Genomic DNA, 72089 nt, shown 5'->3' with positions numbered 1-72089 from the left:
TGTAAAATATCATTGTTTAGTGAACAGTTTATGTGACTATATGTTATTTTAAAAATTTTATCCATAGATTAAAAAGATATTAAAGAATTACAATTTTGATTTTCAGAAATATTTTTTTAATTAAAAAATTAAACACTTGACCAAACGATCTTTGGCATGAATTTATTTATAATTATATTACACATTAATTGACAACAAGTTTTAAGCTCTAATATATTCTGTTTGTCTGCAAAACAGTTTTTCCTATTTCACTGATAAAATACCAAAAAATTCGTATAAAATAACTGAAAGCCGATATTGATCTCTGTTTTGTGGAATCATGTTTCAAAAAAGATTCTCTATCGATCCATAAAATAAAATTTTGGTGTGTCGAGGAACCTTAATTTCCAATCTTTACATAGCACCTTCAATAAAGCTCAGAATTCTTTGTTATGACGTAAACATGGTTTGTTCCAGCTCTTTATTTGTACATGTCAATATTATGGGGCGCTCTCTCCCGTACAGGACTAATACTGGGCCAACCGGGAGCTTATTCTCTTGTTGTTAGACCCAACTACAAACCAACAAGCTTCTTAGTTTTCAAACTTGTATGTAGACTTTACATGACATATACTTTTACGTGAGTTTGGTATGCATCAGCACCGAAGGTTTGATTCCAACTGACTATAAATTACAATTCAAAATTATATATATTGATCAATGGAATAACACAATGAAGGATTAACATAATAAGTACAGATGTAAGTTATGAATTATCAAACTGCTTTGAGTAACTCGGGACATTTTAACAGCACGTAAATAAATGGATTAATAAGATGAAAGAAGCTTAAGTGTCAATTAACATAAACAGAAGTCAAATGAAAGATTAGCTGTCGTTCACTGATTGTGCCTTAATATATATATATATATTTAAGAGGATACAATGCATCTTCATTTGCATGGTACTTTTTTTGACACCCAATGTCTAATATTTTTCATCCTTGGCAAGAAAATTTTATCCGTAAATTGTGCATCCATTATCTACCGCTGTTGGACCCTTTGAAAGACATCATTTTGTCAGACATGTTTGTCCTGGAATTTAAACCCAAACAATTTGAAGTCAGCTTTCGAAACCGGAATTAAACAGATTTAATGCCACACTTCTGACTCACTTGTAGGCTACACGAAATTCCTTTCTCTCTCGCGATGAGATCTTGTCGTGACTGTTTTGCAGACTTGAGGCACGTCCAATTCAGAGATAAGAGTGTTTGGATCGGGAGAATTTAGTTTTTAATTGCTTTCAGTGTGCTGCTGAAGCTTACAAAGTTGACGGAAGAAAACGTAGAATATTTTATGTTTTCATTCATTCTATAGGAAGACTTTGGATTAAATTAACTTGTTCTGGTTCCATATTCAGCTCATACAAAACCTGCTTCCGTCATTTAAATGAGATTAATTTATTGTTTAATAAAGCTAATCTGAGCACATTCTAATTTTTCATAGTATCAGTTTGTAAGTATTCGCTGTGGCTCGACCAAGCATGTATTCCTTAAAACTCCTTTGTACAAAACTGATATACAGAACAATCCCGCTGAGGGAAATATTTTTTTTCAACCCAGTTTTTCCATATTTATCAAAGACCTTATATTAGTATATTTTCAACAACACACGTGTTTTTGAACTAATTTATTAAGTTGGCAGGTAATGTCCACAGTAGTAAAAAAAATGTTACAACAATGGGGTAGTCGACAACATGGCATACCCGTACATCAACATTTAATGCCCTCCCTGCTGGGAAAAGTAGCACGCTGGGTTGACTGCAATCATGCTACGGACACAATTCAACACAAATTTGATAATATATTTGTATTATATAATTTCTGATTTTCTTTACTCAAATGTCTTATTAGTCCACATAATACATCTATATACATCAACACCAACCACAACAAACTCACTACATACTAAGAACAGTTCGATGGTTAAGTTGAAGGTGACAATTACGCCACATGGGCACCTTTGGGCACCAAAGGTGCCCACCGCCACCTCGAGGGGGAAGGCAACTTCAATTCAACACCACTGTTTACATGTTTGTAAGGACCCTAGAATTTAATTCACTTGGAAAACCATTCCCTCCTTGTTTTTTACAAAGTATTCCAATGCCCTCTGTAGGTTATTTAGATAAATGTCGTTCCCCAGACCTGACAGATGTACCCCATCCCGGCTGTACAGTTGTTTTGGTTTTCCTAAAAACTGTGTATGCCTAAGAAGCCCCCCCCCCCCCCCCCACAACCTAGGATTTCTTTGGCTGCTCCACTGTTGACCCTGTTCCGTGTCTGTTACATTGCCCTAACGTTTTACTAGAGTAAACCCTAACTAAACCCCAGGTTTACTTTTTGGGTTTACTTGGCGTTTACTCTGGGTTTATATTTTGAAAAGTTGGGTCCACTTGGGGTTTATTTTGGGTTCACTTTGGGTTTATTTTGAAATTGCTTTTGAGGTTAACTGTATGCACTGAAGTGTGAAGCAGACTAGTGTTTTATCTTACCATCCTACTTCATGTAATTCCTACCCTTTGTATATTCCGAATACACAGTTAGCGTCTGTTTTCAGGGGTATACTTCTGACTGGGTTTACTCACTGTGTCCACTCTGGGTTTACTTTAGGTTTACTCGGTGTCCACTTTAGTAAACCCGAAGTAAACCCAGAATAAACCTAGAAAGTAAACCCAGGGTTTAGTTGGGGTTTACTTTCTGTTAGGTTGGGTCTGATCGGTACTGTATGTCAGTGGCACCACAATGGATAACTATAGCAAAGTAATGAGAGTACTGAAAGACGGGGTCTTGAAAGATGGAATTTAATTGTCCTGGATTTCCTCAAATATGCTTCCAAAATTTATGAGTTTGAATTAGTTGTTACAATCTTGGTTAATTCGGCTTTTTTTGCAATTGTCTGATACTTTGTCTAAATTTTACTCAATCCTAGCCTTCATAATTGTAGAAAATTGACACAACGGTATATTTTGTAAAATAAGACCCCAACGAAATTTTTTTAAAAATCGCTACTAACCGGGAAAATCAAACAACTATATCATAGTAGGTAAATTTAATCATTAGATTTATTCAATTTTGTGATCCAAGGGAAAATTCACAAGTCGGACGGTATCCGTAATAAAAGTTTTATGAAAACCACAAAAACTCTAAAACTGCTAAATTAACAAACATAGTGAACATTTGTATACCGATAACAAACACAGGCACCTGGCGTTAGAAATATTGTTTTAACAATAAGATTCCAAGAACTTTGACAATAAAAAGATTTGTCACGGTCGCCATTTTGATTTTTAAGACCGACTTAATTGACACGATTTTGTTCATTTGCGATTCATGCAAAATTAATAGGTAAAAATAAATCCGTTCGCTACTTACTACTTTTTTGTGTAAACTCGTGCATTACCTACACGAATTACGATACAACCGTTCCTTTCATTAAAAATCATACTCCGAAAATCAGAGACATATGTAACAGAGATTGTTAACTCTGCCATTAGCGTGTAAATGTTACGGGACCAATCTTACTTTGAGAACTACGAGACTTAGTGCAACAGCAATATTGTATAAGTCATTAAATTTGAACCTGAAGGTGAACATGAACATGAACCTGTAAATATTTTAAGCATGTTTTATTTATGAAATATTTACAAAAACTCTTTATTTAGTTTTTAAATAACTTTTTTTAAACTTATTGACTTTTCACAAAGTAATGGTAATGTAATGCATTACTTCAATTAAATTAAGTAATGGTAATTTAATGCCCTAATTCATGAAGTAATGGTATTGTAATGCATTATTTTACAATGTAATTCACCCCGAGCCTGATTCTAAATAAGCCGGAAAACATGAACATTAACATTTAACTTTGTTCTTCAATCGATAAGATTGTATATATTATATGATATATAAGTCTTCCAAAATGTATAATCTATTACAGATTTTGCTTACAATGCATTGTTTATTTAAATTCAGTTTAATCAATTAAAGAGCCAACGAACGAGAAGGCAAATTAAGATTTGTTTTTATTTTCTTTGTACAAAATTTATTTAGAAACGAACAGCAGTCATACCGCAAGTAGACTGGAAGCCAATGAAACACCTATTTAATTTGTAAAACATCTGTGTATAACCCATCCCGATTTTAACTTCGGCTTGCGCATGAAGTTTGGTTGTTTTTTAGGTGAAAGATTGTCAAAATAAAATTCACAAATTTTCAAAAATGGCACATTGCGTTTGGGAACTTTAATTTCGATTCCACCATCAACCTCTTCTATTGATTAAGAAGCTCGTTCACCAATTGAATCGTCAACGGCGCTGTGCATTGAGTTACGTAACTCATTCCACATTTGAACCCGAGCAAGAATATTTTGATCAATAAAACTATTCGTTTATTTTCTAAATAGAATTTTGCTTATACACAGAGGACTTAAAAGATTTAATGCGTGTTTTTATAATACATATTTACTGAAATTCATGAAAACTTTCTGTCCCCCTGGCCTGCTTAAGGCTGCAATTCCTGCATTTCTTACAATGGGGAATCCCACTATCCAGACTGAACATCTTAGCCCTGCAAAATGTATTTTGAACATGTTAGTGGAGACCTGATATAAGTTTGAAATACACTTGACTTCCATCTCCCTGCAAGCATTATTTCCTCATCTGAAAAACCTTTCTCAGCTGCAGCAGTAGCTGCACCTATCCTAAAGGAATGGGTTGTATAAAACTTACTATTATAACCCAACACTGCCAGAGCTTTACCCATTTCTGCTGAAAACTGATACCTAGTAATTGGTTTGCCATCAAAATGACAATGCAGTGGGCCTGATATTTTTGTACGAATTTGTATGTAATCAATTATACAATGCACTGGACATGTAATGCCTGCATGTCTATTTGATACAATTGTTACCCCTTGTTAAACTGATCTGTTTTGGAATGCCTTAACACTATTTGTAAATTTTTATCTTTAATCTTGACATCTTTAATCCCTAATATAACTTCTGACTTGATACCTTTTGATAACAACAGCTTAATTGAGTCGAATATAAAAATCTGGATTTACAATACCTATCATTGCATCTTTAAAGCTCGACCACAACTAACTGCTTTGCTAAAGAAATTAAGCTTTCCTACCAATGATTCTAATGTACGAACTTTGACCTTTTTTCTGACCATGAGGGCTTCTAATTAACCTTTCAGCTGTAGTATTTTCCCTAGGTATCCTAATACACATTTGATTTGTGTCTATCTCTAAACCTAAAAAAGTTAAACATGTAACTGGGCCTTGAATTTTTTCAACTGCCAAAGGAACACCACATTCTGTGCAAATTGACTGAAATGAACTAATCAAATTGTAGCAATTTCCTAATCCTTTACTTCCTGCAAAAGTTAAATCATCTAAATAATGCGACAATGTATCTAAACCTGAATTTTCCACTGTAGCTCACTCTAAAAATGTTGAAAACTGTTTAAAATGGCACAGAAAAATGAACAGCCCATTGGCAAACATTTATAATAGTAATATTTTCCTTGAAATTTTAAACCTAACAGCTCAAATCCCCAGGACAAATTTGAAGTAACTTGAAAAGCCTTTTTAATGCCAACTTTGCTCAGTTCTGAACCCTGTCCTAACTCTGCAATCATATCCACAACAGAATCAAAAGATAAATATTTTACTGAACATAATTGAGGATCTATAAATGTATTGATACTAAGAGAAGGAGGGTAAGACAGATGTGTGATCATTCTCCAGCCTTCACTTGTTTTTGGTAATAAACTTATTGGGGAAATGTGCATATTTGGTATAAATGGTTTGATAATGGACCCATAACCTGACTTGCATCAACTTCTTTGTTAATCATTTCTTCTAATTGAGATTTGTGCTCATTTGCTGACACACGATTTCTAGAAAAACTATCTAACCTTGCCCCACATAATTTAATTTAAATCCCTTTGATAAACCCTCAAGTAAGTCCTTTGTATCTTCCCTTACTGGATAGTCTTGTAAAATTCTAGAGATTTTATCAACCCTAATTCGTGAATGCCCTAGGTCCCAAATTCCTGTACCCCGAGAATTGCTGAGCTGGTCTGGTGGTGGAGAGTAATTGAGGTCCAGCTTGTCTAAACCTTTGAGGAGAGCCATATCCTGATGGGCGAGGCAGGCGTTGGCTGAAATTTGACACATGTCTACGTGGAATGACCGACATTGGACAGTTCAACAGAGAATGTTCGTGCCAACATTTTATATACACATGTGAATATGAACATGGATTTCTAATGCAAAACTCTTGAAAATTGAATGCATAGCACTAATTGGCACTATAGAACCCTGAAACTGGAGAAGAATTGCTAGCAATCACCATATACATAACCCAAAGTTCTGAGTCTACTACTGCCTATGACTTGGAAGGGTCCATTGCCATTTAAGCCTAACTTTCTCTTCGTACTGCTTCCACCACACTAATCTCTCTGCCTCTAGTATCATGCATGTATTTCAACAAATCTTGAGAGTTTTGTCATTGTGCACAGCAGTAAATATACTCACATAAATTGAAAATGCATCAGTCCACTTTTCAATTGTAACAATTTTTATGCTAGACTTTGACCTTGAACAAAGCTAACCATCATTGCCCATGACCAAAAACCCTGTCGCTTGCACTATCCTCAGTGTTAGAATTTTTTTAGCAATGTAGCCAAATCAATGTATTTGCCCTGTCTTATTTGTGCATTATCGTTGTGACCCAGCGAAAACTGCACAAAGTTTAATTGGGGTGGAATGCAACCTTCAATACACGCAACTGTTACGAGTGAATTACATGGGATGGGTGCATCATCCAAGCCGCTAGGGCTTCCCGGGGCTGCGTCACCACGCAGTGTTACTGGTGCCATCATCTGCGAGACTTCTTCTTCGGAGAGGCTCTTTGCCTTTGCGGACGATGATCCCACGTCGCGGGTTTTTTTTCATTTCTTTTTCTCTTCGGCCCCTTTGTCCACTCAGCTTGACTTCTTTTGACCTTTGGCATGTTCGCTCAAAAAATATCCCAATTCTTTTAATTTTAAACTTGAAATTCGGTTATCATAACGATTAACGAATTCTTTTCACATTTAAAATATAGAATAGGTAATCATATCTTGACAAAATAAATGTCCTCATGGTCAAGGGCTCGTCTAATGGCTAGCACCATGCACCAAATTTTTGTAAAAATCTATTCCAATCAATCTAAAATTATGCCATCGAGCGAAATAAAAATAACTGCTTTAGATTTCAATACTTATTTGCATTAATGAACTGTTATAAACATTATAAGTGCTCAAAACTATTTCAAAATTATGAATAAAAATATTTTCAGCTCCTTAAATTATCAACCTTTCCTTTCTGCTGCTGTATGAACAAGAAGCCCAGGGGCCACATCGCTCACCTGAGCAACAATTGCCTTAATTCTGATCAAATTTTCATTACAGTATCAAAACATCCTGACAACTAAGTACAGTAGATCTTGCTTAAAAAAAATTGAGAATATACCAATTTTTATCCACCTCTTTTTCTTTGGTAAATACCAAGCCCCTTTTGTTGTTGTACCTGTAAGAAGATATTTCTCTATTCCTGTATACCCCCCCCCCCCATTTCGTGGCCCCACATTTCTCTAGGGAATCATGGCTTCATCAAACTTAAATCTGCATAACATGTGCTTTCACACTAAGTACTGAGTTTTGGACCGAAAACTTTCCCAGAATATTTTTAAAGATTTTCTCTATATATTCCAATGTAAAAATTCATCACGGCCCCCTACCACTAAGGACTGTGATTTGCAAACTTGAATTTACACTACCCAAGGATGCCTCTACACAAGTTTAAACTTTTCGTGCCAAATAGTCTTTAAAAAAAAGAATTTTAAAGATTTTCTCTATATATTCCTATGTAAAAATCATCCCCCATTGTGGCCCCACCCTACCCCTGGACCATTATTTAAACAAACTTGAATCTATACGATCTGGGGATGCTTCCACTAAAATTTGGACTTTTCTGACCTAATAGTTTTTGAGGAGAAGATTTTTAAAGATTTTCTCTATATTCCAATGTAAAACTTAATCCCCTCTTGTGGCCCCTCCCTACCCCCGGGGACCATGATTTGAACAAACTTGAATCTACACTACCTGAGGATGCTTTCACTTTAATTTGAGCTTTTCTGGCCTAATAGTTTTAGAGAAGAAGATTATTAAAGATTTTCTCTAAATATGCTTATGTAAAACTTGATCCCCATATTGTGGCCCACCCTACCCACAGGGACCATGATTTTAACAAACCTGAATCTACACTACCTGAGGATGCTTCCATTTTAATTTGAGCTTTCCTGGCTCCGATTTCGCTTTCGCAAAAAAACTTAAGTTTTTACCTAAGTTTAATCTCAAATCCTGAGAATTTACTCAGCTAAGATTTTTCTCAAATTGCATTTCACAAATCAAACTTAGTCATTTCTCAGCTGAGATGAATTTTTTACCTAGCTGAGTCAAGAATTTTCATTGTCTCAAGTAGCCCCTTATAACTTCTCCTGCTTTTATTTATTTATTGTTAATAAAAACAATCGTCTGCTTATGTTATCAACAGAGGAAACTCGGATTAAATTAACAAGAGTCATAAAATGTTAATCCGTCATGAAATGTACACTTTGTTATGCTAAGTATAGATGACATATCTAAATGATCTTATATATTATATAGCAAACAAAAGACCACATTAAATACATTATGGTTACCTTAAAATCATTAGAAAGTAGAATCACTGCACAGTTATTCCATTTAACACAAACAAATGAATTACTTCCCTTTGTTTACATTTTTGTCAAGGGAGATAACTCCGCCAAAATTATTATTTGTTAATGAAAAAAATATTCATCAAAGCTGCATGAAATATTGCATATACATGTACGCTAATTATTGAGTGATAGATCTAAGAAATGAACATTACAGACAATATAATACTATATTAATGATTTTAATGACATATTCATATTTGAGATTTGACTTAAGTCTGCTATGGAGGTAACTTAAGTTTTTTCTCAAATTGAGTAAAAAACCCGACTAAGATTATTTTGTGAAATGCAGATTTGAGTTTTCTCAAATTTGAGAAAAACCTCAAATATTTGAGAAAAAACTCAGACTTAAGTCTGAGATTTGACTTAAGTTTTTTTTGTTAAATCGGAGCCTGGCCTAATAGTTTTTGAGAAAAAGATTTTTTTAAAGATCGATGTTCCTATGTAAAAATCCTTTCCCCCCATTATGGTACCACATTACCACCAGGGACTATGATTTGAACAAAATTGAATCTACACTACCTGAGGATGCTTCCACTTTAATTTGAGCTTTTCTGGCCCAATAGTTTTTGAGAAGAAGATTTTTTAAGATTTCTCTATATATTCCTATGTAAAACTTGAGCCCCCAATTGTGGCCCCACCCTACCCCCGGGGACCATGATTTAAACAAACTTGAATCTATACGATCTGGGGATGCTTTCACTTTAATTTAAGCTCTTCTGGTCTGATAGTTTTTGAGAAGAAGATTTTAAAGGATTTTTCTCTATATATTCCTATGTAAAACTTGACCCCCTCTTGTGGCCCCTCCCTACCCCTAGGGGACCATGATTTGAACAAACTTGAATATACACTACCTGAGGATGCCTCCACACAAGTTTAAGCTTTTCAGGCCGAATACTTTTTGAGAAGAAGATTTTTGAAAAATACCAACCAATTTTCAATAATTCTCAATTATCTCCCCTTTAAAGAGGACGTGGCCCTTGATTTGAACAAACTTGAATTCCCTTCACCTAGTGGTGCTTTGTGCCAAATTTGGTTGAAATCTGCCCAGTGGTTCTTGAGAAGAAGATGAAAATGTGAAAAGTTTATGACAACGACGACGACGACAACGACAACGAACGACAGACAACGGACAAATTGTGATCAGAAAAGCTCACTTGAGCCTTTGGCTCAGGTGAGCTAAAAAGGGGAGATAATCGGAAATGTGCCTAAATACCAAACCCCGTGCGATCGGATAGTAAAATCTCGGCTACATTATCTACAGAGGTAGATATAAAATTAAGATGATTATTGCAGGGGACAGCTTTGATAACGGGATAACAAGATAAGCTCAAATATGCGCTAATTTATATAATATATAAGCATATCCAAGAGAAACACCTTATTACTTTTGCCCAACTTTGAGCTTTGTTGTTACAAGTAATTTAACTCAATACAAGTACCTGAATCAAAAATATTCCAACGAGTCAAAGTTCATTTGCAATGAAATGGAACAAAAGATTGCGTTAAAGGTCGTTTATTCAATAAACCGAATATATAGTTTAAATTGAAAACAATAAATTAAACTATAGTGGCATATCTCTGCCCCTTGTGAGCAAATTATTTTCTATGATATGTATGATAAATATGTTGGCATGAAAGATAGGTATGTCAACATGCAACATACCTTTATTGACATTCAAGAAAATTGCGATCAAATAAGAATTATAAAGCATCTAAAAAAATCTCAAATATCGCCCACATGTGACATCCAAGTTGATAGATGCTACTAATTTATGTCGACATGCAACTTATTTGTTAACATGCGAGATGAATACGTTGGCATGCAACTTATATATGTCTACATGCAACCTTTTTATGTTAACATGCAACCTTTTTATGCCGCCATGAAACTTATTTATGTTGGTAAGCAAATTCTTTACATTAATATGCAACTTCTTTATGCCGATATGCAACTTATTTATGTGGACATGCAACTTAATTATGTAAACATGCAAAATAAATATGTTGAGATGCAACATATTTTTGTCGACATGCAAATTAGTTATGTTTAGTTGCCTGTCAACATATTTATCTCGCATGTGAACATGTATAACTAAGTTGTACGTTGACATTAATAAGTAGCATGTGAATATAACTAAGTTGCATGCTGACATAAATAAGTAGCATTTAGCATCATGGATGTCACATATTGACGATATTTGAGATTTTCTATAATTCTTATTATATTGCAATTTTTTTGCATGTCAACATAGTTATATTGCATGTTGACATAACTATCTTGCATGTCAACATGTTTATCTTGCATGTCGAAATATTTGATAGAAAAATAACTTGCACACTAGGGGCAGAGATATGCCACCATATTACACAAGAAAAAAAATCATTGATTAAATGACAAATTAATCTGCAAAGCTGGGGTTTAAAACTACTAACTCATAATAATTCAATTACTCAAATGAAAATTAGGACAAAATCTGACTATCTATAATGTGCGTGCATATGTAAAGGGGGAAAGGAGGGTGGGTAAAACAAAGTTAATGGAAAAATGAACGTGCAGAAGCAAAATCAGAAGAAATAAGAACGAAAAAATTAACATCTGCCAGGTTCTGATAAGACATTAATTTATTGCCACAGATGATTGGATGCTGGAAATGTTAATTGATCTATTATGTTTAACAATCTTTAAACCTAACCCCCAGTGACCCTGCTGTGCACAAATGCAAATTACCATTTTTAACATGACAGGGTATTTTGACCATGGTTGTTAATGATTATTCCCCTAACATGCACACACATATTATTTTACAAGCTTGAATTACAAAGAGATATTAAAAAAACACAGACAAGTATATTATCCGAAAATTTGTTGCCAAAAATGATTTTATTTACAATAAAATTAGCTTTATTGTATCCTATTAAATATCATAATCAGTGTTCACTGAAATGAACAGATTTCACATAGTGACTACTGTATAATAAACGGCTGGAGAACATATATACGAGGGTTGTTCGGAAATTATTGAGACAAATCGATTATTTTCTTTTCTAAGTGACGAATTTTGGTGAAAATTGGCATAGACATTGACGAAACACCAACAAATAATAAAACAGAGTAATATTAAAAGAATATTTAATATTTTGTTTACGACAGTAGATAAACAAGTCGGTGGTCGGGGTACCCGGCGCAGCCATGAATTTGGAGATTACACAACTTAAACATCTACTTTATAAGTGTCCGTAGAATTACAGTTAATGATAAAAGAAATCAAATTAAATATGTTCATTTTGCTATTCTTTGCGACTAACTGTTGATTAAGTTTCACTGATGTTCGAGTTGAAATACGGATATGGTACACATATATTTACCACACAATAAAAATCTGACAACGACTTTACATTGAATTTTGACGTCACGGCGGCGCAACGAAAACCATTAAACTGATGGAAATCTCAGAAGAAGACCTTTTAAAGCCACGCAATTGCGTAAAAAACTATACGATGACAAGACAAGGTATAGAACTTCAGTTCATCATATTTTTTTCACTGATTGTTTAACTAGATTTAGGCCAAAGGGATTAATTAACAACTTTTGACACACTAACTGTTGTCAACAGTTCTAAAATATGTAAAAAAAAAAATGACTGCAGGAGACATTCACAGTAATTAGACTTTCGGGTAAAAATAACTCGATTTTTTCTCTAAAAAAAACAAGAATGAGAGAAAATGTAAATGATGACATCTTGAAATTAAAACAAAAGATGAGAAATAAAGAATAATTCTTATTTCAGTTCATTTGTAAGGTGTTTAAAGCACGGGAGCAATAAGAAGCGTTAAAATGACGTTGCGAAAAGTTTGCGGTTGCGCCGGGTTACAGGACGAAGGCACGTTGGTCAGCTTACTAGGAATGATTTATTCATGCCATGAACAAGAAATTTTTCACATCGATAAACTCTATCCTTATTTACGTTTTGGTAAAATTTCAAGAGTTTATCTTTTTTACTTAAAGAATAAGAGAAAATGTCTCAATAATTTCCGAACAACCCTCGTAGACTGTCCCCATTTAAAATAAATATCATCCCAATACTAATCAACGTTGTTTTTCAAGTTTATGAAGGATGTACATTTTCTATTTAGAACGCGCCTTTGTTAAAGTTTTTTTCGTAATGATCCTCTACCCCAGCACAAAACATTGCCCTATTGTTCTGGTTTTCGGGTTTGACTCAGGAAAAAATTATCACAAGACATCCCTAATCTATAAATCTCAAATCATGTACAATCCCTTTCCTCGAAGCAGCAGTTTCTGTTGAATACTTTAACATTCTTATAATATTTTAATCCATCAAAATGTCTCACTAAATTTGCAGAAAAAGATATAAAAATGCGAATGAACTAGGATGAAAATAATAACAAATCAAAAGATAGATTGAGAAAAACATCTTGTCAAATAGCTCAATCATTATTTAAGACAGCTGTTGTCAGGCCGTTACCTGCACATGCATCTGCCACATTCAACGTTAAGGCAGCGGTTTCTAAGAATCGATCAAAATATAACTCTGTTGCAAAACCACTGATTGGTTAAAAGGTAATACTAATATTCATATGTAAAATAGAGAGGTCTTCAGAAAGGCCATTTCAAAGGTCATTTAAGTATAGTCTGCATTTTTCACAGGCGGTAATGTTAGCATAAATGTTCATAGCTCCGGTCCTAATTTTCGTCTAGCAACGGGGGACCCGTTGAATAAAAACTCATCACATTGTCTCTCTCCTGTTAAAATTTTGTATCGGGATGTCAGATTCGTTTTCCAGCAAAATGCGTCCGTATATTTAAAAACTCTAAAATTGAAAACAAAATAAGGGTATTTCCGAATTTCGGAAACGGCGTACCTTAAAAATTTTTTTTCTTCAAATAAGAATTCAAATTTGACACTTGCTTTTTAAACTTGCATATCATCTTTTTTGGCATGAGTAAAACGTTCTGATATAAAATGTCATAATAAATGTATATATACTCTGCAAGTATAGGGAACATATTGCTTTAACGCATTCTTCTGCTATCCTACCGATCCTAAAATTAGTTTTTGAGAGATAAACCTATGTCTATACCCGCCCTGTATCTTCTATACAATATGAAACTATTACTCTAAAATAATATGTAATATCTAAAATTGAAACCAGTAATGATTGAATTGTTTAGTAGTTTTTAAAGTTAGCTAAAACAAACTCCCCAGTAAGAATAGAAAACCCCTTTTATTTCCTATTAGAAACTGCTGTCATTTGTATTGTCTTTTTACTTACTTGTGATTATATATTGTACATGTTTTGCAACCTTTTTTATCGTCATTAAATTTTTTTATTGTATTTGTTTCATACATATAAGCTGGGAAGATAAGACTTGCTTCTTTATTTTAAGAGTATGAAGTCTATCCGACACATGTGTTGGTAAACTTTGTCTGAGTACCATGCTATTTGATGCCAAGCGAAAAGAGGCACGAAATCGAATGGCGAGGGAAAAGTTTAAAAACTTACTTTGTACATATTTCACACGAGAAATTTAATTATTTCTTCACATTTCAATCTATTTATTACTTATCAGTTGTGTTATATTTTATCAAATCACGGTAAGTATGATGAGTTATGTGAATTTGTTTTATTCCACCTTTGCCTGGTGATAATTTGAGCCCTGTGTTTGAAAGTGAGTAGAATTCAAATACGTTCTTCTATTTATAAAATAAAGCAAGCAACATGTAATACAAAATCTCTGAACAACTGGATTTAAGCCAGAAAGTAAAAACTCATTTTGATATTAGCGATGATTTTTTTTCGGATGTGTCTTTGACTGCAAAAATTGTTGAAATATCATACTGTAAAAATGGTTAATTCGCTGGTGGTTAAGTACGCGTTTACTACGGTCAGAAAATATACGTGGGTATTACATACGCATTTGCCTTATTTTTACTTAGAAATTGGACTATTTTAGTCATACGTGCGGGGGTATTTTACGCGAATTAAAAATTATCGCATAACTAGTGTTAATTTTTTCCACGCGTAAATAACCACTTTTACAGTAAGCAATATTCATTTGTCAGTGGAAGAATGATATTAACTTTTAGTAAAAAAGACTAAGGAGGCTGGCAACGTAGGAATATGAATACTTCTTTCTTTGTCGAGAAAAGAGAATTTAATTAAAAAATCATTTTACGTTAGTTTAAATTTCTTCTACGTAATACATATACATCAATATTCTAGACATTTGTTGTAATGCTGGTCTTGTGATCATGAATAGAAATTAAATTTTTCAGAGCAATTTATTATTATTTCTAAAAGCGCTGATAAAGTTTAAAAAAAACATCATTTACATGTAGTTCACATTATAAATTTTAATCTTTACTTATTAAGTTTAATAAAGTTTCACTAGCAATTTTACGTAAGAGTAAATGCAGTGCATCTGTGATCACGTGGTAGAAACGGACTGAAGTATAATGTGTTACCTTAAACAGGGTTCTTAACGAGGCTAGGTGGTCAACAAATTAACCATCAAATCTGCTTTCAACTGAAATTTAGCTTTAAGGTGGCATATCCCTCTGATAAGAGATATACCTTCTGTAGAAAATAATCTCAATTTGTTTCCGTTAACTTACAATTATTAAGGCATGTAGCAATAAGGGAAGCAGTGCTTGGTACCAATTTAAATCTGAATGGCCACGACCATCGAGCTCTCTTGATATTTCGATTCAATGTTCCTCGACACACACATATTTTATTTGATAGAAAAATAAAGAAGCTTTCTTTAAATATGCATGATTTAACCAAACAGAGACCAATATCGGCCTTGAATTATTCTATGCGTGTGCATTTTTGTGTATTTTCTTAAGTGAAACAAATCTTTTTTGACTGCGAACAAGGTATTTTAGATTTGATAGATTGGTCGTTTAAGTAATAAACTCACCAGACTAAAACTAGCAGCCACTTACAGCAGTCACTAAGCCCGTAGAAGCTAGCAGCCAATAAGGAAAATCATCAAATTACTAACAGTACTCGAAAAGAAAATTATTTCTTACTTTATCAACATAGTTTAATAAATATCAAAATGATCAACAATTTGAACGGGTATTGACAACTTCGAAGACTGTAAAGCTTGCCTACATACATGTAAGAGTTATAAATGCATCTGTGTTTAATAGAATTCAATTCAATATTGTGTTCAAGTCATAATTTATTAATTAAAATAATGCTATCTAAAGTGAAGTCTTATTAAAAATTGGAAAAAATCAACGCGTAGTGTATAGTATTATAAAACTGTATGATAATATATAAGACATGATAAAGTAATTTAAAAGGCGTATGCGGTACTACTTGTAGGTTTTTGAACAATATTTGCTGCATATTCTTACCAAATCACAATTTTTAACATACATTGTAAGCTGAAAGCGAACGTTTCGGGAAAAAATTCTTACTTTTTAAAAATAAAAATAAAATGTATACTTTACATTTTATTAGCCCCCCCCCCCCCACCCTTCTTTATTAAAAAAAATAAATAAAAAACAATCTACCGAACACAAACTAAGACACACATACCAAAAAGAAAACCCGAGCCAATCCAATGATAGTTTGTTCACATCAAAGTTAAACATGTTTTTGTTAAAAATTATCCTTTGATCTTTTCACTTCCTCTTAAACAGCATGTATCGAATATTAAAAATATTAGTATCATTTCAAAAAAGGATATCACATAACTAGCATTGTGATTTTATTCTAATAGAATAATTAGTTTGTCCCAGTCAAAAAGCGGCGAAAATTTTAATCCTAAAGTGAAATTGGGACTATTTTGTCCCAGCCATGTTTTGATCTGAACCTTCGAAGAAATACAATTATTACAATCAAAAGGATCCAATAAGCTCACCCAAACCTTGTCATTTTTTAGCGTTTTATAATGATATAGGAATAAAAGGTGACTGTGTTATTGTATCCCTTATCTTTAAAATGAATACGAACGGATAACAGGGCAGTGTAGGGGTCCTATCGGGCTATTATTTCCCAGTTTCAAATTCTGTCTGTAGGGGTACCACGTAGTGGCCCCCAGGGGTCCGGGCTCATTTTAGGAGTTTACATCCTCCTTGATTTTGATCATAGAAACTGGGTTAAGTAGAGGAAGTTTCTAAACGTGGGAGGGCTTCTATTACATCTAAAAGTGTCCATTTAACTCACTAGAACTTTGTCAATTTTTAACTTTTCACACCGGTGCTGCATGGTGGGCTTCTATCTCCCTTTTATTTAAAGTGTAACGAATTACAGGGATGTGTAGGGGACCTAAAGGGCTATTACTTCCAGGTCTCAGATTTGGGCTGTACGCGTACCTCCTGGTGGTTCCGAGTGGTTTATATCTCCCTTGATTTTGATCACAAGACGCATTTATATTTCTAATCCAGGCAATCTTTACTGCCTCCAAAGTTGTCAATGCTTGTAGAAAATGTTGATGCATTAATCATCTTGATATTGATAAAAGTATGCCAATGATAAGTGAAACATGTCTTTTGTTCGAGTACTCTCAGTGCTTTGATGATATTCCTTATTGGCCGATAGCTTCTTATGGCTTATAGGCTGCTGTTAGTGGCTGCTAGTTTCAACATGTTTATAATGCCTAACAATGGAGTAAACTTTTCAAACCTTTGGTTCAATCATTAATTCAGGGTTATGCACCTAAAAACTCAATAGTTTGTAGTAGGGGAAAATCGTCCATTCAAGTATAATTCATGAACAATATCGGGTCTACTGTTTCATTGCCATAAACAGAATTTTGTTTTATAGTGTCTTGTATCTCAAATGATCTTAATGTGTTGTCAATCGTAATAATGAGATACATGTAAATGTAACTCGTTAAGATGGAAACTAAAGTTACCCTGATACAATACGTCAGTATCTTGTTATAACAAAGGATATTTAATTTCTAAGATATACCCCTTCTTCTACGTTAACTTTATTTGAATATGAATTATAATTTTTTTTTACTTTCTGTAAACTGCAGTGAAAAAAAAACGATTTTGTAAAGACTATTTCACAAATAGAAAAAAAAATTATACTGAAAAACTTGAATTTTTAAGGGGGTCATTATTCTACTTTTCTCCATGTAGGGTGTGCGTCTTTCTTGTTATTAAATGACACTAATCCTTCAGGCAAAAGGGTCATATTTCTATGTAGAATAATGACCGGGGGATCATTAATTTACGGCAAAGAAGGCCCACGGTCATTATTCCACTAGGGTCATTGTTCTGCTTTACACCGGATTCAATGTCATGTGGTACTTACGATCTATTCTCTCAATGTTAAATGCCTTAAAAATGCAAATTTTACATTTTTTGAATGAAGTTTATCAGAATAATTCGATATGTATCCAATTAATTTGGATATAATGCATATAACCTACAAAAGGTGACAACTCTTTTTTACTTAAAGAATTATCTTCTCGTCATCTACAACAACAAAAGAAATATATTTCACAGCACCCCGTGATACACTAGAGGAAATTTATAAAAATAATTACGTTAGAGGACAAATTGTAGAATTCATTAAAGTTGCTAATTATATTTAAAAAAACAGACAGTAAAAATTAATTCTATTCCATCAAAATGACGGTTTTTTAGCGTGTTATGTGCAGAATTATACATCATAAGTTTTAAAGTCATTTTGTAATATTTGTGAATTTCGCTTTAAACCATTCATTAGGAAATACCAAATCACGATGAATATTTCAATGCTTTTTCTGCTTAATAAATTGCTTCCTTTTTTCTATTTCCTCACATACTTAAATGTAAAGAATTTTGTCCTATTGTAAATCAATGTTAATAATGGAATAACCCGACACCCCTTTCCAGTGGACTCTCCCATGTGTATATAAGTGAGAGAGGCTGAGAGTCGGTGCCATTCCTGTTTGAGCAGTGAAAGAAGGTAACAGAAACACTATATTAAACTTCTGGACCCACACAATTAGATCAGTGGCCCGAATAGAGCCGAAGCTGTTCTATTGTGTGGTATTGTATATTAGGGGTGTTTGTAAAACACATTACTGACAGTTTGTCAGGGAAGATAGCAAGTGCCAGGGTTAGGGGCCCGAATAGAGCCGACCTGTCCTTGGAACTTGTCTATCTATTAGTTAAGCAGAAGTTAGGTTTTCCTCCTTCATTGCCAATCATTTGTTATTCTTGATTTACTCTTGATTTACCCAAAGTAGGGACATTTGATTTTGAATATAAATCTAATTAGTGATTGAGAAAAATTGTATGCCTTTTAATTTTGCATTGACAGGCAAAGAAGCGACTGGACTCATTTACACATTACATTATTTGGTGGCAGCGGTGGTCGTTTCTTTGTTTGGTTTCTTTTTGGCTACACTATTTGCATTTTTTTAGGTTGATTTTTTTTTTGGCTTGCCAAAGTTATATTGTTTGGTATGGCATCTAACGTAAATGATTTGATTGATAATGAGATATCCTTTCTAGAGGATGAGATACATAGGCTAGAGTTTGAGTTGACAAGAGATAGGCACTCAACACCAGTAGTTGAACGGCATGTTAGTCGTGGGCAATTGGCAGACCATATGCCTTGCCAACCTGCGATAACCAGACTAAATGAATACCGAACGGCAATCCAAAGTGAAAGGGCTAAACGTTTGGCAGACCATGGAGGTTTGGCTAGTCATTTGGCAGGCCAGAGAAATATGGCAAACCAAGATAATCACAGATACGAAATGACATACCAACATCAAAACAGACATGAGCATACAACAAACATACATAGTCATAGACAAGTGGCACGCAATAATGAAAACATGACTACAGATGATATGCAAAGAGACAGGACACAAAATGTTAAAATACCTCATAAAGCCGACCAAAAACGAAATTTTATCAAGCTTGCGACGTTTGATGGTAGTACAAACTGGAGTGATTTCAAGTCACACTTTGAGATTTGTGCAGAGTTGAATGATTGAATGATTGAAAAAGGAATGTATTTGGCAGTATCTCTAAGGGGAAATGCACAAGGTGTGTTGGGAAACCTGCCATCAAATGACCGGCGTACTTACGATGCACTGTGTACAGCACTACAACAAAGGTTTGCACCTACAAACCAAACGGAATTATATAGGGCTCAACTGCGGGAGAGAAAACAGAAGGCTATAGAGTCTCTTCCAGAGTTAGGACAGGATGTTCGTAGGCTGACAAATTTGGCATACCCAACCGCAACAGTTGATCTCAAAGAAATACTGGCTAAAGAACAGTTCATAGATGCCTTGAGAGATCCTGACGTGAGGTTGAGGATTAAACAAGTGCGGCCAGTAGATTTGAATGATGCTGTGAGCCATGCGGTTGAGTTACAAGCTTTTCAGAGTGCTGACAAAAAGATGCAGGAAAGTCAGGGATATGTCAGAGCAGCAGAAAAAGACATCAGTGAAGTCAAAGAAAGTAATACTGAAAAGGTGTTAAAAGATATAACAGATGCCTTATCCTTATTAAAGAAAGATGTTAAATCACTAAAAGAGAGGCAGGATGGGCATTTTACCTCACAGCCAAGGTTAGACAAGAGAGAACAAAACGCAACGCAAAACAGAACGTTTAAATGCTATTTTTGTGGCAGACCAGGCCATATGAAGAACAAATGCAGAGATTTTCTGGCGTTGCAAGCTGGTCAAAAGCGAAGACAAAAGCATGGTAGGCAACCAAGCGAAATGTCATGTACAGACAGCAAAAACCAACCCCAGGGAAATCTAACACAACTAAATTGTGGAGCATCAGAGGCCATAAACAAAGCTGGCGAGTCAGGTATCTTCATTGAGGTAGGACTGTATGACAAACAGTTAAGGTTTTTGGTAGACACAGGAGCAACGGTCACCATTGTGTCAAAATGCATGATTGCTGATGTTTTGTCTGACAAGCCACTCAGTAAGCTAAGTACAGATATTTTGATAGCAGATGGTACGCCATTAAAAGTTTATGGGACACAAGAGGTACAGTTTTCTATACAGGGAATGCTGTTTGACCATACTATAGTAGTCGCTGATTTGAATGTTGATGGAATCTTGGGATTAGATTTCCTAAGGCTTAACAAGTGTGCAGTGGATTTGGAAAAGTGTACACTGAAGTTTGGTCAAGTAGAAAAAGCAGTTGCATGTCAATACAGAGGCAAAATTGGTTGCTTCAGAGTAAGTCTTTGTGAAAATCTAGGGATACCACCAAAGAGTGAAGTGATGACATACTGCAATGTAAATAACGTAGAATCTAATACCCCCATACTTGGCATAGTGGAACCATGCAAACAGTTTTGTGACTCTGATAGAGCATTGGTGGCGAGAACTCTTGTGTCCAGGATCACAGAAAACAAAGTACCTGTGCGTCTTATGAATCTTCACAATGAAGTAACACATTTAAAGAAAGGCACATTCATTGCCGAGTTGAACCCAGTGTTTGAGGTAATGGCATTATCTGAAAATGGTAGTGATGATCTTACCATGTAGGAACTGCCTGTTTATTTACAGGATCTCTTTGAACGGTCAACTGTGAACATGGAATCAGAAAATAAGGAGATTGTTCGTCAGTTGCTTATGCGCTATCATGCATCTTTCGCCAAGTCTGATCGAGATTTAGGGCGGACGGACATAATAAAACATAAAATTAACACAGGAGACAGTCTTCCTATCAAGCAAGCCCCAAGAAGAATACCTGTTCATATGCAAAAAGAAGTTGATGGGCATATCGACGATTTGTTGTACCGAAATATCATTGAACCATCTAGTAGTCCATGGGCATCAAATATAGTTTTGGTTAAAAAGAAGGACGGTACCACCAGATTTTGTATAGACTACAGAAAGCTGAACAATGTTACAAAGCACGATGCCTATCCTTTGCCAAGGATAGACGATTCTCTTGATCAGCTTAGGGGTGCTACCTGGTTTTCTACTCTAGATTTGTGTTCAGGATATTGGCAGGTTGCTGTTGACACTCAAGACAAACAGAAAACAGCATTCACAACTAGACGAGGTTTGTTTGAATTTTCTGTAATGCCATTCGGCCTGTGCAATGCTCCGGCAACCTTTGAACGGTTGATGGAAACAGTTCTGCGTGGACTACAATTTGAAATGTGTCTTATCTATCTAGATGACATAATTGTCTTTGGAAAGAAATTTGGGGATATGGTAAAGAATTTTCCCCTAGTTTTTGATCGGTTAGAATGTGCAGGATTGAAGCTGAAACCGAAAAAGTGTACTCTTTTTGCAAGACAGGTTGAATTTTTGGGTCATATAGTATCTTCAGATGGAATATCTACAAGTCCAGACAAGACCAAAGCAATTTAGGGTTGGAAGGTCCCTACTAATGTTACAGAAGTAAGGTTATTTATTGGTCTCTGTAGTTATAACAGGAAATTTGTGAAGGATTTTGCTACTATTGCAACACCATTGCATGATTTGACAACAAACGACAAATCGTTCAAGTGGACAGAGGAATGTCAAACTGCATTTGACAAATTGAAACAATTCCTAACATCTGAACCAATACTTGCACATCCTGATTTTGAAAGGGATTTCATCTTAGATACTGATGCTAGCGACAAAGCCACAGTTGCTGTTCTCTCTCAAGTAATCGATGGTAAGGAGAGAGTTTGTGCTTACGCCAGTCGATGCTTGTCAAAATCTGAACCACGATACTGCGTAACTAGAAAGGAACTTTTAGTAGTGACATACTTTGTCAAGTATTTTAGGCACTACTTGTATGGCAGACAATTCCTGGTCAGAACAGACCATAGTTCCCTCAGGTGGCTAATGCAATTCAAAAATCCAGAAGGACAGTTTGCACGCTGGATCGATGTTCTGTCAACATACAACTTTAGAATAGAACATCGTCCTGGAAGGCTACATACAAATGCTGATGCCATGAGCAGACTACCTTGTAAACAGTGCGGATACCACAGTGATTGGGAAGGTGCAAATCTAAGCTGTAACCAAATTGGGCAAGGCCAGTCATTGTTGTTGGCTCAGAAAAATGACAATGATCTCCAAAAGTTGCGTGCATGGGTAGAGGGAGGTTCATTTCCAGATGTTAAGAAAGTATCGCCAGAAAACCATTATCTGAAGTCATTGGTTTCTCAGTTTGACAGATTGTGTATCAAAGATAATCTTGTTTGTCGTAAATGGGAAGACATGTCGTCTAATCAGACTCTCTATCAGTATATAGTTCCATTCTCCGAGCGACGTACAGTTCTTACCCAATATCATGACGAGAAAACAGCAGGACATCTCGGTATTAAGAAAACGTTGTCTAAGATTCGCAGTAGGTACTACTGGCCAGGTTTACAGCGAGATGTGCGTCAGTATATAGCGGGTTGCGAATTATGTTCTAAAAGGAAGACTGACAATGTTACCAAATGTGCACCCATGAAAGTAGTACACTCTGGATATCCTTTGGAAAGGATAGCGACATACATTTTGGGTGAGTTACCTTTAACAAAGAAAGGTAACAAATACATCTTGGTAGTTGCAGACTATTATACAAAGTGGACAGAAAGCTTTGCAATCCCAAATATGGAATCCACCACAATAGCTAGAGTCATTGTGGAAGAAGTGATCTGTCGAATTGGCACACCAGCAGTCATCCATTCGGACCAAGGTCGACAGTTCGAAAGCAAGTTGTTTTCAGAAATGTGTACTTTGTTAGGCATCAGAAAGACACATACAACACCATACCACCCCCAATCGGATGGTATGGTGGAACGTTTCAATCGAACACTAACAACTATGCTTAGCAATTTTGTAAATGAAAACCATACAGATTGGGACGAACATTTACCGTATGTCATGATGGCATATAAGTCAACCATCCATGAAACAACTGGGTTTTCACCAAATTCGTTGATGCTTGGAAGAGAGGTTTGCACTCCCTTGGATATCATGTACGATGTACCTTCCGCTATTAAACCAGTTCCTCAAAATGAATGGGTTTGGCAATTGCAAGATAGACTTGAAAATGCACATAAAACTGTCCGGGCAAATACAGATAAAGCTATGGTTCGCCAAAAACATTACCATGACAAGAAATTAAACTGGGGACAGTTCAAGGAAAATGATGAGGTATATGTGTATTTTCCAAGAACGAAGTCAGGTCAGTCGCCCAAGTTTACCAGCTATTGGCGTGGACCATATAGAATCATAAAGAAAATGTCAGATGTTACATACATAGTGAATTGTGGTCAACGTGAGTCAACTCAAGTCATACATGTTGATAGAATTAGACTGAAACGACCAAACTTTAGTTGGGGAGACGGTTGACGGTATTGAAGAGCAAAAAGAGGAAACATTACAGGAGCAAGATCATACATGTAGCGACAACATAAACACTGACAGGGAAAATAAAAATTGCAAAAGCGAAAGTGCATAGATATAAAACTGAGCAACAATCTTGTAAAGAAAAAGAACTGCCTGAAAGACAGTTTCGTAGTAGAAGACCCCCTGTATGGTTAAAAGATTATGAGACTGATTATTAGATTATATACTTTAATGCTTGTTATGAGCATTGTACTTGGTAACCACTATTGAGCAGTTCTAAAGTTTGCACTTTATTTTGTGGATCATTTTACATAAAAAGAAAAGAAAAAAAAAAGTTTTTAAATGTTTTGTTATTCGGGACGAAAGAACCTAGAGGCATGGGTAATGTAAAGAATGTTGTCCTATTATAAATCAATGTTAATAATGGAATAACCCGACACCCCTTTCCAGTGGACTCTCCCATGTGTATATAAGTGAGAGAAGCTGAGAGTCGGTGTCATTCCTGTTTGAGCAGTGGAAGGAGAAGGTAACAGAAACACTTTATTAAACTTCTGGACCCACGCAATTAGATCAGTGGCCCGAATAGAGCCGAAGCTGTTCTATTGTGTGGTATTGTATATTAGGGGTGTTTGTAAAACACATTACTGACAGTTTGTCAGGGAAGATAGCAAGTGCCAGGGTTAGGGGCCCGAATAGAGCCGACCTGTCCTTGGACCTTGTCTATCTATTAGTTAAGCAGAAGTTAGGTTTTCCTCCTTCATTGCCAATCATTTGTTATTCTTGATTCACTCTTGATTTACCCAAAGTAGGGACATTTGATATTGAATATAAATCTAATTAGTGATTGAGAAAAATTGTATGCCTTTTAGTTTTGCATTGACCAGCAAAGAAGCGACTGGACTCATTTACACATTACATAAATAAAAAAAGCTAATGCCATAATACGTGACAGTAGACCGTTTAGATAAATCGTGTTAATAGTTTTAATTCAACGATATATTAGAATATTTTGCTGACTTAATTTCTGGGGTCCACATGATATTAATTAATTTGCGTCATTTCATACATTTTCATACATCACTTGTCAATTTAAAACCAAAAAATCACTGAATATCAAAACACCGTGTAAATGCATACAGTATAACTTTGATCATATTTTCATAAATCAGTGGCCACCGTGTACACCGTGGTGTTAAAAAATCGCTCATAACTTTCTGAAATGAGTAGATATCTTCATAATTTTTTTTAGTAACACAACACAATGAGTATTTATCAATTTATTAATGTTGATTTTGCGATAACAAAAAATGAGTTATATTGCAGGTGTCATAACAGTATTTCACTGAAGGTTCACGTCAAAACATGGCTGAGCCAAAATAATTCCCGAATTTTCCTTTGAATTCGGGGCGGTTCCGCACGCGACAGGAGCTGATTTTGTTTATGAGATGAAAAACAATGTGTAAGAGGTCTAACTATCCCATTTTTGTAATAATGCGAGGTCATTTGAATTTTTGATGCGTGTTGTTTCCGGAGGGGGGTGAAAAGGCCCGAGCTTGATTTTCAAGCACATGTGTAACTTCGAGGTAAACAAAGTCTCACGCCTTGCTGGATGCACGTGTGTATTTTGCTAGAAAATTGTAAATGAAGCGTTGTTTAAAAAGATGTCAAGAGGATTTTTTCCAGAAGTTCGATTTGAATTTTTAATCTGTATCTAAAGTTGTGCAATTTTGGTAAGAATATATAGTAAAATTTAATACTGTAGTGACACCTGCAGGGAAACGGGTTTGCTGTGTTAAAAATTGTTTTACCTGTGTTTTAGGTGTTGAATCAGTGTGTTTAGACGAAAAATGACAAACAATGGGGTTTTGTAGCCAGCAGCACGCTTATTTTGTTTTTAATGATGCATACAAAGTTAGCCCACATTTCCTCTGAAATGTTCTACTGCCTCAAAACAATGACCCATTTATAATAGATCGGACCGTCTAAACTGCCCGGAAAATTTTCAGCAGATCAAATACGATGTAGTATTCATCGTCTTAAGCAAAAAAATCTTCTACGGGGTGTGAGTTTCAAATAAAATCGGTTGTTTAGGCCCTTGTGTTACAGTAAGAAATTCTCAAATTATGTCCAAAATTGAGAAATATTGATATGAAAGCGGAAAACAGCTGAGACGCATCACTCATGTAAGTTAGATTAGAACCAGACCATGCTATTTTGGACAGAGGTTCTCACTATTTTCATAAATTGTATGAAATAATGATGTTTTCTCTACCCCACCCCCAGAGGCAAGGTCATCGAATATTTTGCTGACTTAATTTCTGGGGTCCACATGATATTAATTAATTTGCGTCATTTTATACATTTTCAAACATCACTTGTCAATTTAAAACCAAAAAATCACTGAATATCAAAACACCGTGTAAATGCATACAGTATAACTTTGATCATATTTTCATAAATCAGTGGCCACCGTGTACACCGTGGTGTTAAAAAATCGCTCATAACTTTCTGAAATGAGTAGATATCTTCATAAATCTTTTTTAGTCACACAACACAATGAATATTAATCAATTTATTAATGTTGATTTTGCGATAACAAAAAATGAGTTATATTGCAGGGAAACGGGTTTGCTGTGTTAAAAATTGTTTTACCTGTGTTTTAGGTGTTGAATCAGTGTATTTAGACGAAAAATGACAAACAATTGGGTTTTATAGCCAGCAGCACGCTGATTTTGTTTTTAATGATGCATACAAAATTAGCCCACATTTCCTCTGAAATGTTCTACTGCCTCAAAACAATGACCCATTTATAATAGATCGGACCGTCTAAACTGCCCGGAAAATTTTCAGCAGATCAAATACGATGTAGTATTCATCGTCGTAAGCAAAAACAATCTTCTACGGGTGTGAGTTTCAAATAAAATCGGTTGTTTAGGCCCTTGTGTTACAGTAAGAAATTCTCAAATTATGTCCAAAATTGAGAAATATTGATATTAAAGCGGAAAACAGCTGAAACGCATCACTCATGTAAGTTAGATTAGAACCAGACCATGCTATTTTGGACAGAGGTTCTCACTATTTTCATAAATTGTATGAAATAATGATGTTTTCTCTACCCCACCCCCAGAGGCAAGGTCATCGAATATTTTGCTAACTTAATTTCTTGGGTCCACATGATATTAATTAATTTGCGTCATTTTATACATTTTCATACATCACTTGTCAATTTAAAACCAAAAAATCACTGAATATCAAAGCACCGTGTAAATGCATACAGTATAACTTTGATCATATTTTCATAAATCAGTGGCCACCGTGTACACCGTGGTGTTAAAAAATCGCTCATAACTTTCTGAAATGAGTAGATATCTTCATAATTTTTTTTAGTCACACAACACAATGAGTATTAATCAATTTATTAATGTTGATTTTGCAATAACAAAAAATGAGTTATATTGCAGGTGTCATAACAGTATTTCACTGAATGTTCACGTCAAAACATGTAAATGAAGCGTTGTTTAAAAAGATGTCAAGAGGATTTTTTCCAGAAGTTCGATTTGAATTTTTAATCTGTATCTAAAGTTGTGCAATTTTGGTAAGAATATATAGTAAAATTTAATACTGTAGTGACACCTGCAGGGAAACGGGTTTGCTGTGTTAAAAATTGTTTTACCTGTGTTTTAGGTGTTGAATCAGTGTGTTTAGACGAAAAATGACAAACAATGGGGTTTTGTAGCCAGCAGCACGCTGATTTTGTTTTTAATGATGCATACAAAGTTAGCCCACATTTCCTCTGAAATGTTCTACTGCCTCAAAACAATGACCCATTTATAATAGATCGGACCGTCTAAACTGCCCGGAAAATTTTCAGCAGATCAAATACGATGTAGTATTCATCGTCGTAAGCAAAAAAATCTTCTACGGGGTGTGAGTTTCAAATAAAATCGGTTGTTTAGGCCCTTGTGTTACAGTAAGAAATTCTCAAATTATGTCCAAAATTGAGAAATATTGATATGAAAGCGGAAAACAGCTGAGACGCATCACTCATGTAAGTTAGATTAGAACCAGACCATGCTATTTTGGACAGAGGTTCTCACTATTTTCATAAATTGTATGAAATAATGATGTTTTCTCTACCCCACCCCCAGAGGCAAGGTCATCGAATATTTTGCTGACTTAATTTCTGGGGTCCACATGATATTAATTAATTTGCGTCATTTTATACATTTTCAAACATCAATTGTCAATTTAAAACCAAAAAATCACTGAATATCAAAGCACCGTGTAAATGCATACAGTATAACTTTGATCATATTTTCATAAATCAGTGGCCACCGTGTACACCGTGGTGTTAAAAAATCGCTCATAACTTTCTGAAATGAGTAGATATCTTCATAAATCTTTTTTAGTCACACAACACAATGAATATTAATCAATTTATTAATGTTGATTTTGCGATAACAAAAAATGAGTTATATTGCAGGGAAACGGGTTTGCTGTGTTAAAAATTGTTTTACCTGTGTTTTAGGTGTTGAATCAGTGTATTTAGACAAAAAAATGACAAACAATGGGGTTTTGTAGCCAGCAGCACGCTGATTTTGTTTTTAATGATGCATACAAAATGCACGTGTGTATTTTGCTAGAAAATTGTAAATGAAGCGTTGTTTAAAAAGATGTCAAGAGGATTTTTTCCAGGAGATCGATTTGAATATCTAATCTGTATCTAAAGTTGTGCAATTTAGGTAAGAATATATAGTAAAATTTAATACTGTAGTGACACTTAAGTACTCTCTCTTAACGATGCACAGATCTCTATATCTAATCAGTATGCATTCTCTATCTACTCTCCCTATCAATCTATTCTTACTTTCTAGTTGTGAACATGAGGACGACTCAACAAGACATACAGCTAAGGTAAAATATTCTCATCGTTATATTCCACCCTAAATGTCTGAGCTTAAAATAATATCAGCAAATTGTCAGGGTCTGCATAATTTTAAGAAAAGGAAAGATGTTTTACAATACTATAAACAATTAGAATGTTATGCTTACAAGATACTCACTTGACTATTGATATGGAAACAGACATACGTAATGAATGGGGATACGATGTTTATTTTGATTCATTTACCTCTCAGTCTAGAGGTATAACAATATTTATAAATAATAATTTCGAGTACAAAGTCCATAATACAGTAATTGACAATTCTGGTAATTTCCTTGCCCTTGATATTGAATTGAGTAATATACGTGTAAGTTTAGCGGTTATATATGGCCCTAATGAAGATAATCCTGGTTTTTATAACATGGTATCAGAAGCTATAAGTAATTTTAAGAATGATAATATAATTTTAGTTGTGGATTTTAATCTTGTATTAAACCCAGACAAAGACTATCACAACTATAAGCATATCAATAATGCTATAGCTAGGGACAAACTGTTACAAATGAACTCTCACCACAACCTATCAGATATATTCAGAGAACTTCACCCTGAAAAACTAAGATATACACGGCGCAAACCTCACCCATTCAAACAGGCACGTTTAGATTTTTTTTTTTGGTTTCAAATTCTCTGCTTAATATGGTACAAGAAAGTGATATTTTATCAAGTTACAAGTCTGACCATGGACTCATGGAAAAGGTCTATGGAAATTTAATAATTCCTTGTTGCATGATCCAGATTTCATTAAAACCATTAATACCATAATCATGCAAATCAAAGAAAATTATGCATTGACCGTTTATAGTAGAAATGGTATTTCCACTATATATATCTGATTCGGAAATACAATTTACAATTAATGATCAGCTTCTCCTTGAAACTCTTTTAATGGAAATTAGGGGCAAAACCATATCTTATTCAAGCTTTATAGAAAAAAGAAATAATGAAAAAGAAAAAAAAATAGTAACAGAAATGAATAGATTAGAAGAAAACTATGAACAAAATATAGGTCTGATTAATGAAAAAAAAAGGAATTGGAAAATTTAAGAAATCATAGGCTTATAGGCAGTATGGTGAGATCTAGAACTAAATGGGCAGATGAAGGAGAAAAACCTTCAAATTATTTTTTGAATTTAGAAAATCGACGTTATACAAATAAAATAATACCGAAACTAATTATAGAGGAAGAGAATTTGAAAGAAATAACAAACCAAAGGGAAATTTTGAATGAAATTGAAAGTTTTTATAAGAATTTATATAATAAAAATGATGAAAACTCTGACTATAATCTAAATGAAATTTTAACAAACATTGAAATAAAAACACTTAATAATAAACAAAGAGACTCCTTAGAAGGTGAAATTTCCTTTAAAGAAGCTACAACAGTTGTGAAAAATATGGCAAATAATAAGAGTCCAGGTAGTGATGGATTTACAACAGAATTCTATAAAGTTTTTTGGAACAAGATAGGACATTTCGTGGTTCGATCTCTAAATTATGGGTACAAAGTTCGGGAACTCTCAGTCACACAGAAACAAGGAATTATTACCTGTATCCCAAAAGATGGTAAGTAATTTTTTTTTTAAAAAAATTGGAGACCAATAACACTACTAAACGTTGCTTATAAAATAGGTTCTGGATGTATTGCTCAGAGAATTAAAAATATGCTTGATACTATTATTAGTCCCGATCAAACAGGTTTCATACCAGGGAGATATATTGGTGAAAATACTAGACTGATATATGATCTTATGCATTACAGAGGAAAATGACATCCCTGGTGTATTGTTAATGATTGATTTTGAAAAAGCCTTTGATACTGTTTCCTGGAAATTTATTCACAAATGTTTAGATTTTTTAAACTTTGGAGTATCCATTCAATCTTGGATATCTACTTTTCAATGTAATATAGAATCATCGGTCACACAAGCTGGATATCTTTCAAAATTGTTCAAACCTAGCAGAGGATGTCGCCAAGGCGACCCGATCTCTTCCTATTTATTCCTACTGTGTGCAGAAATTTTTGCCTATAAGATAAAAAGTAATAAGAATATACAAGGAATAGTAATAGATGATACTGAATATCTGATATCTCAATATGCTGACGACACTGTACTAATTTTAAATGGCTCAGAAAAATCCTTCAAAACAACTATTGATGAATTGAATAATTTTAATACAATCTCTGGACTCAAGATTAATTTATCAAAAACACAATTAGTCTGGATAGGCAGCAAAAAATATTCTACTGAAAAATTATGTCATGAAATGAATTTTCATTGGACAACACAATTTAAATTACTAGGCATCCAATTTGACGTAGATCTAGCAAATATTCCAAAACTCAATTATGATAAAAAGTTAGTTAAAATTAAAGAAATCATCAATCAGTGGAACAACTAAAAGACATACAACTCCTATTGGTAGGATTACATTGATCAAATCTCTTATCATATCACAAATGAATCATTTGTTTATTTCACTTCCAACACCATCAAGTAAATTTATTAAAGACTTAAATGTAATATTGTTTAATTTTCTTTGGAAATCTAAGGTAGACAAAAAAATGAAAAGAAACAAATTACACAAGAATACTCAAATGGTGGTCTCAAAATGATTGAAATAAATAATTACATCCAAAGTCTAAAGTCATCCTGGATCAGAAGATTGATAAATAGCCCAAATTCAAAATGGAATATATTATTAAATAAATCAATTAAGGTAGTCCTATACTCGGCACTAAATGGGCTCAATCATTAAAAGCTTAGCTTTAAATGATAAATATACATTCTAGCAATACATATACAAAAGAAAATATGCATGTTTACATGCTAGTTTGTTTGTTATCACCTCTCAGACGGGTGTACCCCCTTGCGAAAATTATTGACAATTATGAAAAATGCCAGACGTCCGTTTTTCCTTAAAATAATTACCAATTTTGGGAAAATTAGAACTGAACATACAAAATAAAGTATAAATATTTATTTAAGCCATATCTCATCAATAATTTTGCGCAAATTTTTGTAAGTAAGTACGCTTTATGGACCTGATGTATCAAAATAGAATACAAAAAATGCAATGCTAGTATCGCGTTTGGTAATTGTTTTACTATTGTATGGACTCAAACTTAAATTCATGGTGTTTATTCTATAGATTGGCATCTTAGAAAAAAGATTTGGTAAAATAAATTATATGTTGACGGATTAATTTTTACGCTATAAGCTCTAAACCAAGTAGACCCTGACGAAAAAATCCGTAAAAATCACATTTTGCTACAGTTTTCTGCCTAGATCTGTCAACAATGTTAGATATCATTTAAACATTAATTAATTGACAATTGAATAAATTCGAAATAGCTTCTGTCTCTAAATTTAAACCGGTTTAAGTAAAAGAAAAAGAAAAATTCGGGGGGTGGGGGGGAGGGTTCAAAACAAAGAAGATATAAGCATACCTGAGATCCTGGTTAATCAGAAACTTAGTTTTTCATTTTACTTTAACAGAATCGAGTTTCTCAACATTAATCATTTCTATCTCTCATATAATACATATATTACCGTTCTAATTGCTTATTATTGCCATTGTTTACAACAGCGATGTAGAGCAAAATCAATACCGGGTATCAAAAACGCTTTGTAAAAGTCGAACCAATTTTGTAAAATCCGTATTATGACGTAGTGCGATACTCGGACTACTTTAATACGGACATTGTGCTGAAGACTGGGTCAGACTTCATATCCTGTATATTAACTAATTTAGTTAGAAACTCCTTTTGGAAGGATACATTTATTGCTTTTGAAAATATACAAGATAGAATGAAATTACTTACATGGCATGAATTTATTACACAACCCGTATGGTACAATAAGAACATTACAATGGGGGGGGGGATCAATTTTCTTTATTGATTGGTTTAATGAGAATATTGTTTATATCAATGATTTGCTGGATGAAAATGGGTCCTTTTTAAGTTTACAAGACCTTCAAAGTAAGTTTGATGTCAAGTCAAACTTCCTTACTTATCTTGGTTTACAGAAATATATTTTAACTAGTTTACATTATCATGGAATCTCAAAAGAAGATGATAACCCTAGGCCTTTTATACCTTTCCACATTAAATTATTTTGCTCACCTCGAAAAGGATCTAAGATCATGTATAATATTCTAAACATGGAAAATGTTACATCTTTCAATAAATCAAAATGGGGATTATTTTTTATGTTGTCAGATTTACAGTGGAAAACCATATACCAGTTACCTTTTTTCAACATTAAAAGTACCAAATTACAATGGCTGCAATTTAGAGTTAATCACCACATTCTAACAACTAATAAATATCTATTTAAAATAGGGAAGGAATGTAGTAAGTTATGTAACTTTTGTAAACAACATGATGAGACAATTTTTCATGTACTATGGGAGTGTCCTAATGTTCAAGAACTCTTTCAGCAATTTTTTGAATTCTGTCAATCAAGGAGAATTACAATCCAAAGAGATCCTTTAATTTTTATATTTGGGCTACACCCTGACCCTATTTCTACAGACATTTATTCTATCTTCTTGGTTATGAAATCCTATATCTATAGGAAAAGATGTCTTAATGAAGCACTAACAATTCATGAATTACTTATAGATATTAAAACACATATATCAACTCTAAGATATATAGATACCCGAAATTGCAGATTAGATGATTTTTATAAGAGATGGGAAACTTGGCTTTTTCTTCTTAATAGACTTCACTGAACAATTATAGCAGACTCTGACTGTATAGAGATGATATAAAACTATAAATCAATTACTTACTCATGTTCAACAACCAATTCTCTCTCTCTCTCTCTTTCTAGGAAAAATTTTGTTTTGAAGTAAATTTTCTCAAAGCTGTTATCACTTTATTGTATACAAATGCATTTGATTGTTCAACTTCAAATTAAAAAAAAAAAGAAAAAACTTTTGTGAGATTAATGGTCACAATATTTGTTTCCTAGAATAATTTACTTTTTGTCGATATCTCTATTCGTTTCATATTTACAAGCCTCTAAACATACCATGGAATTCTGCGCTCTGACGTCATGACGTCATGGCAACTGTCATAAATATGAACTTGGTTTGGAAGTAGATAAAAACATAAAAGGTTGATTAAATTAGAAAAATCTTTCAAAATAATTTTGTTGAAATTAGATTTGATTTTATTCATAAATACAACTATAACAGTGAAAAATAATATTCATGTACATATCAATAATTTTATCTTGTGTGTCATTGGATGTATTATAAATGACGATTATTTACAGATTCTTGTACAGCATATACACCCATTATTATTATCATTATATAAGTTAATTACAATTTTAAAAAAATTGAAATACACAAGAAAACAAATCTATATCCAATTATCATAAGATAAATATTTTCGATTCAATTAATAGATATATCAAGAATAATTTTTCTAAAGAAAAGACATATGAGTAGTAAAACAGCCAGATAAATGTAATTCTAAGTAAATAAGTTATGTATTTTAAAAGTTATGTACTAGATAAAAATTTAAAACTCTTAAATCTAATGAAAAAGAGAGCAGGAACAATTTCAATTAATAATAAATATGTACATCTAGACAAAAAATACAGTACTTTATATTTATCATTGGATTCATTTCATTGCCCCTCTCTCTCTCTCTCTCTCTCTCTCTCTCTCTCTCTCTCAAATTCATCACAATACTACATGTACCGCATTTCAATACAATGGAATTCTAAACATTATATAATTAATATGTAGTTTTTAGAAATAAGGGCAAAATCAAGTGCAATGAAAAATGGTGTATCGGTAATGATGTATTAGAAATCGTGGAACAATTTACTTATTTGGGAATAATATTCCAGTTCAATACTAAATTTACAAAAGCTGAAAAACAATTATCTGACCAGGGTAGAAAGGCAATGTTTGCGTTTAGGAAAAATATTAGAGGCATGATACTTAATCGCTTTTTGATTGTTATGTCGGTGGCATCATTAATTATACTTCAGAAATTTGGGGCTCTCATAAAGGTAACAATGTTGAAAAACTGCACCTTGATTTTTGTAAGCAAACCCTGGGTGTGAAAAGGTCTTCATTTATTGCTGCTGTGTATGCAGAGTTAGGTAGAATACCTCTTATTACAAAAAGGTCTTGTTCAATTTTAAAATTTTGGAAGGATGTGTTGTGTAGTAATAATTGTATTATACAAAAGTGTTACGAAGAAATGTACATTAACTGCGAATTACATGGACAAAAGAATTGGGTTCTGATGTAAAGAAAATTTTAAATGAAATTGGGTTCAATGAAGTTTGGAATAAACAAACAATTGATTCACTAACTCTAAAAGTCATAAATCAACGAATCGTAGACCTGGCTAAACAAGATATTTTTGGTAAAATAGAAAATTCGCAGAAATGTCATTTTCATAAATATTTAGTGGATGGATTTTATCTTCAATATTACCTTAGAAAGTCAATTCCTGTAAAATTTCAACAGTGTTTATCAAAATTAAGATTGACCTCTCATCGTTTAGCTATCGAAACTGGAAGGTACAATAATACACAAAGAGCCCAAAGGAACTGCTTTTCATGTAAAAATTATGTTGAAGATGAATTCCATTTTATTTTAGTGTGTCCAGTATATATTGAATACTGCAAAAATACATTAAAAAGTATTTTTATGAGAAACCATCGATGTTCAAGCTGTTGCAATTGTTTAATAACGAAAATTTTAATGATATGTGTAACCTCGGCAAATACATTTATTATAGTATGAAATTAAGAAACGATATATGTAATTAAGGTTAGGTGTTGTTTTTTTTTATGTTTTATTTTTTTCGCCTTTACTTATGTCAATTTTTCATATTCATGTATGTACAATGTAATAGGGTCTCCTGTAAAATACCCACTTCTGTACTTTAATATGTTTAGTTTGTAAAATCTGATGAGCTGCAAACCTTAAAGAAATAAAGAATGAAATATCCTCAAAACAACAACAACAAAAACTCACACAAACAGGAACAAGTAATTAAAAGATCAAAATACGAACTGTCGGTAACTTAACAGTTTCATCTTATATATACAGAGCAATAGTAATATGGCTAAGACAATTATGATATTCACTACCACAACCAGTAACTGTTCATTCCTCGGGTACACTGTCACAACTGCTCGCATCACTGTCAGACTCATCAACGGGAGGTGGAATGTCTGCTGCATCAAGAACATGCTCACCCCAATCACGCACACCGTACTTCCCTCCCTCATGTCTTCCTTTTGACAGGTACCAAATGATGGCCGCTATATGGAAGCACATACCAACTACTCTGGCACCTGCCCTGCATGTACAGTACCATGCATATACCGAACAGTCAGAGAACCCAATCCAGACCAAGTACTGTTTTGATGATGTGTGGCGACTCTGAATCTTTACCCGCAGTAGACTGTCATTATCCTTATGGAACCAAATGTCACAGTCCCCATCAATATGCTCTTGGATGTAGCTGCGAGAAAGCTTTACTTGATAGGTCCCGCAAGTCAAGTTCCGTAACTGCTCCTCGTCCAGGGTGGGGAAGTTCTCTATTCCACACTCGGGGACCGGCTGCCACTGAGTTGGCCTTCTGTTTAGACCATTATCTTCAACCAATCGTTGGAGATTATTTACCGGTTAAAAACACAATTAAGCAATCCATTAAATTTTACATTTCATATTAAATTCACATATCTTATTTTATTTATTTATGTGGGATAAGCTCGGTAAAATGTTAAACGATTTATAAAATATGTCTCCTTTTTCAGTGTTGATTAAGTACCCGGATTAGTCGTACCTGTTTAGACAGATAAAGCATTTTAGCTGCGTCTGCCTCGTCTTCCTCTATACTGTGACTTTTGCTCAGAGGTGGGAAGAACTTATTTGACAGGGCGCATACAATTCTGACATAATCTCCAACGAAAGGGATCTGATTTGTAGGGAGGGTACGGTCCAAATATCGCCACCTTTTGATTCTGGCATTGGATGACTCAACTACCCATCTTATCTGTTCAAGGATAAAATCAGAGATACAATTTTTGTCAGTAGTTGTATAGAAAACATGGTGCTTTGATAATATTTCTTTTTTTTCAGATTTCTTACGTAAACAGTAATGTTGCGTTTATAAATTGGCTTTAGATCATGTGCATTTAACATTAGAATTATTCTGGAGCTAAATAGTTATAATTGTTCTACAGTATGTCGTATAGACAATTTAAATCACATCAAGCTGAACTTAAAAAAAAACCCAAAGCATTTATCTTTTATAATTTCAGTTACAGTAAGTGCAATGCGAATTGCACATATTCATTGGGGAAATCTTAATTTAATAATTAATTTATATTCAATCTTAAACATTTTTTTGTGATGATCTCACAAAGAATTATTTACTATCAGTTTATGAATTACATTTCCTCTTATATATCTAATCTGTTATTGGTCTCTAGTGTAATAGTTTAATGTAATATACATATATACCCTTAGTTTTAAACCAGGATCTCCTTCTGAAAGAACTTTGAATTGCTTACAAGCAGGACATTTCAATTTTGATATCACTGCTTAATTTTGCTTTGTAACACCCCTTTAGATCCACCTCTGGGTATTTATCATTTGTTTGATTAGAAAAATACTAACTTGGAAATATTTTAATATGCAATTTAGATAACGTTATAAACATTATTCAGATTTCCCCATACTTAATTATATTATAATGTATATAAATAACAAAATATTTTGTTAATTTGTTTTATTGATTATCAATTTTTTGAAGGTGATAAGAAATGCTGAAAATATAACGTTATATAAAAAATCATCGCAAAAAAGTTTATTTCCAAGAAAGGTAACTCTCAAAATTAGGGGCTGTCAACATGCCACGACAATAATATTATGTAATTTCCCATATTTATATAACAATTAATTTGTTAGCCTTAAAGGCGCTTATTATGCAGATTCATATCATCTGAACTTTTAAAATATGTTACATGCTATCCATAATACTGAGAAAGGCTTCATAAAATAGCAAATCCGGGTGCTGATGTTCGAGTTGGGGCTCAGTAAAAAACAAAAGCAACAACTTTGATTAAATAAGTCAATATTAACTAGGTACTAGTTTGATTCGATCTTCTAAATTGTGTATTGCATTTGACGCTTCGTGATATAGTACAGACACAAGCCGAAAGTGGCGACATGCAGAAGAAACCGCGCCGCAGACGACAGCAGCAGTATTAAATTTCACTTAAAATATTGCTGGCAATAGTTTTCCTCTATTTTTAATAAAAAGAAACAAATACTTACCACGCCAATATCTCATAATTTCACATCTTGTTTTCAGGGGGTAATAGGTTGTTGGTTTGACAGATCCATCGTTGTGTTGACAGTGAATATCTATTTTTAGCTTACTGGAAAATCCCTTTTTAATGTGGTAACTCGTTCGTCGAAATCATTGCGAATAAGAGATTCGAATTTTTATTTTTACGTAAAAACACAAGAATTCTCCGATATCCAAGAGTTTAACTATTTGAAATTGGGGATAAATTCAATTAATATTGTCTTAACAATTATAAAACGCAAATCCGGATTGCGTCAAGGTATTCAAAAATAGTTTAATAAAGTATAGCGCCACACTTAAACCAACACAAAACCGATTAATTATTATTCGATTTTCATCAATGTATCTCTATGTAAAGTTTTATTTTGGTTTAAGGTTGGCGCCCATATGAAATCAATAAAAATAACTGAGCGTATCTGTAAAAAATGGCTGAATTTACCATACCGTGTCCGGTTTTAGCTCATATAAAAGCGTCCGTGGTGTTTCCCGAAAAATTTTCGAGGCGGAAATGTAAAGACAAATGTGTCATGAGTAACTGACAACAAATTGGCTTCAAAGTAATGAAGTTTGATTTTTACAGATATACAGGGCCAAAATCATACATATTTGGCTTTAGTTCTTTACAGGTTTTATGTGTATTTAAAAGATCTCTATGATATGAAAAAATTATTTGATGACATCATCCCATTTGTCACATATCGACATTTTTCACGTTTTAAAAAGTGCTTTTGTCCGGATCTTTTCCCATTTTTGATTAAAGATAAAGCTATGAGATTTACAGAGAAGATATAGAACTCAAAGTGTACTCATAACATAAGGCTGGGAACTAAATTCGGACACTTCCGGTCGAAACTGGAAGTAAAACCATTTTCTTTGTGTTCATGTTTTTCAATATTAAAAATTAAACATATGTATCTTACGGTAATTTTCATGCTGAGGACGAAACTTAAATCTGTTTTTGAATCGGACGATGCATTACAGATATATTTGGGTTTAACAATTTTTTTCGGAAATTTTAATTCCGCGTTCTTGGTTTAAAAAATAGAGTAAAGTTCAAAGTGAAATTAAGTCGTACGAAAAATTATTTTATTTTTGTAATTCGTACTCAATCGCAACTTCTCGGGCCTCTCCGGCAAGCTAGGAAAAACACCTCGAATTTATTAACATCACCGGATGTTAGAATTTTATACAAAATGGAGTCGCTTCCCATTAAATAAGTAACGGCTAGACAGTCTTGTATGTTGCTTCTGTGTTATATTTTAGTGCATATCGTTTACTTTAATGAAGTATAGCTCACATCTCAATTGATTGTAAAATGTGTTGTATTTGTATCAAGTTTTATAAAAGGGGGGGGGGGGAGTTGTCATGGACGCCTAGGTAATACATTTGAGGTGTTTTTCCGAGCTTACCAGAAAGGCCCGAGAAGTTGCGATTGAATTCGTACTTTGACATATTCGGATTTTTTTTGTTAAATCGTTCTTGGAATCATAAAGGTGTTTGTTAATTCATACATAAAATCATTCGCATTTTGTTAAGTCGTACCAAGAATTATTCGATTTTTTTTATCTTTTTGTTTAAGTTGCTGTTGTTATTGATTTTAAAACTCTGCTTCTTGCAGGAACATTAAGCTTTACTCTTGACATTAACGGAAGACCCACTCGCTTTGCTCTAGTTATTATTTTTTTTTTTCTGACTTTTTTCGAACGCTATTTCTCGTGAACTACTTGACCGATTTGCATAAAATTTACAGGACGTATTAAGCATGAAAAGTACTTGATATTAAAAAAAATTCTCTCTGATGAAGTCACTTCCTGTTTGAGATTTTGAGGATTTAGTGAATTTTTAAGGACCATTTTGTCCACGTAACTTCTCAAAAAATAATTGCAATAGAATGTGAAATTTTCAGGGATAGTAGATGAATATCTATAGATGATCCTATTTATTTGATATTTTGAAAAATGCGCAAGGCGACGAAGCTCGCCCAAGCTAAAATATTTGCACTTTCGGCCCTAACTTTTAATGTGTAAATATTTTGATAAGACATGTAATGCAAAAGTTGTTCAAATTAAACAGGACTTTCGTTTGATTTCAAAAAAGGGGCTGGCCCCTAAATTTAGGGACCAAGAGGGCTCCAAAGTCTTTCTACAATAACTCTTTACTGAACAATATTTTGTTATCAATTGTAGAAGAAAAATGTTTATTGTAGAGCTTTTTATTTATGCAGTACCATGCCTAAGTCATATATTACGTAATTAGGGGTTTCAAGGGGCCAGATATTCAAAACTTTGATCATTAATATCTGAAAAAGGAGAAATATTTTAAAAAGCAATGTAGAACAAAAGTTGCTCAAAATAATGTTCTGTACAATATGCTTTCTTATTTTTTTTTTTGTTGATGGCCCCATTAAAGAGTTTAAGGGTCGGCCCCTAAAACACCATTGTTCAGATATGTCGAGAACGGTAAACAATTCGTGAACACTTGTGGAACAAAATATGTTTATATTTGCAAAACCTTTCATTTGATATCAGAAGAAATGGACTGGTCCCTAAAATTAGGGGCCAAGGAGGCTCTAAAGTCTTCTTACACTAACTCCTAACTGAAAAATAATTTGTTATTAATTATAGAAGCAAAAATGTTCATTGTACAACTGTTTACCTATACAGTACCATACCTAAGTCTTTGATTACGTAATAATAGGAGATTTAAGGGACCAAAAATTCAAAACTTTAATTATTTATATCTGAAAAAAGAGAAATATTTTGAAAAGCAATGTAGAACAAAAGTTGCTCAAAATAATGTTCTTAATAATATGATACCTAAAAGTTTGTTATTGGTGGCCCCGGTAAGAAATTTAAGGGCCAACCCCTAAACCACAATTGTGAGATATCTCAGTAACAGTTAACAATTTGTTAACTTTTCTTGAACAAAATATGTTTATATTTGCGAGACCTTTTATTTGATATCAAGAAAAAGGGGCTGACCCATCAAATTAGGGGCCAGGAGGGCTACACAGTCTTTTTGTAATAACTCTTTTTTGAGCGATAATTTAATATCAATCAATAACTAAAAATAAAGAACTTTTTAAGCTGAATCTAACGCTGAAATCCGTTTTAAAATTAGACAATGCACTACAGAGATATTGGGGTTTTAAAATTGATTTTCCAGAAATTTGATTCCACATTCTTGGTAAAGAAAATAGTTTTATGTTCAGAATTAACTTAGCTCGTACCTAAAATTATTCAATCATTGTTAAGTCGTACTTTTACACATTCGGATTTGTATCTGCTAAGTCGTTCTTCAAATTGATAAGGTTTTTGTTAATTTGCACTAAGAATCATTAAGATTTTGTTAACTTGTACTAAGAATAATTCGATTTCTTTTTCTTTTTGTCTTAGTTACTGTACTTATGTTTATTGTTTTAAGAATTCTGCGTCTTACAGGAACTTATAGCTTTACTTTCGACATTAACGGAATACCCACTCGTTGCTGTGCAACGAGTTTTGCTCTAGTTATACTTTTGTGACTTTTTGGAGCGCTATTTCTCAAAAACTATTCAACCGATTTGCACAAAATTTTCAGGACTGATAGAGCATGATCGGCGCTACATTTTTTAAAATTTTTAAATGATGACGTCACTTTCGGTTTCCGGTATTGAGGATTTTGCAAATTTTTAAGGATCATTTTGTCCACGCATCTACTCCATCACTAATAATGATAGAAGCTTGAAATTTTCAGGGATTGTAGATAAATGTCTGTAGATGTACCCCCATGCTTCCAATTATTAAAATTGCTCAAGGCCTCGAAGCCCGCATCAACCTGAAAATTAGCACCAAATTTTTGCACGAAATTTTTCCACTTTTTCTGTAATATCTTTTGACGTATAAATATTTTGTCAAAACATGTAAAGCAAACGTTGTTTAAAGTTTCACGGGCTTTCATTTGATATCAAGAAAAAGGGGCTGGCCCCTAAAATTAGGGACCAAGAGGGTTCTAAAGTCTTTTTACAATAACTCTTTACTGAACAATAATTTGTTATCAATTGTAGAAGCAAAAATGTTTATTGTAGAGCTTTTTATCTATGCAGTACCATGCCTAAGTCATATATTACGTAATTAGGGGTTTCAAGGGGCTAGAAATTCAAAACTTTGATCACAAATATCTGAAAAAGGAGAAATATTTTGAAAAGCAATGTAGAACAAAAGTTGCTCAAAATAATGTTCTGTACAATATGCTTTCTTAATATTTTTTGTTGATGGCCCCATTAAGGAGTTAATTGGTCGGCCCCTAAAACACAATTGTTCAGATATGTCGAGAACGGTTAACAATTCGTCAACACTTGTTGAACAAAATAATGTTTATATTTGCAAAACCTTTCATTTGATATCCGAAAAAGGGGCTGGTCCCTATAATTAGGGACCGAGGAGGCATTAAAGTCTTCTTACAATAAGTCCTAACTGAAAAATAATTTGTTATTAATTATAGAAGCAAAAATGTCCATTGTACAGCTGTTTACCTATACAGTACCATACCTAAGTCTTTAATTACGTAATTAGGGGTTTTAAGAGGCCAAACATTCAAAACTTTAATCATTTATATCTGAAAAAGGAGAAATATTTTGAAAAGCAATGTAGAACAAAAGTTGCTCAAAATAATGTTCTTAATAATATGATACCTACAATTTTGTTGCTGGTGGCCCTGGTAAGGAGTTTAAGGGTCAGCCCCTAATCCATATTTGTCAGATATCTCAGAAACGGTTAACAATATCAAGAAAAAGGGACTGACCCCTCAAATTAGAGGCTAGGAGGGCTACACAGTCTTTTTATAATAACTCTTTTCTGAGCGATAATTTAATATCAATCAATAACCAAAAACAAAGAACTTTTTAAGCTGAATCTAACGCTGAAATCCGTTCTAAAATCAGACGATGCACTACAGAGATATAAAGGTCTTAAAATTGATTTTCTGGAAATTTTGATTCCACATTCGTGGTTAAGAAAATAGTTTTATGTTTAGAATTAAATTAATTCATACTTAAAATTATTCGACAATTGTTAAATTGTACTTTTACACATTCGGATTTGTATTTGCTAAGTCGTTCTTCAAATCGATAAGGTTTTTAATAATTCGTACAAAGAATCATTCGGATTTTGTTAACTCGTACTAAAAATAATTTGATTTCTTTTTCTTTTTGTCTTAGTTACTTATGTTTATTGTTTTAAGAACCCTGCTTCTTACAGAAACTTCTTGCTTCACCTTCTACATTAATGGAAGACCCACTCGTTGCTTTGCAACGAACCTTGCTCTAGTTGTTTCTATAATTAATAACAAATCAGTGTGTAGTAAAGAATTATTGTAAGAAGATTTTAGAACCCTCTTGGCCCCTAATTTTAGGGGCCAGTCCCTTTTTCTTGATATCAAATTAAAGGTCTTGCAAATATAAACATATTTTTTTTACAACTGTTCACAAAGTGTTAACCGTTCTCGAGATATCTGCACAAATGTGTTTTAGGGGCTGACCCTTAAACTCCTTAATGGGGCCACTAACAACGAAATTTAAGTTGCCATATTGTTGAGAACATTATTTCGAGCAATTTTTCTTCTACATTGCTTTTCAAAATATTTCTCAATTTTTAGATATTAACGATCAAAGTTTTGGACTTCTGGAACCTTGAAACCCCTAATTACGTAACATATGACTTAGGTATGGTACTGCATAGGTAAACAGCTGTACCATGAACATTTCTGCTTCTATAATTGATAACAAATTATTGTTCACTAAAAAGTTATTGCAAATAGACTTTAGAGCCCTCTTGGCTCCTAATTTGAGGGACCATCCCCTTTTTCTTGATATCAAATAAAAGCCCGTGAAAATTGAAACAACTTTTGCATTACATGTCTTAACAAAATATTTATACGTAAAAAGATATTGCAGATAATAGGCGAACATTTTGAAGATAAAATTTGGTGCTAATTTTCAGGTTCATGCGAGCTTCTAGGCCTTGCGCATTTTTCACGATTGGAAGCATGGAGGGAAATCTACAGACATTCATCTACACTCCCTGCAAATTTCAAGCTTCTATCATGATTAGTTCAGAGGAGATGCGTGGACAAAATGACCCTTAAAATTTACAAAATCGTCCATATCTGAAACCGGAAGTGACGTAATCGTTTGAAATGTTAATAATCTGTAGCGACATTGATGCTTTATAAGTCCTTTAAATTGGGTGTAAATCGGTTGAATGGTTTCTGAGAAAATAACGCTCCAAAAAAGTCAGAAAAAGAAAAAAAATGATAACTAGAGCAAAGCTCGTTGCAAAGCAAGAAGTGGGTCTTCCGTTAATGTCGAAAGTAAAGCTAAAAATTTCTCTAAGAAGCAGAGTTCTTAAACTAATAAACATAAGTAAATAAAACAAAAAGAAAAAAAAATGGAATTATTTTTGGTACGAGTTCACAAAATCCGTAAGATTCTAAGGACGAATTAACAAAAACATTATCAATTTCAAGAACGACTTAGCAAATACAAATCCGAATGTGTAAAGGTACGATTTAACAATTATTGATTCTTTTTTAGATACGAGTTAATTTAACTTTGAAAATAACACTATTTTCTTTACCAAGAATGTGGAATCAAAATTTCCGGAAAAGTCAATTTTTAAACACCTATATCTCTGTAATGCATCGGCTGATTTTAAAACAGATTTCAGTTTAAATTAAACTTAATAAACTCTTATTCTTGCTTTTATGACTAATAACAAATTATCGCTCTAAAAAAGGTTACTATAAAAATACTTTGTAGCCCTCGTGGCCCCTAATTTGAGGGGCCAGCCCCTTTTTTTGATATCACTTGATATCAAATTAAAGGTCTTGCAAATATAAACATATTTTGTTTTACAACTGTTCACAAAGTGTTAACCGTTTTCGAGATATCTGCACAAATGTATTTTAAGGGCTGACCCTTAAACTCCTTAATCTTGCTTTTATGACTAATAACAAATTATCGCTCTAAAAAAGGTTACTATAAAAAGACTTTGTAGCCCTCTTGGCCCCTAATTTGAGGGGCCAGCCCCTTTTTTTGATATCACTTGATATCAAATTAAAGGTCTTGCAAATATAAACATATTTTGTTTTACAACTGTTCACAAAGTGTTAACCGTTTTCGAGATATCTGCACAAATGTGTTTTAAGGGCTGACCCTTAAACTCCTTAATGGGGCCACTAACAACGAAATTTAAGTTGCCATATTGTTGAGAACATTATTTCGAGCAATTTTTCTTCTACATTGCTTTTCAAAATATTTCTCAATTTTTAGATATTAACGATCAAAGTTTTGGACTTCTGGCCCCTTGAAACCCCCTAATTACGTAACATATGACTTAGGTATGGTACTGCATAGGTAAACAGCTGTACAATGAACATTTTTGCTTCTATAATTAATAACAAATTATTGTTCACTAAAAAGTTATTGCAAATAGACTTTAGAGCCCTCTTGGCTCCTAATTTGAGGGACCATCCCCTTTTTCTTGATATCAAATAAAAGCCCGTGAAAATTGAAACAACTTTTGCATTACATGTCTTAACAAAATATTTATACGTAAAAAGATATTGCAGATAATAGGCGAACATTTTGAAGATAAAATTTGGTGCTAATTTTCAGGTTCATGCGAGCTTCTTGGCCTTGCGCATTTTTCACGATTGGAAGCATGGAGGGAAATCTACAGACATTCATCTACACTCCCTGCAAATTTCAAGCTTCTATCATGATTAGTTTCAGAGGAGATGCGTGGACAAAATGACCCTTAAAATTTACAAAATCGTCCATATCTGAAACCGAAAGTGACGTAATCGTTTGAAATGTTAATAATCTGTAGCGACATTGATGCTTTATAAGTCCTTAAAATTGGGTGTAAATCGGTTGAATGGTTTCTGAGAAATAACGCTCCAAAAAAGTCAGAAAAAGAAAAAAAAAAGGATAACTAGAGCAAAGCTCGTTGCAAAGCAACGAGTGGGTCTTCCGTTAATGTCGAAAGTAAAGCTAAAAATTTCTCTAAGAAGCAGAGTTCTTAAACCAATAAACATAAGTAAATAAAACAAAAAGAAAAAGATATCGAATTTTTTTTGGTACATGTTCACAAAATCCGAATGATTCGAAGGACGAATTAACAAAAACATTATCAATTTCAAGAACGACTTAGCAAATACAAATCCGAATGTGTAAAGGTACGATTTAACAATTATTGATTCTTTTTTAGATACGAGTTAATTTAACTTTGAAAATAACACTATTTTCTTTACCAAGAATGTGGAATCAAAATTTCCGGAAAAGTCAATTTTTAAACACCTATATCTCTGTAATGCATCGGCTGATTTTAAAACAGATTTCAGTTTAAATTAAACTTAATAAACTCTTATTTTTGCTTTTATGATTAATAACAAATTATCGCTCTAAAAAAGGTTACTATAAAAAAACTTTGTAGCCCTCCTGGACCCTAATTTAAGGGGTCAGCCCCTTTTTCTTGATATCAAATGAAAGTTCTCGGAAATATAAACATATTTTGTTCAACAAGTGTTCACGAATTGTTAACCGTTATAGAGATATTGGAACAACTGTGTTTTAGGGGCCGACCCTTAGACTCCTTACTGGGACCACCAACGAATAAGTTTAAGGTATCACATTGTTAAGAACATTATTTTGAGCAACTTTTGTTCTACAACGCTTTTCAAAATATTTCTCATTTTCAAGATAATAATGATCAAAGTTTTGGACCTCTGGCCCCTTGAAACCCCTTATTATGTAACATATGACTTAAGTATGGTCCTTTATAGATGAACAGCTGTACAATGAACATTTTTGCTTCTATAATTAATAACAAATTATTTTTCAGTAAAGAGTTATTATATAAAGACTTTAGAGCGCTCTCGGCCACTAATTTGAGGGGCCAGCCTCTTTTTCTTAATATCAAATAAAAGATCTTATAAATATAAACATATTTTGTTTAATAAGTGTTCAGAAATTGTTGACCAATTTGGAGATATCTGAACAACAGTGTTTTAGGGGCCGACCCATAAACTCCTTACTGGGGCCATAAACCATAACTTTTAAAGTACCATTTTCTAAAGAACATTATTTTAAGCAACTTTTGTTTAACATTGCTTTTCAAAATATTTCTCCTTTTCAAGATATTAATGATCAAAGTTTTGGTCTTTTGGCCCCTTAAAACCCCTAATTACATAACACAGGTTTAAAATAAGGTACTGTGTAGATAAACAGCTGTACAATGAACATTTTTGCTTCTCTAATTAATAACAAATTATTGCTCAGTAAAGAGTTAAAATTAAAAGACTTAAGAGCCCTCCTGGCCCCTAATTAAAGGGGCCAGCCCCTTTTTATTAAAACAAAACAAAAGCTCGTGTAAATCTTAACAACTTTTGCATTACATGTTTTAACAAATTATCTACAGGTTAAACGATATTTTGCAAAACGTGTTAAAATTTTGCCAAAACTTTTGGTGCTAATTTTCAACCTCGGGCGAGCTTCGGCGCCGTGTGCATTTTTCACAATGTCAAATACAGAGGATTATCTACAGACATCCATCTACATATTTTCTGAAAGTTTCACGTTTCTATACCCTTTAGTTTCGGAGGAGTAACGTGGACAAAATGGTCCTTAAAAACTCACAAAATCTTCAAAATCTCAAACCGGAAGTGATGTCATCAGCTAAAAATTTAATAATCGCAAGCACTTTCTATGTTCTATCATTCCTGTTAATTTGGTGAAAATCGACCAGTTTTTGAATTTTAGCTCTCGAAAAACGTCAGAGGAAAAATATAAAATAACTAGAGCAAAGCGCGTTGCAAAGCAACGAGTGGGTCTTCCGTTAATGTCGGAAGTAAAGCTGGAAGTTCCTGTATGAAGCAGAGCTCTTAAACTTAAATTCCTGGTACGACTTAACTAAATCCGAATGATTTTAGGTACGAATTAACATAAACCTTTATGATTTCAAGAACGACTAAACAAAAAAATATGAATGTGTTGAAGTACAACTTAACAATATTTTTGGTACGAGTTAATTCTACTTTGAACATTACACTATTTTTTAAACCAAGGACGCGGAAACAAAATTTCCGGAAAAATCAAATTTTGAACCCCGATATATCTGTAATGCATCGTCTGATTTTCAAACGGATTTCAGTATTAAGGTCAGCTTAAAAAGCTCTACAACACACGTATTTGTATTTTATTTGATTAAAAAATTCAATTTTTCGAAAAATTTGATTTACTTCCGGTTTCGACCGGAAGTGACGGATTTTTTTCAGCCTTATTGCACATGTACATTGCCAAATTCATAACCACAGAAAATTTCAAGACTCTATCTTAAAACGTTTTTGAGAAATGCCGCGGACAAAATGTTTTTTTTTAAACTTTAAAAATGACGTAACGTCAAAACGGAAGTGATGTTGTTATGAAAACATTTAAACTTTAACATCTTTGAGGCATTGTAATTGCACACAATCCCTGCAAGTTTCATTTAAATTGGTTGAAAACTTTTTGAATTATGAAGCCAAAAAGGAGTCAGAAACTAAAAAAAAGAAACTAGAGCAAAGCTCGTTGCAAAGCAACGAGTGGGTTTTCCGCAAATGTCGAAAGCAACGCTAGAAGTACGTCTAAGAAGCAGAGTTCTTAATCTAGTAACAAAGAAACCTAAGTACAAAAAGATAAAAAAAATCGAATGATTCTTGGTACAACTTAACATGATCCGAATGTTTTTAAGTACGACTTAACCAAAAACCCTTAACCATTTCAAGAACGACTTAACAAAAAAACCAATGTGTTTAAGTACGACTAAACAAATTTGACTTCATTTTAGGTACAAGTTTACTTTACCTGGAACTAACATCTTTTTTCTTTACCCAGAATGCAAAAGTAAAATTTATGTAAAAAATCAATTTTGTGTAAAACATAATTCTGAGCAACTTTTCCTCTTCACTGCTTTTCAAAAGGTTGACCTTTCGTACTGTGTGCTCGTTGCGTCATTAATTGTCAGAAACTTATCGATGTAAAGTTTACTTTACTGTACTTCTGTGAATATTTTCTATGTAAATTTACTATGAACCAGACAACATTGAAATGGTGAACATTTCAAAGGGCCCCGCTTATGTTATTTCAGAGAATTCTGCTTTGACCTTGACCTATAACTTGAAATTTTTCCAGCTGGCATAGAACTTTTAATTCAATTTCATTCCCCCTAACATACATGCATTTTTGTTCAATCTGACCAACATTAAGCATATTTGGAAAATGATCTACTATTTAAAACTAATTTTAAAAAGATCTGCTATGACCTTCACATTGACAGACATGGTTCAAGGTCACTGCACGCCATTAACCAATAAACTCTGTAAAGGTAAAATATTAGACAAATAGGGGCTAAAAGGAGAGTATATCTATGCTCTTAAAATATGGATTTTTGTGTGATCTGATATGACCTTGACTGTTCATCTACAAATATCATTCGAGGTCATTGCATATATTTTGAACAAAGGCATCATGTGGGTGAAGTATGAGGATGAATGAAGCAAAGATAGAGAAGATATACTCCGGACAAGGATTTTTAAAAATATAATTCTGGTATGACCTTCACAGTTTCTTTTCACTGAAAATAGGTTCAAGGTCACTACACACCCTTTCACCCTTTACTCAAAAGCTCTGCTTATGTGAAGTCTGAGCCAAATAGGGGTTAGTAGAAATTATATATGCTCTCAAAAAAGGATTTTTGCATGATCCGATATGATCTTCACCCGACACCTAGAAATTTCATGCAAGGTCACTGCACATCGTTTAACCATAGAGACACTCTGTGAGTATTAGCCAGAGTGGACCAAAGGGAAAAAAGATATGCCCCAGACAAGGATTTTATATATATAATTCTGCTATGACCTTAACCTTATACCTAAAAACATAGTTCAAGGTCACTGCACATCCTTTAACCAAAGGAACCCTGTGGATGAGGTATGAGCCAGATTGGGCCAAGCGGAGAGAAGCTATGCTCCTGTCAAGCCATCTCGGATGAACAGACGGACAAATTGATCACTAGAAGGCGCCCGCATAAACATGCCTTTTTATCTAATTTAAACTAGATGTACTGTGAGCAAGCTCACAATTGATACCCCCCGCTAAGATAAAAATTATAATGCGTGTATTTTTCCAATTATAGAAAATATTGGATGAATATATTTCACCGTCTATTTTCTTTAAATAAAAACTGCTCTATTTTTTTTAAAACTGTTGGTCATAAGCAATATTTGAGTGAAGTAAGAACATTCAATGCTTCTCCATAAGAAAGATAATGACCGGACACGAATTTTGCACTTCTTATGCCAGTGACCTTGACCTTGCCCAAATGATATTGGGTCAAGGTCATGACACACCCTTTGGTCCTAAGCAGTACTTGTGTGAAGTTAGAACATTCAATGCTTCTCAATAAAAAAGATAATGACCTGACACGAATTTTGCACTATTTTTCCCAATGACCTTGACCTTGGCTAAATGACTCGGATAAAGGTCATGACACACCCTTAGGTCATAAGCATAATTGTGTGAAGTTAGAACATTCAATGCTTCTCCGTAAGACAGATAATGACCGGATACGAGTTTTGCACTATTTTTCCCAACGACCTGAACTTAACCCAAATGACCTTGGATCAAGGTCATGACACATCCTTAGGTCTTAAGCAATCTTTGTGTGAAGTAAGAACTTCCAATGTTTCTCCATAAGAAAGATATAGACCGGACACGAATTTTTGTATGTTTTCTGCCAGTGACCTTGACCTTGCCCGAATGACCTTAGGTCAAGGTCATGACACATTCTTTGGTCATAAGCAATATTTGTATGAAGTAAGAACTTCCAATGTTTCTCCATAAGAAAGATATGGACCGGACACGAATTTTGTATTTTTTCTGCCAGTGACCTTGACCTTGCCCGAATGACCTTGGGTCAAGGTCATGACACAACCTTAGGTCATAAGCAATCTTTGTGTGAAGTAAGAACTTCCAATGTTTCTCCTTAAGAAAGATATGGACCGGACACGATTGCACAGACAGACGGACAGACGGACAGACGGACGGACAGACGGACAAGGTGATTCCTATATACCCCCTCAAACTTCGTTTGCGAGGGGTATAAATAGTATCCATGCTATCTGCCCATGGTGAATAGTCATCAAAACCATTCATCAGCAGAATTTGATTTCCCTCCTTTTTAAGGTGGTATGGGACATCTGTCGATATTAATGTGGATTAAAGTACTATATAATTGAAAACTTTTCACCGGTTTAGAATTTTCAAATTTTACAATATTTAACCAAAAAATAGCTTTTAAAAATATTTGAAAAGGTAAAAATTGTAAAAACCCCAGCGGGATTCGAACTCATGACTTACAGGTTCCTAGTAAACCCTCTAACCCACTGTGCTAAGGAGTAAGGTGACCATTTTTGAAAAGAAACTACATGTACTTATATAATTACACTTTATTTTATTGTTTATTTCGATAAACAATATGTCACAACATGGAAGTGTCCCATATCACCTTAAACTCGGAACACCTCTGACCTAATAAGATCGCCGCATTAAATACAAAGTTTGATTTAACTCTAATTTGTTTATCATCAAGAAATTCTGCATCGCTGACAAATAAATTTTCTTCTGTATAATGAAATACCAATTAACTGACTATTCGGACAATAGCAAGTTTATTGTCCCATTCCACAGCAACTATTTCCCTTGGCTTTGCCTCATTAAATAGTTGCTGTCTTGGGGGACAATAAACTTGCTATTGTCCTCATATCCAGTAAATACTAAATAGGCATATAATATCCCATCCACTTACATTTCATGTTATATAACCTCCCGTTTGTAACCTTCAATTTCACTGTAAAGTCAACATATCCGTCATAGCCGCAAGTTTCACAATTTATTTCTGCTTCTCATGTACTTAAAATTAGGGGCCTTAATATTGCTTACCAATTCCAACAAGAGACATCCCTCTAACTATTGATAATCATTAAAATTCATTTCATGAATCTACGCAACAATGATAAACCTTCAAGTACAGTCACTCTCAATTTTACAAAAATATTGACGGTACTTTATCCGAAACTGTTCCTTGTACCTTTAACTTAATACACTAACATTTTTATGAAAAGACGATTTGTCTTAGAATAAGAAAGCTAATGCAATTCTGAGAAAAAGAATACCACATATTGCCAATTCCATTGAGGTTTAATAAAAATATGGCCATTTCAGTGAACCCACCATTTCCAATTTCCTTTAGTAAACACAGATTTACAGGGTTCTCCATAGTAAAACATCTTTACCTGACCTTTTAGAGGTCAACTTTTGTTCAACCACCTTTAAAAAGAAACCTTCTTCAATACAACATATGCCTACATGATTTAATCATGATAAAAGCTTCACATCACTTAGAAATACCCTTACATGTATACCCCCACCCCCCAATCTTTTGATTTTCATAAAAAGTCATGGTTTGATATGTTTTACCTAATTTTATGAAACGTGTGGCAATTTCCTTGAGTCATTTCTCACACATATTTGAAAACAATCATCAATGATTCTAAAATTTGATCTTTATTTGTTTATTGTATGATTTGTACCATTTTAATTAACAAATAGACAGCTGTCCTGCTTGTGATTTCTTGTTTTCATGAAAAAAGTAAGCTAACTAGAGACGAGCTCGTTGCAAGCAACGATTAGGTTTTCCGTCGTAGCTGCGTCATACTTGTGACGTATTACAAAAAATTGATAGCTGATCATAGTACAATATTTGATGTGTAAACACTGAGAAACAAAGTATTATATATCTGTGACCGCGTAGATTTTACGGTGATAGAGAATTCGTCTGGATCTGCATCGGTCGTGTGCAGTACGAACCGGGTGAGGTAATGTTGGCATAAAGTGTATAAGGTATAAGGCTGTGGCGCGCTGTGGGCCGTAAGCTAAAACGAAGGGTAGGTTTGCCGTATTCCCGAAGGTCCACCAGTATACAGTTCCAGAGAAATAAACAGGCAATTGATGCAAGATTCCACATTATTGGACGAGACTCAACGATGGCAACTTTATAACAATTTAACAGACAGACATGTTACAAACAATTCGGATATGGCCAGTAGTGGCCTCCGGACTCAAGACCCTGGGAGAGTCGGACGTGGCCGGGGCTGGCCGCCGTATTCCAGACTGCGCATTGAGAATTGTACATAACTATTTATAAGAATCTTAACAATGAGTATAAATTGACAGGTAATGATATAAGTAAGCTGAGTGAAAGGTTCACAGATATAAAATAATTAAATAAACTCAGTGAGTCTTTAATGTCCAAGAAATGAAAATCTGATAATTGCACAATGATGTTTTAAGACATTAACAGTCCTTGAGACATGACACTCTGTCTCTTTGAAATCACATATAAAGTCTGAAAAGTGTCAATCACTAAATAAAAAAGTAACTTTGTAAGATATAAACTGTGAGAAAAATTACGAATTTTACAAGTAAAGTAATAAAAAAAATTATAATTGAACAGTGCATTTTGCACGATGATACTACATGTTTATAAGCAAATACAGATCTTAACACGTTGTCTCTAGTTTAAATCGCCGCATTTTATTCACAGAGTGGGACTGTGGTTATGCCCGGTACGAAGGTAAAAAGACCATTGGCAAACGTTTTACACGCATTTTTATCGAACGCAAGCGCCATTGAATCTCTTAGTATATATGCGGAGATCCTGGAAATTTTACAAGGGGTTTTGAAGAATAATTTTGTATTTCGAGGAGGGGGAACATGCGCGGATCAGAAAATTTTTCCGGGGTGGGGGTTGAAAAGTCAGACGGTTATTTGAGTTTGCCAAGGGATGTCCGAGGCATATTTGGTAAGTTTATAATGTACACGTAATTGAAAGAAATTTCGCTGGAGGGGGGGGGGGTGGAACCCTTCCCCTTCTAGATCCGCGCACGGAGAAGACCGATGCCGGTAATTTTACTATAATTTTAACCATTTTTTTTTTAAATATTCATGTTCATAATTATCAGAAAACCAATATAACCTTTCAAAGCAGTTAAAACTTAAGATACGAACCATTTAGTCTCGGTGAGTACTGCGTCCGCGTACGAAAATAATGGCAATTTTCAAGAAATTCGGATGGACGATCTGTGTCCTAGGTCGTCCATCCGATTCTTTTTCTGACTAAAAGCTACAGACCTGCAGTTAGAGATTGTCAAACTCTTATTGATTATGTCAATTTGTTTGTCTCAAAGAATCATTTTTTAAATCAATAAAGTTTTACCTTAAAAAAAAAGAAAGAAATCGGGCACAATTTTCAATGTTAGCATTTTACAATTTTATGGTCTAATAAAGTTTCAAGAAACAATTCTTCATTGCTTTATCCGAAATATTGCATGAAAAGAAATTACATCGCATTTTTTAAATTACAAAAGGATATTCAAAATGAACTTGGATTATCCGCTAACAAACAGGCATAAAGAGAGACTGAGAACCAATTTCTTCTCTTTTTTTTTTACATCATAAGAAATTCAAAAATAAATCAAAATATATTTTTTCTTTGTATGCGTTTATGAAAATGTAGATCAGCAAGGGTTTCTTTGTTGTGCAAGCACCTACTTACATATATAATGTAACAGATTGTTACACGGGTCTACAACGATGACAAATATCGAAAAGGCAATATTGTGGGTGAAGGATGAATGTGTAGTTTGTTTTTGAAGTTTATTTTTGATACATGTAATTATATTTATCTGGATCGGTTATGTTTGTTAGTTTGTTTTGTTTATTAAAGAGGGAAATAAAGACATGAGTAATTTCCAAGCACGTAGCATCGTTTTTGAAAGTGGGGGGGGGGGGGCAAACTCATCCAACAAATCTTGACAAGCAAAAAAAGAATTTTTTTTTTAAGAATTTTCCAAAATTTTCAAAATTTCACTCATAATATCATGATTTTCATACCATTTTTTTAAAAGGGGGGGGGGGGCAACTCCATGATAATTCAACTTTTTATGTAAATTTTAAAAAAATAGTTGCTGCGAGAAAAAGTGGGGAGAGGACATCTTTATGTCATATAACATGTGAAACTGATTTCATTCCACCCACAAGCTTGTAATAATGAAATAATTTTGATGAAAACAATATAAATAGACGTCATAAATCCCATATCAAACGACATATTACCACTTGATTCTGCGCGTCTTTTTAATGAATTTATAAACAGCGGCAAATTCTAAAATGTATTTTTAAAGGTAATGTTAGCTGCAAGTCTGCAGACCTTGTATGAAAAATTTCGGATGGTAGTCAATTTTTCCGGGATACAAACCGAGCGGTACATATGCAGTTAAGGTAACTAAGAATGATTCCAATAAAATACTTTGTTGAGTAATGCAAGCTTTTAAAAAAGCAATATTTATATTTGTTTAAAATATAACACCAAAATACTTCGTCTTACATTCGCTATTTGTAGAACAAGCAGAACCAGTATCAGTCTGACCGGTGTCGTATAATTTAAGGTCCGCCCCGTAAAATGGTCCGGCCGGACCCTTAATGTTAACATTTAAGGTCCGGCTTTCCCCTATAAGAAAAGGTCCTACCCGTAGTCATTTATTAAAGTTAAATGAATTAATTATTCTCTTTTGCTAATGTACTTGTGTCTTAAAGATGTCTTTGTTTACATAATCCAGTCGGCCATTTGCGTATGGTTTATGTATGACCGTATTATTTTAATAAATTACTTTGTGGAATATCAAATATTGATAGCGGGTTAGATTTTGACCAATTGTTTAAGAATCTGAAAAAAGAAAACCAGGAGTATTTTGTCGATAATTTGCACACACCATGTAAAGTTAGACCTAACCATTAGGCACATAGCATCAGGGAAAGGCCACCCCCACTCCCTACTTTTTAATATTGATTCTTGTAGTGAAATTTTTCACTTGATCCTCTTACTGTTGGAGTGGACATAAAAGTGACTTTAGCATAGGTTTTTTTTTTAATTTATTCAGATTAAAGTTACACATTATTTATAATAGTATTTAAATAATTGATTTTCATCGTAAGATATTCCAATTAAAGGAATGAGACCAGGTACATGTATATATACATGTATTGTGTCACTAAAAAGACTGGAAACTTAATGTATTGTTAAGAAAGAGAAGTTGCTGTAGTAAAACAAATTTATAATTGAGTTTATCCGACGACTTTTTAAAAATGTGACAAAGGCCTGAAATCCAATGCGTCTCGTTGAAATAATCTTAAAATATTACGGTCGGTTTGTCCTATTTGTCTGACGGTATTGATTTTCATCTAATGGCCTTCTTATTTTTTCATAATGTTTATATGATACTTATGAGAAAAAAAACCTAATACTATGTGTGCGTGTAGCAGGCAGGAATTTAAAATAAAATTTTACCGGACGGAGTGTCAACATTTGCCCTTTACACACAACTATTTTCTTTTTAAGGAACAGAATCCCCTGAAATTCTTTTAAGATACAAACTGCTAAGACATCCGAAGGAATGTGGCTCTTTACTAATCTTACAGGACTGTGTTTAATTTCTTATAATTTTGTTATGGGTCACGTTTTTAAGCGTGTATCGTATTGGAAAGATGTGCAAAAAGAGGACGTATAAAATATCCATTGTTAAAATACATGATCATTTCAAAAAGTCAAACACCTGAATTCGAAGATGTGAACCCTTCACACCTGCAGGGTGGTGTGTGTGTGTGTATATAACACCTAACTGAAGCCATTGTTTTATTAATGACACCAATCAGTTTCTTTTCCTGTTTTTATAAGATCGACTTGCAAAATTTATGTTGAAATAAAAAAAAACCCCACCAGTTTTAAACTGTTATGTGTGTCCTAACTACATGTACATGTAAAATAATGTATTTTCATTTACACTGTGTGATGGATGTTTACCAACTCACCTCGGGTAAGTGCTCCTTTTAAAGAGTTACAAAATGATGCCACTTATTTTATAACAAAATACTCGAAATTGAGGAAACAAATACAAATTAAAAATATACCCGGACCTTTTATGTTAGGCGGACCTTTTCTTATACGGGCCGGACCCTTTTAGTGCAAAGCCGGACCTTAAATGTTAACATTTATGGTCCGCCCCGGACCATTTTACAGGGCGGACCTTAAATTATACGACACCGGCCTCACCATATACAATGTTGGAATTTAATTGTCCTAGCATTGCATTGCTCTGCATGTACAAAATTTCTTATAAAAATTAAACACTTAAAGTGTTCATCTATATGGCTACACATAACTTACACACGTGATTCAAAATAACCAACACGGAAAACGGTAAAGAATTCAGTCATTGATTCTACATTTTATAGAACTTGTAAAAAAACACATTGCGGGTCTGAATGTTTGTTGATATGTCAATCTATCTATATACAGTTTGTTAATTATTTTCGATTGCTAAGACTACAACGTATTTGATGAACATTGAACAACATTTTTTCCATGCCACTTTTTTCCATGGAAGATAGCGAATGTATACAAGTAAAAATCATTTATAAAATGTATTTAATTACCTCTTTAGAATTGTGTATGGAATAAATAATTTATAAGTTGCTGCTGAAGGTTGTTTGGTATTTTCGTTTGTAGATGTTTTGCAAGTAAAAAACCTGAAACGCGGGGCAAGTCATAATTAATATCCCTGATAACCGTAACTTAAAACTAGCGGCTTTGGATTCAAATATTATCGTATACGAATATTAAGTTCACTTTTTAAAATCATCTCCACGATGATAATTATATTATATCCATCGCAAATCAGTATTTTTTTTTTTTGGCTTTAAAAGAATTGTTCTATCGGTAGCAATCCCGCGTTCGTTTAAATTGCCAGCGTACATTTGTCATGTCAGTAATACACATTGTGCTTTATCAGACGGCCGTGTATACGTATTGTAGAAAAGTTGAGTTTAATTACCATGCGTTGGAACCATTTTATTAACACATCTCCCAGTACTGAAACAATTCAAAATGTCTCTGTTACAGTAACACAGTGGGGCGACGCGTTAAACGTGTACGTCCAGCTCTACAAGCACATGCACTATCGTCTAGGCGACGGCCTGAATACAGCTAGCGACTCTCCTATCGATCGGTTACCTGAGTCTCGTAATGCATCTAAATATAGACAGGGGCACAGTTATGAAACAAACAACAAAAATAAGGTCAAAGAGGTTCATCTATATGAAATGAAAATGTACATATGAATAAAAACATTTGGGAATTTTATGTGGAATTATTTTTGCGCACTACATGTATCAGTTAGTGCATTACAAGAAGCCCTTTCATAACCTCATAAACGTGCGCACCCCCAAAAAAATGGACCGAGCTGACAACAATTGTTTCTGCAAATACTGACTATAAATTACGAAAACATTAAATTGAATACTTTAGAAGGATTCAAAATTAATTTCTTTACAATTTTGCTTCAATAATGCATTAGAAATTTTTATTCCTTTTTAAGTTATTGACAAGAAACTTTGGACGCCTCTAACTCCCTAATTATAAGGGCCAGCCCTTTTTTCGGCATACCGAATGAAAGGTCTGAGTAAGACCAAGAACTTTTAAAATACATGTTATAACAAATTTTTATCAGGTAGAAAACTAACACGGAAAATACGCGAATTTTTTTGATTTTTTTTCTTACCCTTGTTTCAACATCCACACCACCCCTTTTATTTGCATTTAAATAATAAATAAAATATATCTCGCACAAATTCAATGTATTAGCTTCCAAACCAGCCCATCTTTGAGACTCTGCCAGTCATCGTTAAAACTAAACCCCCTGGACAAAAGGAGTCGTTAAATTTTACTAAAAGGGGAATAACTCAAAACTGGATAGGGATTTTCCTCAACTAAAATAGGCAACGACAACATCACGCGGCATGTTATCAGTCCTGAAAATTTCAAAACAATCGGTGAACAAACGAGCGAGATATTAAGGATCAAAGTTGGCGTCTAGAAGAAAAAAAAAAATAATAAGAAATTTGAAATTTTTTCAGAATAATAGTAAGGTTTCCCGCTCCCAGCGGAAAACCTTAACAATCATATTTAGTGAATATCTAATCTATTCTGATTTCTAGTCTCCTTCTTACCATGCTAAAACAGTAAGTTACAACCTACAAGTTAGACATCTGCCTTAAATTAGAATTAAATTCAAACACACCCAGGTAGCTGGAGACAGAGTTGATTTCAATGAAAAATGTTCAAATTTGACATGTTTTTCTACTTTTTTATGCATATATACCTTAGAAAGGTTGAAATAGGTTGTTTCTTGTTCATTTCAAAAGTAATTAAAATAGCAGATGTTATTTCAAAGTCAAATGTACATTTACATATCCTACATGTAATCTTAATGCAGACAATTAAATAGAGGGGGGGGGGGGGGGGGTTCAATTATGTTAACACATCTAAATATCTTTATGAAATAAAAAATAAAGGAATCATAATTGTATACTTTTATTGAAAAACAAATTTTCACAGCAATTATGAATTTCTGTAAACAGCCTTAATTTTGTTTTCATAATTTCTTATCAAACACAAACCACAACATGGCATGATGCTTTCTTCAAGTTCCATTATTGTTCATGCATTATCGGATTTAATTTGGATTACCGGTAAATAGTCTGCAGAACACAAGGAATATGCATGTGGATAGAGGTGACAGGTTAATCTCAGGAGCTGACCCACAAGAATCAACAGGTACCGGTAAAAGCCATGTGGTAACAACAGTCTGTTTTGAGCTGAAATAAATAAAAAAAATAATTAGCTGTGTTTACATACATGTACTAGTAATAGCTGTGTTTACATTAACATATGCATAGTATTTCTGTAAAAAATACACTGACCATGCAGTGTAATAAGTATGACATATCCCAATACATGACATAACATTTAGGCAGTACAAGATCAAAAATTTGCATATCAAGTCATAATATAATATTAAAAAATTTTCATAGGTATAAACACTTATCAAATTGAGAAAGAGAGAGAGTTTGAGAGAGAGAGAGAGTTTATTACCGTACTTGTAGTGAAACAGTCAATATTTCAATTTGTAAATTACAAACGAATATTACCCACCGAACAGCGTCAAAGTACATGTACTGGTATTAGCTTCTGGTATACCATTTTTTATCAATTCTACTGCGGTTTTTTTTGTTGCAAATAAATTTAGCGAGGGTTTTTGTTTATTTTCTTTGAAATTACATGTTTTAAAAACAATACTACGTGTAATAAGCATAAAACATGTATGAGTAAACTTAATGATGTGTACTTAAATTGTCCTTGTTAATGTCTTAAATGTAATTTTTTATTCTCTTTTTTTAATCTGACTACTGGCAGTACTGGCGTGCGATCAGTTCTCGCCGAGTACCATTTCTCACCAGTGCATTGTTACGTCATTTTATCAACACATAAAACTATATACGAAAATATGATGTAACAGTGCACCAGCGAGAAATGGTCCTCGGCGAGAACTGCTCGCACGCCAGTACTGCCAGTAGTACTGCCAGTAGTCAGATTAAAAAAAGAGAATAAAAAATTACATTTAAGACATTAACAAGGACAATTTAAGTACACATCATAACTGCTAAACTAGAAAAATTATGTGAACTGGTAGAATGGTAGGCATAGTTCTAACTTGTAACCTACATGTACAAGTACATGTACCGGGTACCCGTTGGTCTGCTAAACCTCTTTAATGATACAATGATCGGCATCATAAAGATATTAAAGTCATGTTTTAACTCTGAAGTCTGAAGTATACAATTTTATTTACTTGAAGTTATGTCTACAGGGTATTCATGACTACATTTGGAGTCTTCTGCACAAGAATATATGATATGTTTCTAATTATTTTTTAAATAGATAAATTCAGTTACCCTTTCCAGTCCCCCATGAACCTCGAGCGAGTCTAAACATCCATGAAACATGTAAAAATTACACGTTAGTAAACAAACACCCACACCATAACAAAAACATCTAACAGTGTGCACGTACTTACATGTACATCTATACTATATACTAAATTTTAACCAGTCAACAAGAAACTTTAAAAGGAGTAAAAGCCTCACCTTCTTCAGTAACATCCACATAAATCACACACTTTAATGTCCATCTTTTCTCCTTTATACTCGTAGCTTATCAACGGCTGATCGTCGACAGAAGTGTGGCTGTCCTAATTTCCTCGTAAACGATTCACACGAGAAAAATATCCTCCTTAAACAAATATGTAGTATTGTTCCCTGTGCATGTTCATATGTTTCACAGCAAATTGAAAATGCATGTGTACACCGAAAGAATACACAACTTCTCTTCTGCATTACGGCTCTCTCTTTTCTACAATGCCGTTCGTTAATGTTTACATTCGGCAAGCGCGCGGGGGTTACAAACAGGGGCGCCCCGACAAATAGTTGCACATAGAACGTTTAAATAATGTGTGTTCATTAAATTCATAAATGATATAGATGAAAAAAATGAAATTGAATCACAACAATTTATCTAAGACGCAACACAAGGTAATGCAGTAAATGCCTGGGCCTTAATGTGACATTTGTTCGCTTGGGTGGCAGGGGACAGGTTTTTTTTTATACAATTCATTGTAGCCAAGGGATGCATGTCTTCGGAACTCTGTAACTAGAATTTCCTCAGTTCCCATTCAGCACAAATACCTTTAATTCACTCTTTATAAGGCCAATCACCAATTTCTGAAGAAAATTACTAATCAAAACCTGTAAAATTCTCTACATAATGGTTTTTATGAGATTTTGACCCTTTCATATTTTGCTAATTTTTCATGATTTTTCAGCTTTTTAGACCTCCCCCAGCTAATTCCCTGCAGAGGGTTGACCTTCCGTACCGCGTGCATGTTGCACTATCACATGTCAGAAACTTACCGCTGTATAGTTTACAATGTCCCATCCACCTACTTTTCGTGTTATTTTACCTCCCGTCTGTAACTTGCAATTTCACTGTGTAAAGTCAGCACAACAGTCAAAGCCGCAGGTTTCGCATTTTACTTCTGATTCTCATGTACCTAACATAAGGGGCCTACATATTGCATATCAATTTCAACAAGAGACACCCCTCTAACTAACGATAATCATTAAAAATCATTTCATGAATTTTAGCAACACTCATAAGCCTTCAAGTACAGCAACTCTCAATTTTACAAAAATATTGACCGGGTACTTTATTCGAAACTGTCCCTTGCTACCTTGTGTGTCTATGTAGACATATTAACTCGTTCATGTACGATTCTCACATATTTGTTTTATGAAATTTGAAAAAAAATATAGCACAGAACTTGTTTAATTTGATACCAAATGACATTATTTAATATATTAACAATAACTGAATTAATTTTTTTTCATAAAATGATAACGATTTTTGCTATCAGAAAAATACGTGTATGAGCTGCTGACCCCTAATTATAGCGGCCAGCCCTTTTTTCTTAATTTTAAATGAAAGCTCTCGTTATTCTAAACAACTTTTGTTCTATATGTATTAACAAAATATTTTTAGTTTAAAGGTTATAATACAAAAAGCAACAAAATTTCAGCCCCGAAAAAGTCTTAAACTTTGGCGACAAATAGCTCAAAAACTAACAAAGAAATTACCAAAATTTTCATGCAAAACTATAAAATGTTACCGACAATTTCGCCAAATTTCATGCATTTATCATCTGTAGTTCCCGAGATCAACTCTGGACAAAAGACCCCCCAATTTTCAATTAAAGGGCAATAACTCATAACCGGAAGTGAATTTTAAAAATTTGAAAAAAACGTCTAGAGATATTAATATCATCTACATACCCTGAAAGTTTCATACCAATCAGACAAAAAATGTTCGAGAAATCTCGTGCACAAAATTTGCGGGAAAAAAAAATAATAATAAGAAACAGTAGAATAACAGAAGGGTTTTCCGTTGAAAAACGGAAAACCCTAAAAAAAAATCATAAAAAGAAACCGTAGAATAACTAGACACGATCTCGTTGCGAGCAACGAGAAGGTCTTCCGTCTGATTTTAGAATTTGAGATATATGGTCGATCTTGATTTTGCTATTCAACAACTAAACATGATTTAGAATAGAAAAACATGGTCGACATTCTAAGGGCCAGATACTATTTTGTTTCAGGGAAAGAGCTTTGTTCAACAAGTGTTTAGAAATTCTTCACCGTTCTTGAGATATCTGAGGAAAAAAACTTTTAGGGGCCAGTCCCTTATATCCTTATTGGAGCCACTGAACCAAATTTTGAAGGTTGCATTTTGTAAACTACATAATTTTGAGCATCTTTTCTTCTATACTGCATTGCAAAATATTTTCCTTTTTGAGTTATAGGTGGTCATAGTTTATGGACTCTTGGCCCCTAAAAAATCCTTATTACATAACACATGAATAAATCATTACAATACTCGGATACATAACTGTAAGATAAACATATTTGCTTCTATAGCCTTATTTAAATTTCCCTCAGTAAAGAGCTACAGATGAAAGATTTTAGAGCCCTTTAGTTCCCTAATTTGAGGGGCCAGCCCCTTTTTCTTGATATCAAATAAAAGGTCATTTAAATCTCAACACATTTTGTTCAACAACTGTCTAGAAATTCGTTACCGTTCTTGAGATATATGGGAAAGAACGTTTTAGGGGCTGATCCCTTAACTCCTTATAGGGGCCATTTTACGAAATTTTGAAATTGCAAATTATTTAGTACATCATTCTGAGTATCTTTTCTTCTATACTGCATTTCAAAATATTTTTCCTTTCTGAGATATGGGTGATCACAATTCTGGAATTTTGGCCCCTAAAAAACCCTTTTTATGTAACACATGATAAGGTTCAAAACTGTAAGATAAATATATTTGCTTCTAAAACTGTTCACAAAATATCCCTCAGTGAAGGGCTACAGAATAAAGACTTTAGAGCCCTTTGGTGTCCTAATATTAGGGGCCAGCCCCTTTTTCTTGATATCAAATAAAAGGTCATTTAAATCACAATAAGCACTGATAAGGGGAAATTACTCTAATTGAAGTTATTGTAAATCTGCTGAAATGACCAAAATCCTCTCAAAATCTTGCAAAGGCTAAGCTAAAGAACAGCTGAAGAATAAGGACATTTCTTCAGATACAGGAAACAGTTGTAAATTGCACTCATTGGGACGAATGCTCACATTTCACTGGCGTCGGAAGCAAATTGAAAGTGGAGGGGGCTAGACTAATCCTCAGAAATATTGAAAAAAAACCTAATTCCCAAAATCATGAAAATCCTAATCCGTGGGGGGGGGGGGGGGGGGCAGTATACCTATAGTTCCAATCCCCCCCCCCAATTATGAAATTCCTATTCCGGGGGGGAGGGGGGGGGGGTAGTATGCCTATGACTCCAACTTCTCTATTTTTAATTTTTCAAGGTAAATTTAGGAACAATTATATTCCCCCCCCCCCCCCCGGTTCCGACGCCTATGCATTTACTTTATTCACTATAATTACGGTAAATTCCTGGAACGTACACGTAGCATCGCCTTTTTTAAAAAGGGAGTGGGTGGGTGGATGGGTGGATGGCGGCCTCAGGCATCCAAAAAATCTTTGCAAGCAAAAAGAAAAAAAAATCATGAAAATTCTAATCCACCAGCTCTTTAGCAGTTCAATGTTTTCTTTATTTTCACGTCCATTTATTACATGCGGGGGGGGGGGGGGGGGCACCATGTTGTTTTAATATGGTAAGCAAATATTTTTAAGCGTAAATTAAAAAAAAATAATTAAACATCATTTTTTTTTAAAGTGTAGGGGGTAAATCCATGATAAGTCGATTTTCTATGTGTAAATGGAAAAAAGGGAAATATCATTTTTTACAATGATGGGGAGGGGGGGGGGGCTCTATGATGAGTCAAGTTTTATATGAAGGTTTAAGAAAAAATGTCTACTGCCAAAAAGGGGGATGAACTGACGTTACAATCACTTTAAAAGAGGAGATACAGTGCAATGAATATGTATATTAAAATCTTTATTATTCAACATCATTGTTCTACTTATAAATAAATAGATTATAACAAATCTTATAAACTATGAATAATTAAAATTTACTGAAAAATAAATAACGTTATGGTTTTTTTTTTGCATTCAAATTTTACGTTGTTAATTTTATTTTTATTGATTTATTACAATTCATTGTTTGATCACATGCTGTGCTCGCCCCAACGGTCGCGCCGTAAAACATATTACATTTTCAATCCAGATACAGTTGGTGATATGCCATTTCAAGAAAATCAATCAGACACCACATGTTGGCATTATATTGATTTTAAATAAAAATGACGTAATACCATATTGAGGTACTACCGTCATCCTTTTCTATGATAATTACTTGTCTGGAACCTGAAGCTGTTTGAATATCTTTGATAGCAAGATACCACGACCGCACAAAGTTATGCATAAAGCTAAGAAAAGAAAAAGAAACGAAGGAACGAACATTCAAAATAACTTATAGTTAAATATTTTCTGGGGCCTCTTTTTTAATCATATGAGTTTATTAAATGTATAAATTAATAAGTATGTTACTTTGTTATGGTGATAACCGTATTACAATATTTTTTATTTAGCGACCATTTGTAAATTAAACATTTAATTAGTCGTGCTAAATAATCCACAGTTTTGAATAAATTTTTAAAAATCAACATTCAACTGTATCTTGATAAAAATGCCGTACAAGATTAAGTTGCAATTTATTCAAACTACATGTAGTGAATAGGAAAACACATTTTTAAAAAGTCGTGATTTGATCTTTTTAATTTTTTTTAGGCCTAGCTGAACAATATAAATGCCAGAATTCACAAATTTTCCCCAGCATATATGCTAACTATAACAGGTGTTCAACGGGTTTAAAGATAGATATAAAGAGTCATAAACACTTTGCGATCCTTCATTATTTTGAGTTTATATGTTAGATAGAAAATTTGAATTTAACATACAAAAAATTATTTACGTATCTTAAAACCATAATTTTAATTTATGGTTTTGTTTCACTTCCGCTGTTTGACATTAAAGATCAACACGAGGCTATGCGCACAAAACCGAAAATTATCATATTTTGCAAAAAATTCTCACTTTTGCAAAATATGGACGTATTTTAAATATGCAAAACAAATCTTTAGATGAATTAGCGATCGACCGGCTCTGCTACGATCATAAAACTTGTGGTTTTGCTGGTCTTTGTTCATTCATCAACAGAAAAGCAGTATGCACCATCAACATCTGGAGGTATATTGCTCTTCTATTTATCGTTATCTTCATTGTGCTGGTCTTTGTTACCATTTTATCATACGTTGACTTCAGAATAAATGATTCTAAAAATCTGATTGAAATGAATATTGCAATGTATAGTAAATTCAATTTGTCTTTGTCTCTATACTTTATTCTCTCTCTTTCACATAGATTTCCTGTTTCTTCTTTTCTGACTGTCAATTAATGTTTCATTGGGTATACCTGATATACTATAACAAATGTGTGAGAAAAAACATACGTTTAAAGAAGTACATTGATTCAACAGTAGGGACATACACGCGGAAATTCGCGTTCTAAACGTTGAAAGGGGCAAGTTCAACAGGAGGATATATGTACAAAACCAAATATTTAACATATCTGGCAAGCAGTTCCCAATTTTACAGTTAAAGGCGTGTTTAAAGTATGCAAAACAAATCTTTAGATGGATTAGAGATCGACCAGCTCTGCTACGTTCATGAAACTTGTGGTTTTGCTGGTCTTTGTTCATTCATCAACGGAAAAGCAGTATGCACCATCAACATCTGGACGCCTTTTGCCCTTCTATTCATCGTTATCTTCATTGTGCTGGTCTTTGTTACTATTTTATTATATGTTGACCACAGAACAAGGAAATCGAAGCGGCTATCTGAAAATGAATATTGCAATGTGGAGTAAGTTATTTCTTTCTTTCTCTCTATTCCCCCTCTTTCTCATACTAGTATCTTTTTTTCTGAATGTCTGTTGATGACTCATTGGGTATATCTGATATACCATAACAAAGGTATGAGGAAAATATATGCATTTAGATAACCCCATGGATTCAACAGTAGAAAAACAAACGCGGAAATTTGTATTTAAAACGTTTAAAGAGTATGCCCGCCCGTGTTAAACATTTGTGGATAAAAAATGAAAACATTTTATATTGGGAATTGTTTTGACCAAAAACTGACCAAAACTGTTTGTTTGAAGATATAAAATTAGTAAATATGAGGTTTACGTGTTGCTTTGTATGCTATGTGCGCACACAGAACAATGCTTTTTTATCACCTTGAACTGCACAGATATAGACTTAAATTTTATATTTTAAAATCTAAAAAAAATATGAAAGCAGGTGGTTGTTGTGCCCCCTACAACCAATTGTTGAAAAGTACATACAAGCTTTAGTTTTGTCTCAAAATACGATACCCTGTTCCTATAAATGGCAGAAACTATTAACTGTCGGCATGAAATATACTTGTTTGTGTCTATGGAGGTACATTGAAGTTATATTTTCATAAAAAGGTGTTTTTTCATTAAGACAATTATTGTTTTGGGCGACACTACATCTGAAAACACATGTGTGAATAACTTCAGATTTACCAATGGTATCGTTAGGAAATAAGAAATAACGTTGATTGTAATAGATGAAATACATAAAATCCCTTTCACGTCCCTAATTAACGAAATTATGAGCCTCTGGAAATTTAAAGGCCGTACAAAACGGAATCTTATATCGTTTACTTGTACCACGTGGAATTTAGTTGACAGTACTTGACACGTGCTGAAAACTACAAGATCTTCGTCCGACTACGGTCATCATGGTATACGAGGTTAAAGGGACTCTCTAAACGGAACACATCATCACTTTCTCGAAAAGTTTTTGATGGTGTATCAATTTCGGTTCATTTTAAAATGAACAGACATACATATATCAAGTAACCCCTCAAGGGGCCTTATTTACAAAATGAATGTAGGTTGTAGTAACTCCTATTATAAACACGCAGAATACATGCTTACAAAATAATAATTGTGGTTATTTATTTTAGAACAAATATTACCTGGGAGAAGTAGAAATGACATATTTTTATCAACAAACACGTTCAGGAGAATCTTAGCGTGCCCTGCATGTGTTTTGTTTACAGTTCATGCGTATAGAAGGCTGAACCCCGTAACACGTTGTGATGTAATTATCTATAGGTTATACGTAATTATTAATTTTAATAAATGTATGGGAAATATCAATCTAATCAAAATATATGAATTTCAAAACGAAGCTTAACGTGAATTTATTTTTGCTAAACACCAATATTCAGTAAGCTTGTTATAGAGACTAAGAATGTTCATGCCCTGTGTATACACATGAAAGCATCAATTAAATTCCATAAAATTTCTTCTTAAATCAAAATTTGATGAGTATTTGAATATAATGTTTAATGATATTTCATACTTTAAATTTTAACTTTTTTTTACAATGGGTTTGTAGATTTTATATAAAATTATGCTGTCCGTTGAATCGAATTTGGTTTTTCTACGTTATTGAATTTATCTTTATGTCTTATATAAAAAAAAATACAATTATTTTCTTTTGATTTATTTTATGACCTATTCAAACAGAATTTCAAAGATGTACATTTTGCTACATAAAAATTTCTCCCACTGTAAAAATATTTGCAAGAAGATACTTTTGAGGTTCCTGTTTAAAATTGCACTATTAGACATAATTATGTTTAATAAATTCTGGTAAGGGAAGCTGATTTTTTTTCACTACATGTATTTCTATTGTAAAAAACAATTTAAACAAAATACTCAGTTATCTTTCTTAGTTTGGAAATTGTAATTATGACCCCCCCCCCCACCAAAAAAATTCTACTTTAATTATTCTTGGGATTACATGTAATTTGGATATGGTTTTTATTGGATATTATGAGTGGAAATAGATTAAACTTTTTTTAGCAATGGGTTATCGGGTGCCATTTCGAAAACTTTGTTCTACACGGGTGCAAAATAGCAACCTTGGCACTGGCACAGTGTTCGATTTTAACATATTAGACTTGTTGAAAATTACAATAAAATAATCTTCAATAAAAAAAATGATACGAATTATTCTGACATTAATAGAGGTTGTCCAATAAGTGAAGTTGTATCGAAACTCGAAATGCATGTGTCACCATGATGTCCAAGAGTACTTTTGCTGCGTTGTTATTTTTCTTTCTTTTGTCTTTTAAAGCTGGAATCTCAGGCCTTTAATCATAATTATTCATATGTATGTATACATTTGGACCTTAGGGTTTCACTTATAAATCATATTGTTTTGAAAATTTTCAGGACCGACAGATGCTACACCTCTATTGTCGAAAATGTTGGAGAATCCAATTACCAATCTCTTATTCACGATAGTACACACATGTACTCAACAATCAGTCTTAAAGATTTAAATGAGAGAAAACCAAAGGATGGGAAGAAATGTTTCCCTTTTAAACTGTAAGCTTTACTTTGTATACTGTGAAACTACCAGTAAAAAAGGAACGCATATTGCTTTTTGTGTTGAATTATGCAGAAAATGCATTTGCTTTTTTCTTCATGTTAATGAAAATGAATAAATTAAATTTAAAATGAACAAAAATCAGTAATACGGTATAATATATTCCTCACGCAAGTTTTTATATGCAGAAGAAGTCTTAAAAAGGCTCAATAGATTTTTTGCAGTCTTTCACCAGTATTTCTAAACATAAAATGGAATAATATTCATATAAATGTATGTTCAATGTATTAATGCTTAATTTGATTATAATTTAGACTATATTAGTGTCAGTTTTAAATCATATAGATCACATCTATCTTATTTATAGTCATATTAATTGTTTAAAGTTTCTCAAATATTAGAATAAAATACTGTAAACCTAATATAACACATGTTTTAGTGGGCAAGATCTTCACTAACAAATATTGTTGAAACAATTTTTTTTAAAAATTCAGTTCATGTAAATTTAAAGCGCTGTTCATTTCAAAATCTACGCATCGTAATTATAATTTGTAATCGGATACATCGTTTTGTTTCGAATATGTATCAGTGCTTTTTAGATGTATGGGAAGAGTTGCAATTAAAGTTTTAAAATTATCTAGATTTTTTTCTTTTTTGATATTTAAGTGAGAATGACACATAAAAACACACATTTTGCAGGTCCATTCACAATAATCTTTCAAGATAAGAGATTTTAAGTGGCAGTTTTCGAGATCGCGGTAATAGTACACACGTGGAGTGACTTATAAATGTCAAGTTTACGAATTGTAAAGGTAAATTGCATTTTTTCAAACGAAGTATCAATGTTTTAAGTAAGTCTGAATGTTTCATAAGTTCACATCCATACAGTACCGAAGAAAAGGTATGCATATATATTTATAAAGGTAGGATTTTGACAAAGGATTTAGTAGTTTGCATCTTAAGTCAGATAGTGCAAACATGGATGATTTTCTACCATTGCGTTGTGCATCTGTGATTATCGTTGCATATTGGAAGGTTAATTATGTCTATGTAGTTGCGTGGTTCATTCTGCAGCATTGCAATTAGTTCAATAAGCCATGTAAAAAGTTTTCCACATTGTTATCATAGCAGGTAATTTGAACGTAAAAATCGATGCAATGAATTTAAAACACCCAATTTTCGGAACATCTGTTAATATTCTGAAGTTGGATAATCACTGGAAAAAAGGAACGATAATTCATACGCAAATATAAGACAGTTGCTTCTTACATTGTTAACACCTGGATAAGGACTGCCGAGCTTTAGTGCATCTTTAAAATCATTAATTATACTTTGTAAAATTCATAAATTTCTCTTATATTATATATCAAAATAGTTTTTATAACGATTTCACATTCTGGTTGTGATTTGTCTTGGGTACGTTATCTCCTGGGTCCGTTTTCTCAAGCATTCTACGAATTGGCCAAGGTGTGCCAAATGATAGATACATTGATGTTGGTGATGATGACAATAGTGATGATGACTATATATAAAACGACAAGCTTATAATCATGCGTACAGCCCCCCTTTGTATTGGGTGATATCTCTTTAACTAATTTGGACGCAACCCTAAACCCTAACCTACCCTAATTAATGATTTTAATAAGTTAAAAATCCCGTATGATTTTCATCTCAAAAATATATACTGAACTGTTGTTGTACAGTTATTTTGAATAAACAAATACTTATAACGTTTCTGATGACATTATTCCGCCAAAATATATGCCTTGTTAGAATATAACATTTTGTAATTATTTCTATGACAAGATTTATATTCGTGAAAAGGAAAAAAGATATTACTTTAACAATTGACATTTTTAAAAAAATATTGTATTTCCAAATTAAAACCGCTACCTTATTAGTAACGTTGTTGTGATAAAATGGTTTTCTTTAGAGCAACAGGTGAGATGAAGCTGGAAGTAAAATGTACATAACTCAAAAAATCGTACTACCTTTAAGTTGAAAAGGCAAACACACTTGATATATTG

The sequence above is a fragment of the Crassostrea angulata genome, chromosome 1 (genome assembly GCF_025612915.1).
Source record: "Crassostrea angulata isolate pt1a10 chromosome 1, ASM2561291v2, whole genome shotgun sequence".
Taxonomy (NCBI): Eukaryota; Metazoa; Mollusca; class Bivalvia; order Ostreida; family Ostreidae; genus Magallana; species Magallana angulata.
Note: the sequence above shows the minus strand (reverse complement) of the source record.